Source organism: Hevea brasiliensis, chromosome 14, assembly GCF_030052815.1.
Source record: "Hevea brasiliensis isolate MT/VB/25A 57/8 chromosome 14, ASM3005281v1, whole genome shotgun sequence".
Classification (NCBI taxonomy): Eukaryota; Viridiplantae; Streptophyta; class Magnoliopsida; order Malpighiales; family Euphorbiaceae; genus Hevea; species Hevea brasiliensis.
This window is the reverse complement of record NC_079506.1, coordinates 87,296,226-87,351,769: the sequence shown is the minus strand read 5'-3', so window position 1 is coordinate 87,351,769 and position 55,544 is coordinate 87,296,226. Positions and strand designations below refer to the sequence as shown.

Sequence of the window (55,544 nt, the reverse complement as noted above, 5' to 3'; positions counted from 1 at the left end):
AGTTAACTGATTTCAGTGCGCCTAAGGAGTATCTTTGGAAACAGAACATTGGTACATTGATAGTGGCTGCTCTAGGCACATGACAGGAAATAAAGGCAAGTTTTCCTCCCTTACTTTGAAAGAAGAAGGTTATGTGAAATTTGGTGATAAAAGCAAAGCTAAAATTGTTGGATGTGGAACTATTGGTAAAAATCCTTGCATTGAGAATGTTGCATTAGTTCAAGGATTAAAGTATAATCTTTTAAGTGTTAGTCAATTATGTGATAACGGTTTTAAAGTGATTTTTACTTCTACACATTGTGAAATTCATGGAAATAATGTTATGTTTGCTGGTGCTAGAATAGATAATATTTACTTACTTGATTTAACAAGTCTTGAAGAAAATTGTGAAACATGTTTTATGACGTCAGATGATAGTGCATGGTTATGGCATAGAAAATTAGGACATGCTAGCATGAGTACACTTGCTAAACTCTCTAGAAAGAACCTTGTTAGAGGACTTCTAAAGCTAAGATTTGAAAAAAAAATTCAATGCAAAGCTTGTGCACTTGGTAAGCATACAAAATCATCTTTTAAATCAAAAAATGTTGTAACTACGTCTAGACCATTGGAATTATTACATCTTGATCTTTTTGGCCCAATCACACCTAGAAGTCTAGGAGGCAAGGCATATGCATTTGTAATTGTTGATGATTTTTCAAGATTCACATGGACTTTCTTTCTTGCTCATAAAGATGAAACCTTTGATATATTTGAAGCTTTTTGCAAAAGAACTCAAAATGAAAAAGGATATTGCATTACATCCTTGAGGAGTGATCATGGAAAAGAATTTGAAAATAATTTGTTTGAAAATTTCTGCTCTCAAAATGGTATTTATCATACATTTTCAGCTCCAAGAACTCCACAACAAAATGGAGTTGTTGAAAGGAAAAATAGATCTTTGCAAGAAATGGCAAGAACAATCTTTGAATGAAAAGCAGTTTACCAAAATATTTAGGCGGAAAGTGTAAATACAGCATGCTACATTTTGAACAGAGTTTCCATTAGAGCAATTTTAAAGAAAACTCCTTATGAACTTTGGAAAGGAAGAAAACCCAATATTGCATATTTTCATGTCTTTGGCTGCAAATGTTACATTTTGAATAACAAAGACAGTAATCTCAAGAAATTTGATGCTAAATCTTGTGAAGGAATATTTCTAGGCTATTCAACAAATAGCAAAGCATATAGGATTTTCAATAGAAAAACATTGACCATGGAAGAATCAATGCATATACTTTTTGATGATGCTAACACTTCCTTGCAAAGGAAAGATTCTTGTGATGATGAAATTGAGCAGATTCTAAATTCAAAGAATTCGAATAATGATGAGCTTGAATCAAAAGAACAAGTGGAGGATGATCAAAATGATAAAGAAGAAGAACTCCCTTGCTCCACAAATATTGAAATTCAAGATGACTCCCAACCAAATGTGGAAGAACTACAAATTGAGGAACCTCAACATCAAGATATTCCACAAGAATGGAGGTACCATAGAAATCATTCCAAAGATGACATTCTTGATAGTTCATCACAAAGAATGATGACAAGAGCTCAACTTAGAAGATATTTTGGTAATGTTGCTTTTGTTTCTCAATTTGAACCCAAAACATATGATGATGCTCAAAATGATGAAAATTGGCTTTTTGCTATGCAAGAGGAATTAAATCAATTTGAAAGAAACAAAGTTTGGAAACTTGTTCCTAAACCTAAAAAGCACTCTGTTATTGGAACTAAATGGGTATTTAGAAATAAGATGGATGAAAAAGGACATGTAGTTAGAAATAAAGCTAGACTAGTAGCTCAAGGATACAACCAAGAGGAAGGTATTGATTTTGATGAAACCTTTGCCCCGGTTGCTAGAATTGAAGCTATTAGAATGTTGTGTGCATTTGCATGTTTTAAGAATTTCATGCTTTATCAAATGGATGTTAAAAGTGCATTCTTAAATGGATATATTGATGAAGAAGTTTATGTAGCTCAACCTCCTGGTTTTGAAGACCCTCACTTTCCAAATCATGTTTACAAGCTTACTAAAGCTCTCTATGGTTTAAAGCAAGCTCCTAGAGCATGGTATGAGAGACTTAGTAAATTTTTGCTTCAAAATGATTTTAAAAGAGGAAAAGTGGACACTACTCTTTTCATTAAGAAAATAGGAAAAGACATGCTTATTGTGCAAATTTATGTAGATGATATTATTTTTGGTGCTACTAACCATTCTCTTTGTAAGAAATTTTCCAACATGATGAAAAGTGAATTTGAAATGAGTATGATGGGTGAACTTATCTTCTTTCTTGGATTGCAAATTAAGCAAATGAAAGATGAAATTTTTATAAATCAGTCCAAGTACATAAAGGATATGCTAAAGAAGTTCAAAATGGAGGATATGAAAAGTGTTGGAACTCCCATGAGCTCAACAATTAAATTGGAGAAAGATGAAAAAGGTAAAGAGGTAGATAAAAATTTTTATAGAGGTATGATTGGTTCTTTACTCTACTTGACAGCATCTAGACCAGATATTCATTTTAGTGTATGTTTATGTGCAAGATTTCAATCATGTCCAAAAGAATCTCATCTTGTAGCAGTTAAGAGAATTTTTAAGTACCTCATTGCGACTTACAACATTGGTTTATGGTATCCAAAATGTGAATCATTTGACCTTATTGGTTATAGTGATTCAGATTTTGCTGGTAGTAGATTAGACAGAAAAAGCACTTCTGGAACTTGTCAATTTCTATGTCATGCATTAGTTTCATGGCACAGTAAAAAGCAAACTTCTGTTGCACTTTCTACTGCAGAAGCTGAATATATTGCAGCTGGAAGTTGTGTTGCACAGATTTTGTGGATGAAACAACAGCTTGAAGACTTTGAAATTAAATTTGATCACATTCCCATAAGATGTGACAATACTAGTGCTATAAACCTATCAAAAAATCCTGTTCAACACTCTAGAAGCAAGCATATTGAAATCAGACATCATTTTATTAGGGATCATGTTCAAAATGGTGATATTCAAATCGAATTTGTCCCTTCTGAAAAACAGCTTGCTGACATTTTCACAAAGCCATTTAATGAGGAAATTTTCTGCAAAATAAGAAGAGAACTTGGTATGATTGATGCTCTTGATTAAGTTTTGATGCATTCTCATGTTTCTATATGAAAATGAAGTGATATATGTTGGTTTGCAGTGTTAAAACTGCATTCTGATATTTTTGGTGCAATTTGAAAAATTCTGGATCTTATCAGATATGAACAGTATTCTGCAGAATTTGATCTCAGTGGCATACTAATCCGTTTGCTAATTTTCTTGTTTGCTAAATGCTTTACCACTGCTCCTACTTTTTCGTTGGCAAACTGGAAGTCAGGTCTGATTGCACTAAAACTCTAAAATTTTTTTTCGAGCGCCTATTCTGCATGTTTAAAGCCCATATTACTTAAATACCCCTCTACTTAGAGTATTGCATCTTTATGTATTTAAGGGCAAAATGGACTTTTTAACACATTAATTTGCGCGGGATTCAATTTTTTCCTGAACCATCAATCTTCTCACTGTTCCTCCTCTGCTACACGCTACCTATTCTCTGCAAAAACCTACAGTTGTGTCTTTTCAGTTTTAAAATTCAAAACTTCACTTCCTTCCGTCGCTCCGTCTCCCAGAACCCGAACGGCTGCATTTTTCTTTCCACTTGCAAACCCATTATGGTCGCAACCTTCCAAGCCATCGTCTCCCTTCATCATTCTTAAATACTTCCGAAACCTATTGGCAGTGAATCGATTAAATCGATTGTTTCAAGATAGAAAATCCCCAAAATTTTTCGTTTTCATTATTTCTCTAAATCTGCCGAAAGAAATCATTTGCTGTTGGATATTTTTCTTTTGCCTAAGTCGATTCGCACTCTCTGTTTCAGTATATCTCAGGTATAAAATCTAAACCTTTAATGGAATCGTGTTTTACATTTTATCTATGCCTGTTTTATTTGCTTTCGCAATATGCTGATAATTTTTTTTACTCTGTTTGATTTGCTCTCGCTTGTTTGTTCTGTTTTAGCACTCAGTTGTTTTTTTTTTTGGGCATTAACATTTCGTAAAAATATGGTATATAATCATAAATCGATTACCATTGATTCTCAAAAATCTGAGTATTTCTTGCTGTTTATTCAATTTTTGTGTGACATTGTGCTCAGTTGTGCTAAATGTATGTTGACATGCTTCGACTGATTATATATATATGAATATATATTAGCTGAATTTATAATCTCAGTTCTCACTATCATTTCGGCCTAACTTACTTCTGAGATTGGTTATGGCGCGAGACAAAGGAAAAGGGAAAGCCAAAATCCCCACATATTCATCATCGGACTCAACTGACGCAAGTATTCCTGCGTCACCTCCTCCACAAAAAGATGCTCCTCTAGTAATTGGCAAATCAAAAGAAACACCCAAGAAAAGAACCAGTGAGCCAGTCCAAGAAAAGGGAACCAAAAAGAAAAAGACTTCAAAAGCTTCAGTTGTGCATATGGAGAGGGCTATTCATGAGCCAAGGTATATCCACTGGCCTGCTTTCATTGAAGTTTCTGTTCCTTTACAATCCTTATTTGAGTATCAAAAATGGGATAAATTGTGTTCTGACACTGAAGGAGTGTATGTGGATTTAGTTCAAGAATTTTATAAAAATTTGAGGGTTGATGATTCTGACAAATATGAGTCTTTTAAGGTGAAAATGAAAGGGAAAATCTATGAAGTGACAGTTGCTAGATTAGCTAAAGCCCTAGGAATTCCAAACAGTGGGAATAAAATCTGCTCCCACAAAGATGTTTTTGCTGTTGGTGGATTTAACAAAAGAGATTTTGAGGGTGAGGTGTTTAAAGGGGAAGTGAAGGATAAAACTAGCATTACTCATGCTCATCAACACATCAAAATTCTTCATAGTTTTATCATTTATGTGTTGAATCCTAGAACTGGCAGCCCTAACTATTTGAGTACCCTTGATCTCTGCATAATTTGGCATATTGTGAACCAAATTGAATTTAATCTTGCCTATTTTATGCTGAAGCAAATCATGAAGTGGAAACCACCTTACAAGCTACCCTATGCCCATCTTCTAAATGGTCTGTTTAGAGACTTTGGGATACCTTTGGAAACCGAGAAACTTAGGACCAATATGATCCCAATTACTAGTTTGCAAAAAGATGATGATGGCAGAAAGCTTAGATTTGAGCAAGGTGCTAGTTCCAAAGATAGTGCAAGCGGCACTATTAATGTTGAAGGTATTTTGGAGGAAGTAAATAACTTGAGGGAATTTGTTGAAATGGAACTTGGGGAGATACAGAAATTTAGAAGTTTCCAAACTGTTCTTATGAATGCTCTTGATTCTAAAGTTGATGGGACTTTGATGTTAATGTACAAGTTGTGGAAGAATTGTTTAAAATCAAAGTTCATTTGGGTATTTCAACCACTGAGGCTGGAGAAACCAGTAAGGCTACTACTGGTTCTGTTCCTCAAGCCGAGAAAGAAAAAGAAAAGGAAGAAGAGAAAGAAAAAGAGAAAGAAGAAGAAACAGAAGAGGAAGAAGAAGAAGAAACAGAAGAAGAGGAAGAGAAAGAAACAGAAGAAGAAGAAGAGAAAGAGGAAGAAAAGGAAGAAGAGGAAGAAGATGAAGCTGAAAAAGATGAATATGATTCTGATGATGGGAATGGTAATGGAGGTAGCAAAGAAGGTAGTGGGAAAGATATGAGTGACTCAGAGTCTGAAGCAGAACCAGAGACACCTGCTCCTGCTGCTCCTGCAAAAGGAAAGGGAAAAACAGCTCAAAAGGAACAAAGAAGCAAACAGAAAGAGGAAACTGGTAAACCCTCTGGCAAAAAGGCTAAAACTGGCAAAAAGTCTGCAGCAGAGTCTGGTACTACTGTTGTCTCACAGCTGGGCCTATTATTCCCTTGACACCAGGAACTAAATTGGCTGCTGAAATTCTTCAAACTTTGAGTGATAAACCTGTCAAGCCCAAAAAGCTGAAAATGGCTGCTCCAAAACCAATCAGAAGAAGCTCTAGGCTAAAAGGATAAAATGAATCTTGATTGAATTTTGTCTAACAGTTTGTCTGATAGTTTGCTACTTAGTTTGCTACTTTTGGTTTTTCTAAACTTTAAATTAGTCTGCTATATCAGTTACTGTTTTGACTGTTTATTCACTGCACTTAAACTGAATTTTGATTTATTCACATGTGCATGCTTTCTCCCGTATTCTTTTGATGCTGACAAAAAGGGGGAGAAAAGTAATGAATGGTAATCTTAATACTTAATATAGTTTGTGATTACTTGTGGATAACATAGTTTGTGCATATTGTTGATATAACTTGTGAATGATATACAGTTTGTGATTAGTGTGCATACTTGTGTATATTTAGTTAGTATCTTTAGTCACACTTGACTCCTTAAGCAAATGCCTATGAATATTTTATTGAAATTATTAAGGGAGAGTTATTTGTGATTAATTGTTGATATAAGCACATACATAGGGGGAGTTATTCTCACATACACATTCATACACATACTCACACTTATTAACATTTACATGGTGATTCAATTGAGTTTTGTCATCATCAAAAAGGGGGAGATTGTTGACCCCACAAGCTCAAAGGAGCATAGATTTTGATGATACCAAAACTCAACTAGAATCAAACTAACATTGTTTTAAGTGTTGTGCATTGTCAAAGATAAGTCACAAGGATTTTATGATGGATTCGTGCTTCTGAAGAAAGGATGACATTCTAAGGATAACACAGGACGAATCAAAGGAGATAAAAGAAGAAAATGTTACCTTCCAAGGCTGCATTGAAAAATCAGATTTGAAGGTACATCTAGTATAGAAGTTAGTTTTATCTTTTAGGATTTCTTGTGAAAAGAATTGAGGAGTAAAAGTCAATGATGCTTATTTTCAATCCCTCAAAAGATTTTCTTTTTAAATATCATTACCGGCCTAAAAAAAAATGTTTGACTATGTTTTGGTGTAAAGTTTTATAGTTTTGAAAGTTATGCAGAAAATTTTTCCTGGTATGCTAACTGGTTTGCTACTTATTTTAGTATGCTAACTGGTTTGCTATTTTCTCAAGTATGCTAACTGTCTCAACTCTGCACAACATCGCAGAAAACGACAAAATAACGCCTATTTTCTTGAAATTCGTATCTGTAACATTCAAATGAGTCCTGCAACGGTAAAAAACGTTCCAAAGCTATAAATACACCTTCCTTTGGCCATTTTGCACTTAATGAAAGTCCCTCTACTGTTCAAAATCATTAAAAGCTTTCATTCAAAGTGCTCAAAGTGATTTATTGCTCATCATTGGCTTATTTACTCAACTCTTCTTTATAGATTCTGTTGTATTGAGTGAGAGTGAGTTTTAAACACATTATTATCATTTGTGAGAGGTCATTCAAGCACCTATTCAAGCTTGTTTGTGAAAAGTGTTTGGGATAACACTTGGTAGAAGTGTGAAGCTACTTGTAAAAGCTTTGGTGAGAAGATTTGTAAAGGGCTTTGTCTCTTGCCTTCAAAAGAGAAGAATAGTGGAGAGAATACTCAAAGTGGGATCTTTGAGAGAGTGGATGTAGGCTAGTTAAAGCCAAACCACTATAAAAATTTCAGTGTTCATTTTCTCAACCCTTGCTCTTTACATTTATGCATTTTAACTTTATGATTGATATGCTTTTGCTGATATGAAAGTTGATATCATATGCTGTTGATCTTGCTGCTATCTGAGAAAAACAGTTTACTGCTAAATCTGCTGATATCTGATATAATCTGCTTGTTGTTTAATCTGCTGTCAGTTAGTATATCTGGTATTCTGCTCTGGTTGCTGTGTTAAAAATCTATCCAGATTACTGATATATTTACTGAATGCTAATATAGTCTGTTATATCAGTATACTGATTGCATATAGCTTAACTTTGAATCAACTTGTTAATAGAGCTATATTGTTCATATTTCACATTAGTTAATTAAGTTGAACCTAGTTGCAATTTTCAAAGGTTTTGAGCAAGAACCGAAAATTCTTTTTAAAGTCCAATTCACCCCCCTCTTGGACATATTTTGGGACATCACGTTGGATAGTGTAAAATCCAGCAATAAAACAAACCATCTTTAAAATCTCTAACCTAATTGGCACAGAGAGATGGAAATAAAATTAGAATCCCCAATTTCAATTCTAACGAAAATTGCAATTTCATGTTCTAATTCCATTCTACTATGTAATTCTGACGGATATAGATCAATTCCAAAGTCCTGACTCCAGAATTTGAATCATAATTAATAAAGTGGGAAGTAAATTAACTTACCAAAGCTAACACATTATTATTAATAGAAAAATGCTAATCATTATTAGTATCTGTATATTGAATATGAAGTTTCTTAATATATTATGGAATTTCATTATGATAGGTCTATATGTGGAATTTAATTGGTAAACTTTACAAATGAAATACTAATATAACGTTATTAGTGTTTGTATATTAAATATGAAATTTCTTAATGAAAATGTAATTTCATTAGGTGTAGATATGAAATTATATTGGGTAAACATTGGGATTGGAAAGACTAATACAATGTTATATACGCATAGAAATCTTCCTAGAGTTAACCTTTCATATTACAATTTAGGTTGTTCTCAATTCTTCATTCATGGTTTAGAAATGTGGTTGAATCCAAATGAAGATGATAGTAGTGAGTCAAGCAATTTAAACCTTCTTCAATGGCTTCATGTTGCCATTGATTTGTCATCTGCAATGCATTACCTTCATGACCTTTGTGAAACACCAATCATTCACTGTGAATTGAAGCCAAGCAATATTCTGCTTGACAATTACATAACTGTTGTTGTTGGTAATTTCAGATTAGTAAGGCTCCTTTCCAAAACCTCAAGCAACTCTTCTTAGGATCAAACGAGCTCCATTAGCATAAAGAGAACAATTGACTATATGCCTCCAGATAAGCTGTTTAGCTGACTAAGTCAACACAGGCTAGTTGTCCATCATTCGTGTGCCGTAGGTTTATAACTTGGTAGTTGTAGGAAACTTACATGTGTTAGACTCCCAATACTCACCATTTCAGAAGAGTCAGAATAATGATAGCACTCTATAAGAGATATTTTATGTCATTTCAATGTGTACCCTAAATATTACAGGCTTGCTTGTATAATTTATGATATATGGCATTACTTTATTGGATGAGAAGAAGTATACAAGCATTGACTATAATAGTTAAAGATATTCATTGAACTCATATTCGCTACATTTATTCTCTCTGAGTTCTTTATTCTTACATTCTCCTCTCCTATTCCAACTTAAGCTTCAAAGTGCCAAGTGGGAGAAATCCCTTGGCCCTCTAAACTTGTGTTCTCTTACAAATAAAGTGGTCATAGGAGGTCTAACCCTCTTCTTGAGAGCTTGGAGGGGTTGTCTGAAGTGTCCAAGTAATCGTATCAGTTGTAGCCTACCTCTGTATTATCTGTTATAATAAGCACGCAAATCTAAGGCACATACACAAATTACACAATTATACAGTATAGAAAAGAGAAGAAGAATAATATAGGATTTAACGTTGTTCAACTATAAGGTCTACGTCTACGGGAAAGACAAGAGAAAAAGTTCCACTATGATGAAAAAAGTAAGGCACAATCACTCAGAACTCTCAAACTCTAATCTCAATGTGTTTCCCAAATATCTCACAACTCTACCGTAAAAGGTAGAATATTACAATATTTATATGGATTCACACCGCGGGAGCGTTGCCCCCGCACCCCTCGAAAAGATCAATGGTGGGCTTTGAGCTTGGGCCTATCAACCCATGCCCTCCATTACCACTACATATTTCACTTTTTATCCCAATCGAGATCGCAATACAAAACTTCTGAGTAGCGTTCATAATTTGGGTTCATGAAAAATATATCCAAATTTCAAACCATAAAAATAACATTATCCCAATGACCTTTCCACGTTCATTTATCAAAGATTCTACCCATATCAGAAGTTAGCAAAAATAGTATTCGCTGTTATTATACTTTCCTTGTAATGAGATGACAGCTTGACATTTTATCAATATGATGTTAATGTATAATGTAAAATTTATTTTATCGTAAAACAAAGTTAAATAATTAAAAAAAATTAAAATAACAATTTGAATTCATACGTGAAATGCGCAAGTGGTTTAAAATTAAAACAAATAGGAATTAAAAAATTAATTAATAAAATAAAACACTAAAATAAAAATTTGAAAAGAACTCAAACGTTCATTCTAGTTCAAAAGATTCAACTAATTGAAAAGGAAGAAAAAAAAAAAGATAGCATGTAAAAAATTCCAAGATATACCATGTGTAAGAATTAAAAAGAAAATTTTTATTTTAATAATAAAATAAAAATTTTTTAAAAAATAATGAGCTGCATAAAATGATCACAATACTATTATTTGAACAATAAATTACGCTTTGTTAATAAAATTGCTCTAAAATTATTTTAATGAAAAATAATAATTAAATACTTTAAAAGCAATTAAAATTAAAATAAAAATTAAGGTGAAAAAATAATTTGAATATATATATATAATAAGATAGTGGTTTTTATTTAATAGTGAAAAAAAATAGAAATAATAAGTTAAATTAAGGCTTTAAAATATCGAGTTACTAAGACATTAAGTTATAATCAAAATAGAAATATTGTTTTACAGCAAATAGAATTTCGTGAGGTTTTTTTTTTTAAATAAAAAATTTGAAATATGATAATCATAACTTTTTTAAATTTGTGATTCAGAATCATCGATTGACATATTTTATTTAACTCAACTCTATAAAAAAATATCTATCATTAAACTTGATATGACACTCAATGAGATAAATTATTGAATAATTTATTGCTGCCTTTTATTATACTCAAAAATAAAATTAATATTTAATTATTATATTAATATAAAAAATTAAATTAAAATAAAAAAATATTTTATTGAATTAACTACTAAACTATTTCACTCTTAATAATTTCGTGAGTTATGGGTGGCCCAAGTTTAGGTTTAAATAACCTACTTTTACGTTCTGTTTTAGTAATATATAATATAATATAATATAATAATACGCTCGCGTGTTTTGCTGGGGATGACTTGTCGACTTATTGACTACTCCCTCGACAATGGGCCGTTTTATTTTGAAAATAATTGGAGTAATGACTGGCAATGAAGATCACTAATATAGATAATAATATAATAACTCATTTTTCATCATATAATTTTATATATTATTATTTAATTTTTATAATTATATTCGCTTTTAATAATAATTATTATGGCATTATTCACTATAAAATTTATTATATTAATTATTTTTAATTTTATTTATTTATTTATATATTTTAACTTTTAATTTATTTTTTTTGTAATTGGCTTTGATTAAAACTAAATCTCAAGACCTCACAATATAATTTTAAATAACATCTATCACGTTACATTATTTAGCAATATTATTTAAAAGGTTTTTGGCGTACCATTATCATTACTATTACTATTTAAAAATTATTTTAAAATTATAAGTGTAAAGTTCGTTATGGTCAACAACAGCCATTATCAACTAGTAACTAATGACAGTAATAATTGGTATTTTTCTAGATGAGAATTTTTTACTTTTATTTACTTCTTTCATGTGAAATGAAATAGAGAAGCTTTTTTGGGTATAAAACTCTCTTGGCTCATTCTTTTAGCACTTTTCATTTCTCTCTAATCAACTAACAAATTTCTCTCAAATTTGTCTCAATTTCCTCTACAACCATCTCAAGTGAAATCCTTTATTCCTCTACAAAAATTTTAGCTCAAAAAGCACACATCACCAAATAAACAAGTTAGTTTTGAAGTGAAGGAGAGCAAAGGGTGAGTTCTCTTTTTTTTTTTCTTTAATTTTTAGCTATTTTTTAATATTTTTAGGTAAATACATAAAATACATTTTTTTTATTTGTATAATATATAAATGTGAGAAGAGAGAAGAATATTAGCTTTGGTCAAATTACCATTCATTATTTATAGTATTTATAATTATATTTTTATTATTTATTTTAATTTTAAAATTTATATAAATTTAAAATACTTAGAACTCAATTCTATATAATCTTAGAGTTTGTATAAATTAAAAATGCTTAATTCTACTTGTATTTAAATTTTACTTAATTAAATTTTTATTATGAAATAATTTTAAAAAAATTGTAAACATATTATTTACAAAAAATAGGAAATTATTTATTTATATGAATCACTTTTTTAATAAATCATAATAAATTTTTATCTCTATCTTATAATTATTTCTGTAACAATATTTTAATATAATTACGTTTGAATTTACATAAAATAATAAGAAAAGAAATTAATTTTTGTCAACCAAACATATAAATTCTTTTATTAATGTTTTTGAAATTTTTTTTAATTTAATTTCTTTAAGTTTTTTAAAAAATATTTCATCTAAAATAAATCTATATTTTTTTAATTATAGATATATTTTTAAAATTCTTAATTATGACATTAATATCTAAGTTACTTCTGTATGCAACAATCAGAAAAACATTACAAAAAAATTCATATTCGTTGATTTATAAAAAAATATTTAATTAGTATGTAATATATGAATCTAAAATTTTTAAATAATATATAATTATGCATATAAAATAAATTATATATATGAGAAAAACTATTTAAATAGATAAATATGTATTACTTAAAAATTAATAATTAACACTATGTTCTGTTTGAGTTATATTATAAAATTAATATAATTAATAGGATGATTAGAATTTATAATACTGATTTTTTTTTAATTTTAAAATGATAAATTATTGAAACTTTAAAAATGTTAGTACGTGTATATATAAAAAAATAATAATTTTTAAATTTTTTTTAATATTGTAATCTTATCCTGACTTGGCAAATAATGAATACATATAAAAAGAATTAGAAATCATACTTTGAATATAAAATTGATATCTCAATATAACAAATTTATGTTCAAACATAAATACAAATTAATATTTTAATTTAAAAAAACCCAATTTTCATATGAATATAAATATTACATCATTTAAAAGTTTTATTTATTTAAATTCAACAAGTTCCTGATTGAAATTTAATATTCACTTGTAGAAAAATAATTATAAAAATTTAATTTAAAAATAAGTTATACATTAGTTTCACAAAGTGTTTTACTGTAAATCAAATAATTGTCTATATATTTTTTATTATAATCATTCAAATTAAAAATAATAATATACTAACGTCAATATTTTTTTATTCTATTAGCATTTTTTTTATTTTTTATATAAAAAGAAAATTTTAGTTATTATTTTATTATTTATAAATAATTTATTAGTGTTAATATATTTATTAATTTTATTTTTAAGGTTTTTCTCCCTATGACAGGAAAATATGAAATGATGTAAAATATTATATATCAAATAAAAATTAATAATAATGATACTTATTGATATGAGTATGCATAATTAATTTTATCAAATAAAATTAAAAAATAAAATAAAAAATAATTAGAAAAAAATCAACATTATATAAACTATACCAAATTAAATTTATTTTACTATTATATATATAAACTCTTAAATATTATTGAAAAAAGTTTAAAATTTTCACTCTAATTATATATATTTTATAAGAATTATAAAATATTAAAAGCTAATTAATCTTAATAAATTCAATACTTCATTATTGAAAAAATTTAAAGCGAAAATATAAGAACTAACAAAATAATAAATAATTAAATTTATATATTTATAAAGTACTAATAATTATAAAATTATATTATAATAATAATTTTTTCATAATAAATTTTACATTTATAATTTCTCATTTTTATTGATACACTTTCATTTTCATTAACTTAATTTAAAAATAATAAGTACACATATAATACACTTATAATGAAAAATGAAAAATTATTATATTATCATAATAATATCAATATATTATAATAATATTATTTTAATAAAAATTAATAAAAATTATATATAAAAATATTAAACTACGGATATACACAACAAGTACAAAAAAACATGCAATGCAAGTTAAAAAAAAATTAATATACATAAAATACATAAAACACGATGATGAGAGAGACACTCTTTATTTTTCTGAAAATAAAATATTTATAAAAAATTAAAAAAAAAAAATAAAGTATGTCCTTTATAAAATAAAATTTGACCCCTTGTTTTGATCAGTTATTTAAAAATATAGACTCAAAATTAACAGATTAATCCTCATATTTTTTTAATCACGCAATATAAAGTGAGCCATTGACTAGAAATGCAATAACTTTTTTATTTGTTTATGTGTTTTAATTTTTTATTATTTTATTTGTTTGATTAATCGTTTTTTTGATGGGTGTTACAGATTAGGCATTAGTTAATTAAAAAGCTTCTTAGCCCAATTGCTGGCTAAATTTACACCACAATTACTCGTCCAACGACACTGGTTATAATTTCATCTGTGTGTCACTTCCAGGCAACAAATTAAGATGGCACATCCAGCCAACTTGTTAGCACCTTGGCCTTCAACCCTTCATGTTCATCTCATTTTCTTATTTTCTATGAGCATACTTAGCTTGCAACCTGAGATTTGTCTCTGTAATATGTGAAATGAGACTGATATCATTTCACTTTTGGAGTTCAAAAGCAAGATAGCCACGGATCCGTATGGAATCTTGAGCTCATGGAACGATTCTGTCAACTTCTGCAAATGGCATGGGATTACTTGTAGCTCAAAACACCATAGAGTTGCGTCTCTAAAACTGCAAGGGATGAGCTTATCAGGCACCATATCTCCATATACAGGGAACCTCACCTTCTTAAGGTTCCTCAACCTTGCTGACAACAGATTTTGTGGGGAAATCCCCCAAGAAGTTGGTCGTCTGTTTCGTCTAAGACTTCTTAACCTGTCGGACAACACATTGAGAGGAAAAATTCCAATCAACATCAGCTTTTGTTCAGAGCTTATGACTATGAGTTTGGCCTTTAATGGCTTAGTGGGGAAAATTCCTGCCGAGCTAGGCTCTTTAAAAAAGCTTGTTACACTTTTCCTCAGTTCAAACAACCTCACTGGAAAGATCCCACATTCTGTTGGAAACTTTCGTCCCTCCAACGTTTTTCTGTAGCAAGTAATCATATGGAAGGAAATATTCCAAATGAATTGGGACGAATAACAAGCTTAACTCTGCTTGCTATGGGAGACAATAATCTGGTTGGTTCAATTCCTTCTACCCTCTACAATATCTCATCCATTGCTATGCTATCTGTTACACAGAATCAATTGCAAGGGAAGCTCCCAGCAAATATAGGGCTTACTCTTCCTAACCTGCAAAATTTTTGAAATCGGCATGAACCAATTCCATGGCAGTATTCCAGTTTCGTGGACGAATGCTTCTGTGCAACTTGAAATATTTGACGTTTATGCCAACAGTTTCACAGGACAAGTCCCGATCAATCGGAGAAATTTAAATGGTCTCCAATTGCTGAATTTGGGAAACAATTTTCTGGGCAATAATTCAAGTCAGGATTTGGCTTTCATAACATCTGTGTCAAACTGCACCAATCTCCGAGGACTATCTCTTTCTGATAATAATTTTGGCGGTGTATTACCTAGCACAATAGTTAATATGTCTACCCTTATGTCTATAACTTTAGGAAGAAACCAAATATCTGGTAGAATTCCAGCAGACAATGGAATCTTGTCAATTTGTATGGATTAGGCATGGAGAAAAACCTTTTTTCAGGCAGCATTCCCATTTCTTTCGGGAAGCTTCAAAAGCTGCAACTATTGTATTTGCATACCAACATGTTGTCAGGACAAATCCCTCCATCCCTAGGTAGCATCACCCAACAATTTAAGCTTCGGTTTGGAAGAAACAAATTAGAAGGGAATATACCATCAAGCATCGCTCACTGCCAAAATCTGCTTATTCTGGATGTCGGCAAAAATAACCTGACTGGTATCATACCCCAGCAAATTCTTTGTCTGCCCTTTCTATCACTAATTCTTAACTTGTCATATAAATCATTGGCAGGAATGCTACCCCGAGAAGTTGGCCACCTGAAAAGTGTTGGTGCACTAGATGTCTCAGAGAACAAACTGTCTGGAGAAATTCCTGGGACAATAGGCGATTGTCTGAGTCTAGAAATCCTTTACATGCAATGTAACTTTCTCCAAGGACCCATTCCTCCATCCCTTGCGTCCTTAAGGGTCTCCAACGCTTAGACCTATCAAGAAACAACTTATCAGGAAAGATTCCAAAAGAGATAGAAAAGCTTCCTTTTTTGGAATATCTGAATCTCTCTTTCAATAATCTTGAGGGTGAGGTACCAACAAAGGGAGTGTTCTGCAATATAACGGCAGTTTCACTTGTTGGAAACAAAAATCTTTGTGGAGGTATCCTAGAACTGCAGCTACCGGCATGTCCCATCAAGCAAAAGAAACACAAAAAGTCTCCTACTGCCATTATCCTTGCAACAATCATCAGTTCAATTGTGGTTTTCATGACAATAACATCTTTAAGAGTTTTCTACTGGCAAAAATCAAGAAAGAATCCAGCATCCAATCATTTTATTTTGGAAAAGCTCCTTCGAATTTCATACAAAGAACTTCTCCAAGTAACTCAGGGATTCTCTTCAAAAAATTTATTTAGACAAGGTAGTTTTGGCTCTGTATATAGAGGAAGTCTTGATCTCCAAGGTGAAAGGATAGTTGCTGTGAAAGTACACTACCTTCAACAACAAGGAGCTTCCAAGAGCTTCATTGCTGAGTGCAGAGCATTGCGACACATCAGACATCGAAATCTAGTGAAGATTTTGACATATTGCTCTAGCATTGATTTTAAAGGCAACGACTTCAAAGCTCTGGTGCTTGATTTCATGGCGAATGGAAGTTTGGAAATGTGGTTGCATCCAAAAGAAGATGGTATTAGTCAGTCAAGGAATTTAAACTTTCTTCAAAGGCTTCATGTTGCCATTGATTTGTCATATGCAATGCATTACCTTCATGAACTTTGTGAAACACTAATCATTCACTGCGACCTAAAGCCAAACAATATTCTGCTCGACAGTGACATGACTGCTCATGTTGTTGATTTCGGATTAGCAAGGCTCCTTTCCAAAACCGTACATAATTCTTCTCAAGGCCAAACGAGCTCCATTGGGATAAAGGGAACAATCGGCTATATGCCTCCAGGTAAAATCTTACATGCTCTTATTTATCAAATAACCACACTGGTCGTGTATTTAATAAATGAAATTGGATATGTTTGCATTGCGGAATATGGAATAGGTAGCGAGACAACAACATATGGGGATGTGTATAGCTTTGGAATAATTTTGTTGGAGATTTTTACAGGACGGAGACCAACTGATGAAGTGTTCATCGATGGTTTGAATCTCCACAACTTTGTTAGGTCTAAGCTACCAGGACAAGTGATGCAGCTTCTAGATCCCAAGCTTATTGCAACAGGAGAAGTTAGAGCAGAAGAAATTGTTGAAGACAATGAAAGTGATGATCGTCAAAATGAAATCCAAGAAAATAAAGTCAATATTGAAAATTTGAAATTACAGGGAAGCAATGTGCAAAAATGTGTTGAATCAGTCCTCGAAATAGGACTAGCATGCTCAGCAGAACTACCAGGAAATCGAATGAATATGAGCGATGTCACAAGAAAACTTAACATAATCACAGAGGCTTTTGTTCGTGCAAGTACTCATTAAGATCAAAGAATTATAAACCACAAATAGGTATGAGTTTAATTTTTTAACACCCAGTCTGATTGATGAATCTCATATTTTGATTGATGAATCTTATACTGTCTTCATATTTGCTTATATTCCAAGGACTACTTTGATTTGGATTGAATTGTAGAGGAATAAGCAGTTGCATTCAAGCATGTAGGCCCCACTAACCTGAGCTTGTGCACCTCTCTGAATTTCAAGAACAAGTGTTCTCTTGGTATTTTTCCCCTTTATGAACATAACTCTTCAGCAAATAAACCTCAAGTTTTGCCTCATGAACCGTCTATGAGGCCTTTTCCATACTTTTCTTTCAGTTAAACTCGCAAATTTGTGTTTCAGTACTTCATCTGTTATGATTCTGGTGTTGGTTTTGATAATGCAAGACAACTTGTTCCTGACAAATCAGGGAGCAAAAATAGGAGGGTAATATAATAGTTAAGAAATGCTCATAGATTACATATATGAATTGAATTGGGGAAAGGAAGCATCCAAGATCTTCGAGGATGGAAAACTCATCAGCTATATCCATCCTATATATTTGTCCATAATACCAACATTGCCATTTGTAGGAATTTAGTATTTGGAGCCACTAATATGAGTACGGGATGATTTATTAATTAAATAAATATATAACCAGTGGTGGAATTCGAAAACATAATAAATATATATAATACACTTTGGAAAATAGTAAAGATCTAAGGGTGAATTTTATCATATGTCAAGGAATTTTGTAATTGACCATCTATCCTTAGCTTCATAAGCTTTCAGCTACTCTGTCATGGTGAATATTTAGATTTACACATATGCAGAATAATGCCTTGAAATATTACCTGCATTATTAATATCCAATTCTTCAACCAAATTTCCTATGAATCAGTGTTTACCAATACATAATATTAAACAACAACTTTAACTTTGGCTTTGATGGACTGTGGTTGTTATTTCCACGGGTTTGGTTCGTTGGCAGCGGCAATTTGTTTGGTTGTCGTCCTCTGTTTTGTTTTGTTGCTGCTTTTGGTTTTTGATTGCTGTCATCTATTTGCTGCAATTTTGTGACATCGTTTGAGTTTTGTTTCAGGTTTTTTCACTTAGTATCTCAATACCTTGGTGAGATGTACTAAGGCAGCCTATTGGCCGGGGCTTAGCTAGAATTGTGTTTGTTAAGTTTTTCCCATAATTTTTCTTAATAAAAGCTTGCTTTAAAAAAAAAAACAAAAACTTGTTGGCACATTACAGTGGCCATCATATTTATTTTGGCAAAACCAGCTTTTTCTTGAAAAAAGAGAGAAATCTACTCTCTATTACAAGTCAATATGATAGATTTACCTAAACTTCTGGTTAGTTGATGCATGCATTTTATATCATCATTTAGGTATGATTTTTGCATATAATTTTCTCTTGTTTATAGCTATTACTATAAATATTAGCATATATTTAGTCAATTTTATAATTTTACACTTCTTAGTTTAACTTTTGAAATTTATTTGTTTTGTAGGTTAAATCTGGAGAAATTTGGTGTATTTGATGAGAGCAACCATTTGGAAGAAATTAGAGTTGAATTGCAAAAAAATTTTGAAGTTGAGTTAAAAAAGGCCGAGAGTGAAAAGCTTTAATAGATGGACTGAAAAGTGAATATTTAGGATAGATAATCTTGCAATAAACTTAGTTTTCTTAGTGTTAGAGATAAGCTAAGAGGATTAAGGGGACTTTCTAAAAATCAATTAGAGCTTTAATTGGGTTTTTGTTAAGTTTGAAATACCGTGAAAACAGGGTTTGATTTAATGAATACCAACTTTGAAATGCTTGAAAAAGGTTTCAAAGAATTAAGAATTGATTTTCCTCAAAATTGCAATTCTCATATGTTTGGCTAAATTAGGGATAAACCACATGTAAATAATATTGAAAACCCTATCTTTAGAATCGTTTTAATTTTTATTGAATTTAGATTTAATTCTTCCACATTTCACAAATAGAAATTTCAAATTAAATTTTAGTAATCTAGTTTAATTAATTTAGTTAATTGTTTGATTTAGTTTAAATTCCTCAAATACATACCAATTTTAATTTTAAATTTTATTTTTAATATCTTTAAATTTTACCATTCTAATTAGCTTATCCTTTTATTTTCAATTTAAGCACAATTCCTTGTGGGAACGATATTATTTTTAAAACTATACTATTGTGACTCGTGCACTTGCGGACACACTATCAAGTTTTTGGCGCCGTTGCTGGGGAATTGTTTGTCTTTAAGTTGGATTTTAATTATTTTAAGTTGATTAGAATTTTATTTTCTTTTATTTTCACTGCTGTTCCTTGTGTTTTTCATGTACTTTTCTTGTTTATAAGACGATAAAAAAGCACAAGTGATACTGAATTGTTGTTCAACCCTGAAATTGAAAAATTCTGTCGAGCTAACAAAAAGGAATACAAGAGAAGAAAGGAAGCAGAAAAAGAAGAACAAAAAAGATTTGAGCAAGAGGAGACAATTGAAAATATGGAGAATCAAAATAGAGCTATTAGTGGAAATAATGGAGGAAATGAGCAAAATAGACAGAATGAAGTTGTTAATCAAAATGATCCTCAGAGAAGATCCATGTTAGATTATGCTTTTCCTAGATGTGCTGATGTGAGAGATAACAGACCTATCATTGGAGCTAATCAGTTTGAGTTAAAGACTGGTCTCATTCAAATGGTTCATAATTCACAATTTGGAGGTAGTCCAATTGAAAATCCTCATTCTCATTTGAAGAAATTTTTGATGATATGTGATACACAAAGGCAGCCTGGAGTTTCAGATGAAGTGATTCGGCTCACCTTATTTCCATTCTCTCTTCGTGATTCAGCATTAGAGTGGTATGACTCACTTCCACAAGCTACTATAGCTACTTGGGAGCAGCTATCTCAAGCTTTTCTATCTCAGTTTTTCCCACCTGGGAAGACCACTCATTTGAGGAATTTGATGGTAGCTTTTAAGCCAAGAGATGATGAAACTTTGTATGAATCTTGGATGAGATTTAAGGAGCTTGAAAGGCAATGTCCTCATCATGAAATACCCAAATGGATGATTGTTCAGAATTTCTACACCAGAGTTACTCCAGCCATAAGAAACACAATTGATTCACAAGCAGGAGGAGATTTCATGAGAATGACAAGTGAAGAATGCTATGATCTATTAGAGAAGATTGCTCATAATACCCATTTGTAGGGGAATCCTAGAGCACTTGAGCCAAAGAAGGCTGGGATTTATGAACTTGACTCAGTTAGCTACATGAATGCAAGATTTGATCAGTTGACTCAGCTTCTTAGTGATTTTTGCACAAAGGCAACAACCTCAACTCCTACAACTATGCAACAAGTTGCCTACACAGATGGAACTCAAAGTTGTGGAGTTGATTACTCTTCTTATGGTGATGATTATTTGCAAGAATAAGCTGCTTATGCAGGAGGTTATCAACAAAAACCTATGGGAAATTCTTACTCTAATGTGAACAACTCAACATGGAGACCACAAGCAACTTTTGCTTAACAAGGTCAAAGCTCAAATTATGCTCATAACCAGCAGTATATGCAGCAAAATAAACCTCAATTTCAGCCCACAAGGCAGCCACAACCTGGATATCAAACAAGAGCACAACAATCCCTTCCACCTCATGAACCGAAGCCAACCTTGGAAAGCATGATGGAGAAATTTTTTGCTGAACAAAGCAAGATGAATAGCAAATTGGAGGAAGAAATGCAACACATGAGACAAACCATGGATCAATTACAAGTCCACAATCGCATGTTGGAGACTCAATTGGCTCAACAAGCAAGCTCATCGGGAAGCAAATCCTATGGGAAACTATCTAGCCAACCACAAAACCCTCATGAACAATGTAAGGTTGTGACCTTGAGAAGTGGTAAGAAAGTTGGTCAAGAGAGTGAAAACAAGAGAGAAGGAAAGAGAGCACAAAAGAAAAAAATTCAATTGAAAACAAGAAAAATGAAAAAGAAGAAGAAAGCAAAAGTGAGCAAGATGAGGGAGAGAAACCATACATCCCACCTGAGCCTTACAAGCCCACCCTTCCTTACCCTCAAAGATTCATCAAGCATAAGCTAGACAAACAATTTGGCAAATTTCTTGAAGTGCTAAAGAAGTTGTATATCAATGTGCCATTCACTGAGGCACTATCCCAAATGCCAAGTTATGCCAAGTTTATTAAGGAGATTCTTACCAACAAGAGAAGGCTAGAAGATTATGATACCATTAACTTGGGAGAGCAATGCAGTGCTATAATTCAGAAAAAGTTACCTCCTCAAAGATCAGGGTGTGTTTTCCATTCCTTGTCATATAGGTGATAATTGTGTGGCAAATGCCTTATGTGACCTTGGAGCTAGTGTCAGCCTAATGCCTCCTTCAATATATGAGAAGCTGAATATGGGAGAGTTGAAGCCCACAAATATGTATCTTTCATTGGTTGACCGTTCAATTAAGTATCCAGAAGGCATTCTAGAAAATGTGCCTATCAAGGTTGGGAAATTCTACATTCCGGTGGACTTTGTCATTTTAGATATGGAAGAAGACACAAAAATTCCTATCTTATTGGGAAGACCCTTTTTGGCAACAGCTGGTGCATTAATTGATGTAAAGGGTGAGAAATTGACACTTAGAGTGGGAGATGATCAAATGATATTCAACATCAATCCAGCCATGAAAAGGAAACATGAAGAAGTTGAGTCTTGTTTGTGAGTAGACATTATTGATGAGATTGTTCAAGAGCATTTCAGAAAAAGCTATCCACAAGACTCTCTTGAAAATTGCTTAGTCCATGGTGGGAGCATTGATGATGACAATCACAACATAGCTACTTTTGCACAACACTTGGAGAGCTCTCCACCACATCCTGAAGCCACAATTTTTCAGCTTGAAGAAGTGCAAATTTTTGAGATTAAACCACCATCATTAAAGGTAGAGGATGCCCCAAAGGTAGATCTTAAACCTCTTCCTTCCAACCTCAGGTATGCTTTTCTTGGACCTAATGGAACATATCCTGTTATAATTAATGCATCTTTGACTGATATTGAGAATGAAAAATTGTTGAGAGTTTTGAAAAAATATCGAAGAGTTTTGGGTTATGCAATTGATGATATAAAGGGAATTAGTCCAACAGTCTGTATGCACAGGATTTTCCTAGAGCCAAATAGTAAACCTTCCATTGAACATCAAAGAAGATTGAATCCTACAATGAAGGATGTTGTGAAAAAGGAAATCCTAAAATTACTAGCTGCTGGAATTATTTATCCCATTTCTGACAGTGAGTGGGTGAGTCCTGTGCATGTTGTACGAAAAAAAGGTGGAGTGACAGTTGTTAAAAATGAGAATAATGAATTGATACCCACTAGAACTGTTACAGGTTGGAGAATGTGCATAGACTATAGGAAGTTGAACAATGCTACAAGAAAAGACCATTTTCCTCTTCCTTTTATGGATCAAATATTAGAGAGATTAGCCAAGCATTCTTTCTTTTGTTACTTAGATGGATATTCTGGTTTCTTTCAAATTCCAATCCATCCTGATAACCAAGAAAAAACTACCTTTACCTGTCCCTATGTCACCTTTGCCTATCAAAGGATGCCATTCGGATTGAGTAATGCGCCTGGCACCTTTCAAAGGTGCATGATGGCCATTTTTTCTGATTTTATTGAAGAAATTATGGAGGTCTTCATGGATGACTTTTCAGTATATGGAACTAATTTTGATTCATGCTTGACTAATTTGTCTAAAATCTTGCAGAGGTGTGCTGATAATGATCTGGTGTTGAATTAGGAGAAATGCCACTTTATGGTCCAAGAGGGGATCATTTTAGGGCATTTGATCTCAAACAGGGGAATAGAAGTAGATAGAGCCAAAATAGAAATTATTGAAAAAATGCCCCGTCCAACCACTGTCAAAGGAGTGCGGAGTTTTCTTGGACATGCCGGGTTTTACCGGCGATTTATTCAGGATTTTTCTAAACTTGCTAAACCCTTAACAAATCTTTTGAATCTTGATGTTAAATTTGATTTTAATCAGGATTGTATGGTTGCTTTTTACAGGTTAAAGACGGCATTAACAACAGCTCCTATCATGCAACCCCCGGATTGGACTTTGCCATTCAAAATCATGTGTGATGCAAGCGAGTTTGCTGTTGGAGCTGTCCTTGGCCAACGAAAAGATAGAAAATCTTATGTCATTTACTATGCAAGCCGAACCCTTGATGAAGCTCAAGTTAATTATGTTACAACTGAAAAGGAGTTCCTTGCGGTAGTATTTGCACTCAATAAATTCCGTTCTTATTTGTTCAACTCAAAGGTAATAGTTTTCACTGATCATGCAGCAATAAGGTATTTAATTAGCAAGAAAGAAGCTAAATCTAGGTTGATTAGATGGATTTTGTTACTTTAAGAATTTGATTTAGAAATAAGAGATAAAAAAAGGTGTTGAGAATGTGGTGGCTGATCACTTTTCTAGGATTAAAACTGAAAATAAATATGATGATATTGTGCCAATTGATGAGTTTTTTTGTGAATGAGCAGTTGTATGTGTTGAAATCTGCACTTCCATTGTTTGCTGATATTGTGAATTACTTGTCTTGTGGTGTCTTACCACCTGATTTATCTTGGTAGCAAAAGAAAAGATTCTTGCATGATGTTAAATTTTATTCTTAGGAAGAACGTCTTTTGTTTAGGAGATGTAATGATGGAATAATTAGGAGATGTATACCAGAGGAAGAAATAAATGATGTTATTTACCATTGTCATTCCTCTGAATATGGTGGTCATTTTAGTGTCTCAAAAACTATTGAAAAAGTCTTGACATCAAGTTTCTATTGGCCTAATATGTTTAAACATGTGAGAGACTTTGTAAGCAAGTGTGATAGGTGCCAAAGGGTAGGCAATATTTCTAAGAGAGATGAGATTCCCCAATAGTCCATATTAGAAGTTGAATTGTTTGATGTGTGGGGAATTGATTTCATGGGGCCATTTCCATCCTTTTATGGGAATAAATATATCTTGGTAGGGGTGGACTATGTATCTAAATGGGTAGAAGCTATTGCTACACCTACCAATGATGCAAAAGTTGTGGTGAAATTTCTAAAAAAATTTGTTTTGACCAGATTTGGTGCCCCACGTGCCATAATCAGTGATGGTGGTAGCCATTTTTGCAATCACCAATTTGAAAAATTGATGAGAAAGTATGGGGTAAAGTATAGGATTGCCACACCATATCACCCTCAAACAAATGGCCAAGTAGAAATCACAAATAGAGAACTTAAGCAAATCTTGGAGAAAACTGTCAGCAAGTCTAGAAAGGATTGGTCCCTTAAATTAGATGACACTCTTTGGGCATATAGAACAGCCTTTAAAACCTCCATAGGAACTACACCTTATAGGTTAGTTTTTGGAAAATCATGCCATTTGCCCGTAGAGTTAGAACATAAAGCTTATTGGGCCATAAGAGCAATCAATTTTGATTTACAAGCTGCTGGACACAAAAGACTTTTGCAACTTGATGAATTAGAAGAATTGAGACTTGATGCTTATGAAAATGCTAGGATCTATAAAGAAAGAACAAAAAAATGGCATGATAAGCATATCAAGAAAAAGGACTTTAAAGAAGTAGATTTGATTCTCTTATTCAATTCAAGATTGAAATTTTTTCCAGGAAAATTAAATCAAGGTGGTCCTGTCCATTTAAAGTTGTAAAAATTTTCTCTCATGGTGCTGTGGAAATTTTTGGTGAAAAATCTGGTAATTTCAAGGTAAATGGGCAAAGATTGAGGCATTATTCAGTCGATGAGCCAATTGAGAAGATAGCAACCTGCTATCTCTCTCATTCTCCATAAAATTTTGATTGAGTAAGGTCAAGCTAAAGACCTAAAATTAGCATTTTTGGGCATAACCCACAATTTTTCATTGATTCTTTATTTCTTTCATATATATTTGTTTTAAGTTTTTCTATACTCCTTAATTCAGAGTTTGACATTGTTCTAATGTTCTTGTGCAGATGGGATACAATTCATTGCAAGCAAATGAGCATTAAAAAAAAGTGCAGATGGGATACAATTCATTGCAAGCAAATGAGCATTAAAAAAAAAAATTGTTTTAGTTCTAGTTCTCAATTTCAGCTTTAAATTTTAGTTTTAAATTTGTTCACTTATAATTTTCATCTTTCTACTGTTGACTATTTGCTGGTGGATTTTGCAGGACTCATTGCCCTTTTTGTTAATTTTAAGAGAAAATTTTTTCAAACTTTGACATCTTGGTATAAAAAGAAAATTATTTGAATGTGGATGTGTGAATTGGTGCTTTGAAAAAAATTTTTTTATGAGTATTTGATGAACATAACAGGTTGAGCAACTAGAATTCATGCTATGAAGGTCTAATCATTTGAAATCTAATTTGTTTCAATTTTTTCAGGTACTATGTAATTTTGTCAAATTTGGGCAGCAGATTTCACAACCTGCGGCATAACCGATTTTGGTTGTGTCGTCGCTTGTGTTCACTGGGCGCAATTTGGGCAGATTATTTCACAACCTGCGGCATAACTGATTTTGGTTGTGTCGTCGCTTGTGTTCATTGGGCGCAATTTGGGCAGATTATTTCACAACCTGCGGCATAACCGATTTTGGTTGTGTCGTCACTTGTGTTCACTGGGCGCAATTTGGGTAGATTATTTCACAATCTACGGCACAATGTCCATCCTTGTGTTCTAACTTGTGTCGTTTAATTAGTTTTGCAGGTTGACAACCCACTTCACCAGAATGGGCCCGCAACCAACCAAAGCCCAAAAAGCCCACTAACCCATTTTGAAAAAAAAAAAAAAAAACAACTAACTAAACCAAGCCCAAAGCCCATAGCCCATCACTTTTACCCAAAGCCCATAGCCCAAACCCAAACCCATAGCCCATAACTCCCTCCCTCTTCCTCTCGGCATAGCCTCCGACACAACCCACTCCTCCTCTTCGCCGCAACCTCCACCACCTACCATCCAAACCAGCCTTTTCCTTCTTTCTTCTTCTACTTCTTCGCATTCTTCTTCTTCTTTTTCGGTCCCTCTCTTCCATTTTCACCATGCCCGATTCCCCTCTCTCTTTCGAAAACTCCCCTCCCCATTCCTCACACCCTACGCCGCAACCCCAACCCACCCAACCGATGAATGTTGACTCGCCGGCAACCCATTCTGGTGATGCCCCTATTGCTACATACAATAAGAAGAAAGCAAAGAGTATTAAGCCATACAAAACCACAAGTGGCGCTAAGAGAAAGAAACCCGAACAGCCCACTCAGCCTCAACCAATCCCGCCGCCCACTTCTGCCGTACCTGGTGTTCGCCGTGGAATCCCGAAATCAGCGGTAAAGCGCCCAGGGAAATCTAAAGGTAACTTCGCTATTCCTTCATCTATGCCTACTGTTAGACAATGGGTATTGCCTACTGCCGAAATGAAAAGAAATAAGACAAGAATCAAAGCTAGAGAAATGGTTCAGACTCGGTATTTGGATGTGTTTACACTTAAATCTTTGAATATATATGATGAAATGCAGAATTTGTTGGATGCTTTGGGTTGGGTGAGATTTATTCATAAGCAGGAACTGGTTTACCCCACTCTAGTGTAGGAATTTATGGCCTCCCTGTCCACTGGTAAGCATAAATATGAATTGGATAATGACTTGACAATCAACTTTAGATGCCTTGGTAAAGATAGGGTGCTGTCCATGGATGATTTTTATCATATATTCGGGTTTCCCACTGATGGTTTGCTCAAAATGCCTACCAGCCGAAGGGATTATAATGGGTATGAATTTTGGCAGCAAATAGCACCCTCAGTAGGTGTTTTCAAACCAGGGCACAGTAAGGCCTCTAAAATTGAGAGTCACTCCTTGAGATTGCTTCAAAGATTAATTGCAAATATAATTTTAGGAAGAGGAACTAGTGTTGGCACAATGTCTCAGTATGACTTATTTTTTTTGTAGTGTGCAAAAACTGATAAAAAGGCTTCACCTGGTTATTACTGTAACGGCCCGGCCCACTAGTGATATTGTCTGCTATGAGCAGAAGTCCTCACGGTTTTAAAACGCGTCACTAGACGAACCACCAACTTATAAACCCAGTATCTCTCCCGTGTTTTATCGATGTGGGATTTGCCTAGGGTGTTACAATCCACCCCCCTTATGGGACTCAGCGTCCTCATTGAGGTTTGCCCCACCATCGCTCAAGGTTGCACGCGGAGCGGCTCTGATACCACTAAATGTGACGCCCCTTACCCGTCTACTGTATAGCCAAGCAAGAAGTGCCACATTCGGTGCCGGAGCACCCTATCTTGTTTTATTATATCTATTGTAAACTTTTGATGTCATTTAAAACATGTAATTTATGTGTAGAATTTTTTTTTTTATATCTTATTTCTGTGGAGACCCGGACAGATCCTCCTCTGTTTTATTAGCATCTGGCGGGTTCCACTATCACCTGTTAACATATTCAGAGTCACCTCACCGGTCTTTTGTATTTTAGTAGGGCCCATGTATAGACTAGTATTTTGGTTCATTATGTTTAGTCATGATGTAATTACTAGTTTATGATGTATTTCATTTTGGACTTGAAATTAAACTTGAGATTGAAATGAAAACTTGTAATTTATTATCTATGAATTTCCATACGAATGCAATAGATGATACTTCATTCAAATGTAATGGCCCGGCCCACTAGTGATATTGTCCGCTCTGGGCCAAAGCCCTCACGGTTTTAAAATGCGTCACTAGGGGTTATGAACCACCAACTTATAAACCCAGCATCTCTCCCGTGTTTTGTCGATGTGGGATTTGCCTAGGGTGTTACAATTACTTTTGTCGTCATGTGCTCCGCCAAACTACTAGGGTTACTGGTAAGATTGTGTTTGGAGGTTTGGTCACACCCATTGCACATTATTTTGGTTTTAACCCTCAAGTTCACAAGTGTGCTGCTGTCACAACTAGCTTGCTATATTTGGATGGACCTCATTTGGCCAACCAAAAATTTTGTATTAAAAATGAGGCTACACAGCTTTATGAGATTTCGGCATCAACAGCAACACCACCAGGCTCCCCTACTGCAATTAGCTCCTCCTCAGCATCTGAGAAACCATCTGAGCAGCCTTTTACACAACCTCCACGCCAGGCCCCACTAGCTGCATAACCTGCTTCATCAACAGCTTCTGGACCCTCCATGGCAACCTTTCTAACATTCATGGAGAATCTCAGTGATGAGATCTACTCCTTTCAGCAAATGACGGATGTCTCTTTTCAAACATTAAGGGATTTAGCTGATGTATATTTGGATAGAAGTGCTGAAATGCAAGACGAGTTGAAAGCCATGCCAGCTAAGCTAGAGCAGATTGAAACTAACCAGGCACTCATTTTGAGCATCATTTCTCCACAGCAACCACCAAAAGCAACACCACCTCCACAAGATGGCAAGGGCAAAGGAGTTATCATTCATGATTGACCAGCTTTTATTTTCAGTTTACATTTCATGTCTTTATTTTAGTTGCTTAATTAATTAGTTTTTTTTAGTAGCTTGTTTAATTAATATTTTGCTTTTGTTGCTTTTCTTTTACTTGAAACATTGCTTATTCAGTATTTTTTTTAGCTCCTCATAAAGTACATTTTTCTTTTGAATCTTTAGTACTTTGCTCACTTGCTTTTATGTGCTCCTTCGAAATTTCACTTCATGGTTATATTTTTTAGCTTAACCTCCCTATTTCAACTTTTTGAGTTTAATTGATTTAATGGATTCCATTCCACTGTTTCTTTTGCAATGAGTGCAGCAGCTGTCCAAATTTTATTTAATTAAATTGGCTGCACCTTCAATGAGGTAACAATTCTTATCTCAGCTTGTGTCACTTTCAGTACAAGTTGTGCTATCACTTATGAAACAGGGTAATAATTCTTTATGCACATATAGCCAAATTATCCTATTTCTTGCAATCTTTTAACATTGAGGACAATGTTCATTCTGAGTATGGGGAAGAGGGTAAATTTTTTGCAAAAATTATTTTTCCTTTTCACTTGCATATAGTGACATACTCATTCATTACTTCATACTTATACATATTCACATATATACACTGCATATAGCTTCATATACTTAGTTATGCATACTTAATTACATATAGGTTGATTATACATTTATACATTTATGCATTTCATTTATTCATTTAAAATTTTTGGATTTTTAAACCAGTCTTTGAATTCCAGAAGCTGCTTATTCAAGTAATCCAACTTGCCTTTAGATGGTTAGTGGAATGAAAGTTCCAGCAGGGTACAAAGTCTTAAGCATTATTCTTTCTCTTACTTAATAGTTGAAAATTAATATATTTATCTAGGTATGCAGATTCTGATTAGTTATTTTGAGTTTTGAGTGTCTGAATAAGCCTTTAAGGAAGAAAATGGTCATTGTCATCTCACTATTCCTAGAACAAGCATCTTAGATCTTTCAAAGCGAAATTTTTAACTTGCATTTGATAAGAATATGATTTAGGCATTCCTTCATATTTTTAAACCTCACATTTAGCCTTAACCTACCTTAATTTCATTTCAACCCTTGCAAACCCCTTTGAACCTTAATTCCCTAATTTCTTTGGAACCCAAATCTTTTACCTAGCCATAAAACCTAAACACTACCACCTATTTATGAGAATAATATTTTAGCAATCAAGTGCATAAAAAAAAAAAACTTAGAGGATTGAAACATCTTGAAAAGTGCTAGAATAATTGTGAAAAGTTGATTAAAAAAAAAGGGGTCACCAAAATATCCCAAAGGTAATTTTGGGTGTGACATGAAATAGGGACACATACAAAATAAAAAAAAATAAAAAAAATAATAAAAAAAGTATAAAAAGTAGTCCCTTTATATAATCATTGTGATAGCACTTGAGATTCATTGTGAATTTCTTTCCTCTTGAATTAAAATAAAAAAAAAAGGAATATCGGATGCACTTTGAGTTTCATGATTAATATTATTCTCATACTTTGTTTACCTTATTCCCTTTTTTTGTTAACCACAATTTTACCTTATTTGACCCCATTACAACCCTTAAAAAGACCTAATAATTCTTTGAAAAATGTTTCTTACATTAGCGGAGTTAGATCTTTTATGCTTGCATATGAGTTTGGCAATATAATCTTCCATACAGTACTCACCATCTATTCGAGACACATTGGCTATTTATTTCATTTAGGTTTGTTTTGGCACAATTGACTCTTGTAGTTGGTTAGTATTTGTTGCTTGGGTTGATTGGTTAATTCTTAGCTATTCTATAATTGTTGAAAGTGATTGCTTCATTCTTTGTGCTTCGCTGGTGGGAATTTGGAATGTTGGTGGCTAGAGGTAAGTTGGTGATTTGGATTAGTGATTTTTGTATTTTCAAAGATTGATTCTATTCCCTTCCAAATGAGTTTTAATGAAATTTTGCTTGGGGACAAGCAAGAGTTTGAGTATGGGAGAATTTGATGCATGCATTTTATGTCATCATTTAGGTATGATTTTTGCACATAATTTACCCTTGTTTATAGCTATTACTATAAATATTAACATATATTTAGTTAATTTTACAATTTTACACTTCTTAGTTTAACTTTTGGAATTTATTTGTTTTGTAGGTTAAATCTAGAGAAATTTGGTGTATTTTGATGAGAGCAGCCATTTGGAAGAAATTAGAGTTGAATTGCAAAAAAATTTTGAAGTTGAGTTAAAAAAGGCCGAGAGTGACACAACCTGTAGCACAACCGATTTAGCTTATGTCGCAGGTTGTGTCGATCGTCAGATATGCAGTTTTTCTCAGGCAGCAGGTTTCACAACTTGCGACACAACCCGCGACACAACCGATTTAGCTTGTATCGTTTTTATTGAAAATGGCTGACGTGGCATTTTTGTTCCTCTGATTTAATACCTCATTTTCTCTGGAATCTTCCACCTTTTTACCAATTCTAGGGCAGATCTCTGACTGATATAAAACCTCCTTTATCTATTTCTTTCAATAGGGAGAAAGAGGGAGAGATTTTTTGGCAAGAAAGAAGGAGACCAAGAGGAGCACGAGAACCATTTTGCAGCAGCAGCAGGGGATGTTTCTGCAACTCTCCAGCAGCAGATTCATCAGCATTCTTCTGGGTTTTTATGCTCCTTAGCTTAGATTTTCATTATTTCTTCATTTCTACACTTGGGTTTGACTTGAAACTATGATTTGTGAGTAGATATTTAAGATTCTAGAGATGGGTTTGTAAATATTACTTTGTATTGTGGTTTTGAACTGATTTAGTCATTTAAATGAGATTTGTTACATTTTGATTTATTGCTTGTGAGCTTGTTGCCTTGTTTGATGAATGGGCCCTCATTAAGTTAAGCTTTAATCCTTAATAGATGGATTGAAAAGTGAATATTTGGGATAGATAATCTTGCAATAAACTTAGTTTTCTTGGTGTTAGAGATAAGCTAAGAGGATTAAGGGGACTTTCCAAAAATCAATTAGAGCTTTAATTGGGTTTTTGTTAAGTTTGAAATACCGTGAAAACAGGGTTTGATTTAATGAATACCAACTTTGAAATGCTTGAAAAAGGTTTCAAAGAATTAAGAATTGATTTCCCTCAAAATTACAATTCTCATATGTTTGGCTAAATTAGGGATAAATCACATGCAAATAATATTGAAAACCCTATCTCTAGAATTACTTTAATTTTTATTGAATTTAGATTTAATTCTTCCACATTTCACAAATAGAAATTTCAAATTAAATTTTGGTAATCTAGTTTAATTAATTTAGTTAATTGTTTGATTTAGTTTAAATTCCTCAAATACATACCAATTTTAATTTTAAATTTCATTTTTAATATTTTTAAATTTTACTATTCTAATTAGCTTATCCTTTTATTTCGAATTTAAGCACAATTCCCTGTGGGAACGATATTAATTTTAAAACTATACTACTGTGACCCGTGCACTTGCGGACACACTATCATTAGTGCATTAGGTCAGCACAAGACTCTGCTTCTCTTCGTTTGAAGTTGGCAAGAACTCTAAAAAATGTAAAATTGTAACCAGTATAAGATCTCAAACTTGCAGTCATTCAATTCTCAGTGGAAAAGTGATACTCCTAGCTATTTATTTAACAGTTTAAAAGTTTACGTATAATGTCTTGTATAATAGTGAAGGAAATTTCAAGGGAAATTGCTTGAAAATATAACATTTTACAAGGTCTTTCTCCTTCAGAAAGATGCATACTGATACACAAAGTACAAGCTTCAATTAATTGTTCGGTTTGAATATGCTTTATCTGTAGTAATTGAATTTACTAATCCTTGTAATCTGTCTACATCCTGTTGTCAAGTCTACGCGCTCCGTCATCTTTACACAGCCTATTGTAATTTTTTTTTTCATTTGAATTAATGATTTTTACCCTCCCAATTACAATCTCAAATAGAGTATTTTGAGTGATAATTTTGCTCTCCAATCTTTCATTTTAAATTTGATTCTCTTGATACACCATTACACTGACTATTGGATGAAATAAATTAATTAGAGAATGTTTAATTTAACTTATAAGCTAATTAGCCATAAGTTTAAGCTGATTTGTTTGTTTAAGATATTTTTAGAGTTTATAAACTGTGCTTATAAGCCCCCTCAAGAAAAAAAAGATGAGCGAAGAGAAGCTTTTCATTTTAATGCTTATAAATTTGATGCTTATATATTAGTTTGACTAAGTATTTTATTGTATTATTCTCATTTAAAATTTTACTATATATCTTTATTATATTTATTCTCATATTCACGTTAAAAAATTTAGTTATATGCAATCATTTAAATAAATTATTTGTATTAATTTTAATGAATTTAAAAATTATTTTTATTAATTTTAATAAAATTTCTTCTATAAAATATTTCTTTATTTAATTTAAAACTAAATTATATTGTAATTAATGTGATTAAAATATATTTTGATAATGTTATAATAAAATATTGAGTTAATATAATTTATTATTTGAGAAAATAATTTACGGCTATAGTTTGCTCATCTCTCCAAGGAGGGGCTATTTCTTTAGTATCTTTAAAAGTTTATTAGCATGCTTAGAGACATGAGAAATAAAAACTTTCAAATAATTAATAATGCTAAAAAACTATTGAATTTTCTTTATCATTAGATTTTTATTAGGAAACTTGACCAATTCTTAAGCATTTGATATTTATCATTTTAAAGTTATTTTAATAATAAATATGCTTATAAGTTGCTTTTTACCAAATATATCTCAATTGATTATCGATCACTTATAAGCACTCTAACTAAACATGTAACTATTTAAAATTTTAAATTCTTATAAGCTTAAATAAAGTGTTTCTAATTTATATTTATTATTTGTTTTTATTTTTTATTTTCACAATTTTGACAAGTTATTCTTAAAACATTTTAAAAATAAATGAAGTATAAATATATAAGAAAAGGGATATAATAGTATGTTTATTCAATTAAATAATATACTAATATATATAATTAATTATAATAAAATTATATAATATATCTCTAAAATATAAAATATATATATAATTAATTTTTAATTTAGTTATTAACAAAAATTTAAAATAGTTTTTTAATTTTCAATATGATAAAATCAATAACCGCAGGCATACCTAGTTGTAACTCGATGAATACGCAGATCTGGCAGGCAATGTCCCACAATCAGAACGTGCAGCATTAAAGACATTAAAGAAAAGGAATCCCTAAAAAATAAGTTATAATACTTTGATTTGATGAAAATTAAAAAAAAAAATACTATCACCCCTATTAATAAATAGATAAATGTAAAAAAAAAATTAATTTCATCTAAAAAAATTTAACTTATTTTATAAAAAAAATATTTACATTTTAAAATTAACTAAATATATTTTAATAGTCATTTATAAAATATATAAAATTAAATATTCATTTTAAAATGATACATGCTAATTTTGTCACAAATAGAAATGAATTAATAGTAGTACTCTTCTAAATATTATCTTATAATAGTATAAATATTAAATTAAAAAATTAAAACACGTATTTAAAATATTAAAATAAACTATTTTCTTGAAATCATTCGATGTTGTTAAATTAACACATATTTTGAAGATGTAAACACCATGCCTCCCTTTTTTTTTTTTATATATATGACTTATTAAAGAGCTATCAATTTCAAGTGGTAAAAAAATAAATATTAAAAAGAAATTAAATAATATTTTGATAAAAATATAAAAAAATATAAAATATTAAGAGATTAATTTTTTTTTTGAAATTAATTCTAAAATAACGCACATACACGTAGTATAAAGAAAATTTACTGTACACACTTACACTTTCAAATAATTATTGATAGAAAGATAATAAAATTAGATAATATAAAAATCTAAATAAAATTAACATAAAGCAAAGGGATAAACAGTAATTTCTTTAAAAATACATTAAAATTTACAGATAAATTTATGATTTTAAAAATTTTAGAGTGCAAACGTTAGTCACAACACTTCGGCCCTAGCACTGCTGGCTTTACACCATAATTACTCGTCCAACAGCACTGTTGCTCCATCTGTGTGCCACTTCTACTTCCAGGCAACAAATTAAGATGGCACGTCCAGCCAACATGGTAGCACCTTCGCCTTCAATCCTTCAGGTTCATTTCATTTTCTTATTTTCTATAAGCATTCTCAGCTTAAGACCTGAGACTTGTCTCGGTTATAATTTGGTAAATGAGACTGATCGGATTTCACTTTTGGAGTTCAAAGCCAAGATAGCCGCTGATCCATATGGAATCTTGAGCTCATGGAACGATTCTGTCAACTTCTGCAAATGGCAAGGGGTTATTTGTGGCCGAAAACACCACAGAGTTACGTCTAAAAACCTGCACGGGCTGAGCTTGTCGGGAACCATATCTTCATATGCAGGGAACCTCACCTTCTTAAGGTTCCTCAACCTCGCTGACAACAGATTTTATGGGGAAATTCCCCAAGAAGTTGGCCGTCGTTTCGTCTAAGACATCTCAACCTGAGGAACAGCACATTGGGAGGAGAAATTCCAATCAACATCAGCTTTTGTTCAGAGCTTAGGGTTATGAATTTGGCCGATAATGGCTTAGTGGCGAAAATTCCTGCCGAACTAGGCTCTTTAAAGAAGCTTGTGACACTTTTCCTTGGTCCTAACAACCTCACGGGAAAGATCCCACATTCTGTTGGAAACCTTTCGTCCCTCCAATGTTTCTATGTATCATATAATCATATTGAAGGAAATATTCCGAATGAATTGGGACAAATAACAAGCTTAACTGTGCTCACGATGGGACCTAATAATCTGGTTGGTTCAATTCCTTCTAACCTCTACAATATGTCATCCATCACTGTGCTATCTGTTTCACAGAATCAATTGCTTGGGAAGCTTCCAGCAAATATAGGACTCACTCTTCCTAACCTGCAAATTTTTGGAATCGGCATGAACCAATTCAGTGGAAGTATTCCACTTTCAATGACGAATGCTTCTCATCTTGAAATAGTTGACATCTCTGCCAACAGTTTCGCAGGACAAGTCCCAATCAATCTAGGAGATTTGAAAGGTCTTCAACGGCTGAACTTGGAACTCAATTTTCTGGGCAATAATTCAAGTAAGGATTTGGCTTTCATAACATCTTTGTCAAACTGCAGCAATCTCCAAGCTCTATCTCTTGCTGATAACAATTTTGGCGATGTATTACCTAGCACTATAGTTAATATTTCTACCCTTGGTGATCTAAGTTTAGGAAGAAACCAAATATCCGGTAGAATTCCGGCAGACATTGGCAATCTTGTCAATTTGCATATATTAGGAGCTGATGCAAACCTATTTTCTGGCAGCATTCCCATTTCTTTTGGGAAGCTTCAAAAGCTGCAAGCATTGTATTTGCATAGAAACATGTTATCAGGACACATCCCTCAATCCTTAGGTAATATCACACAATTATATGAGCTTTGGTTAGAAAGAAACAAATTGGAAGGGAATATAACATCAAGTATCGCTCATTGCCGAAATCTGCATACTCTGTATCTTGCAGAAAATAACCTGACTGGTATCATACGCCAACAAATTCTTGGTCTGAACTTTCTATCATTAATTCTTAACTTGTCAATTCATTGGCAGGTCCGTTACCCACAGAAGTTGGCCAACTGAAAAATGTTGGTGCATTAGATGTCTCAGAGAACAAATTATCTGGGGAAATTCTTTGGAAAATAGGCCAATGTTTGAGTCTAGAAATCCTTTACATACAGGGTAACTTTCTCCAGGGACCCATTCCTTTATCCCTTGCTTCCTTACGTGGTATCCAATACTTAGACCTGTCATGAAACAACTTATCCGGAAAGATTCCAAAAGAGATAGAAAAGCTTCCTTTTTTGCAATTTCTGAATCTCTTGTTACACTCATTTCATATAGGCATTTTAGGGTAGTTTTGCATCCATTTTGCCCTTATATTTTAGTATATTTTATATTTTTAGCTTTATTTTATCTTATTTGTTAATTTTAGATACTTTATATTTGATTTTCGTAATTTTGTTGTTTTTGATAGGATTTTGTAGCAAATCGAAGATCAATGAGTGCAATAGGAAATAATTTGAAGAGATTTGAAGTTCTTTAAGCATGGAGGAAAGTTGAAGAAATTAAGCCTTGAAAGAGCAAACTAGCCGAAATTTGCTTGAGACTTTGCTTAAGGTCATGCTTAGGGTAAAGCGGCAATGCTTAAGGTGCAACACAAGTCAAGCATGAGCAGAAAAGTCCATTTTACTATAAGTCTGCTAAGATTTACTGAAGGTCTGCTTAACCTTAAGCAGACAGTGCAACCAGAGGCTAAATTTGCTAAGAAGCTGCTTAGGGTTAAGCCGAACCCTAAGCAGAATGCCCAGAACGTGAATAGTGCTGCTGACTTGGATAATTTTACACCTCATTTCCTATCCACTCCTTGTCTTTTATTTACTTTTAGGGTAACTTTTAGGGGCCATATAAATTCATCATTTCCTTATTTTTGCAAAAGAGAGGGAGGAGAGGAAAAACAAAAAGGAAAGAAAATTTAATAGAAAGAGAGAAGAGGCGCCATTTTCTCTAGGAAGAGGAGCTGCTGCACGAGTTTGGAGCTCCAGAAACCAGAGACCTTGGTTCTTCCACCTGGGTTTTCCCATTTCAGTCCTTTTATCATGTTTTTCTTTATTCTTCCATCTATATTTCTTGTAAATACCATCATGAGTGAGTAATTTCTTTAGATTTCAGAGTTGGGAAATATGTCTTAGATTAATTTGTGGATTTGGACTGGGTATTTCCTTATTTTACATGAATATGAGTTTTGATTCCTTCCTTGTGTGCTTGATTTACTTGCCTAATGTTGGTACCCATTGGGTATTGTGTTAATCTTTGATTGAAGGACCGAAAGGTGAAAGTCATTGATAGGTAATCATGGATTGGGACTTAAAATCACCTAGATTTAGAAATAAACTAGGACTTTAAGAGGAATTAATTATTGGTTACAAAACTTAATGGGTTTTAAAGTAATCAAATACATACGAAAGTAGGTTTGGTTATTTTAGAATACACTTTGATTTGCTTGAAAAAGATATCAAAGGAATTTAGAATCAATTTCCTTCAAACTCTATTTTTCCCTAAAAATTGGAACGCCCAAGACAAATCCCAATTAATTTATGCATAAACCCCCAACTCTGGAATCACTTTTACCATAATTAGACTTTTGCTTAAATTACCCATTGTTAATTTTAGTTTAATTGCGAGCTAGAACTAGAATTATACTTTATTTGTTTGCTCTTTACCCATTTTAATTAGGTTAGTCAATTTACCTTGCTCATTTACATTTACCATTTATTCATTAATTATTAGCCCAAATAATCGCTTCATTCATAGTTTAGTAATCAAACAGCAAATCCTCGTGGGAACGATACTTGATTCATCACTTTATTACTTGAGACGACCCGTATACTTGCGGATTTTCGCCCCATCAAGTTTTTGGCGCTGTTGCCGGGGATTTGATTTTTTTGTTTGATATTGAACAATTGTTTGTTTGGTTAATTTGGGCATTTTATTTTATTTTCTTTTTACCATTTTACTTTGAGAATTTGTTTATTTTTGTTTTTCAGGTGCTTTATTTTATGAGAAGGACAAAAAGTGAAGAAATCAATCTATTCTTTGACCCAGAAATAGAGAAGACAGCAAAAGCTTTAAGAGCAGAATCTAAGAGGAGAAAAGCTGAAATTAAAGCTCAACAACAACAAGAAAGAGCACAAGAGCAAGAGCAATTACAAGAAGAAATGGCTGACAACAACAACAACAACAACAATAACAACCGCTCTGTGAAGGATCATGCCTATCCTAACATTGGAGATTTCATGCCAAGTATCACAAGGCCAAGGGTAGAAGCTAATAATTTTGAACTGAAGCCTGCACTTTGTCAAATGGTACAACAAGCACAATTTGGAGGAAATCCAAGTGAAAGTCCACATGTGCATCTGGCACACTTTCTTGAGATCAGTGATATGTTGAAGATAAATGGAGTTTCTGATGATGCAATTCGACTCAGATTATTTCCTTTTTCTCTGAAGGACCGAGCTAGAGAGTGGTTACATTCTTTGCCACCGGGTTCTATCACAACATGGGATGAACTTTCTCAAGCATTTTTGGCTCAATATTTTCCACCAAGCAAGACAGCTAAGCTAAGAAATGAGCTGACTTCTTTTAAACCTAGAGATGATGAGAGCTTGTATGAAGCATGGGAGAGGTACAAGGATTTGCAAAGGAGATGTCCACATCATGGGATTCCTAAGTGGATGCTTGTTCAACACTTTTATAATGGAGTTTCACCAGCTATTAGGAGTACAATTGATGCATCTTCTGGAGGTGACCTTATGGAGAAATCTGAAGATGAAGCTTTTTCTGCTCTTGATAAAATTGCTTATAACAACTACCAATGGAGTTGTGAGAGGAATGAGATCAAGAAACCAGCTGGTATGTTTGAGCTTGATGCCATGAATATGATTAATGCTAAGTTTGATGCTTTGACAAGGAAGATGGACAAGTTAAGTATGAAAGTAGATTCTTCAGCCGGAGGTTCTAGTAATTCACTAGAAATTGGAGCTGCAAATGTCAATTGTGCAGCAGATTTTTCTGCACTTAATCAAGATTTTTCAAGTGAGCAAGTGGATTATGTAGGGAACTACAATCAAAGACCAGGTGGTAACCCATTTTCTGCAACTTATGATCCAGCATGGAGAAACCACCCAAATTTCTCTTGGGGAGGTAGACAAGGGCAAAATCAGAATTTTCAGCAGAATAGAGGTCCTCCTCCTGGAATTTCTAAACCTCAAAATGTACCTGCTCCACCTCTACCACAACAAGCACAACTAGACAAGACAGCTAGATTGGAATCTATGATTGAAACTCTACTTGTGAGCCATCAAAGTCAACAAGAAATGATTTCTCAATTAGCATCTAAAGTGGATCAAATGGCAACACACAACAAGATGTTAGAGAATCAAATAGCTCAACAAGCTAGCTCTTGAAGTAACAAAGCATTTAGGAAGCTTCCTAGCCAACTAGAAAATTCAAGGGAGCATTGCAAGGCTATTACATTGAGAAGTGGAAAAATATTGGAGAATGGGGATAAAAATATTGAAAAGAAAGTTGAAGAAAAGAAAAGCAGAGAAGGAGATGAACAAACTGAAGTTGAAGTTAGAATTGAAGCTGAGAAAGAAAATTCAGTGGAAGAAAAAGGAAGTAAGGAGGGGGAGAGCAAAAAAGAAGAGCCCAAATATGTTGCACCTAAAGCCTACATGCCACCTTTACCATTCCCACAAAGGTTTCAGAAAGCAAAATTGGATAAACAATTTGGGAAGTTTTTGGAGGTATTGAAGTCTTTGCATGTGACTATTCCTTTCACTGATGCTTTAGCACAAATGCCTTCTTACGCTAAATTTTTGAAGGAGATTTTATCTAACAAGAAGAAATTGGAGGAATTTGAGACTGTAGCTCTCACGGAAGAAAGCAGTGCCATTTTGCAAAATAAGCTTCCACCCAAACTGAAAGATCCTGGGAGTTTCTCCATACCATGTCACATTGGGGATATCAGTATAGATAAGGCTTTATGCGATCTTGGAGCCAGTGTTAGTCTGATGCCATTTTCTATCTATGAGAAAGTGAAGATTGGAGAAATGAAGCCTACTACCATATCACTACAGTTAGCAGATAGATCTATTAAATTTCCAATTGGAATAGTTGAGAATGTTCCTCTGAAAGTTGGGAAATTTTTCATACCAGTGGATTTTGTGGTATTGGAGATGGAGGAGGATGTACACATTCCTATTATTCTTGGTAGACCTTTCCTTGCTACTGCTGGAGCTGTGATAGATGTAAAAAATGGGAGGCTTACATTAGAAGTTGGGGAAGAGAAAGTAGAATTCAATTTGTTTCAAGCAATGAAAAAGAAAGATGATTCAAACTCATGCTTGAGAGTTGATGTGATAGATGAAGAGGTTAGAGAAGTGCTTAAAAAGCAACATCCTAAAGATCCCTTAGAAGCTTGTTTGGTTCATAACATAAAAAAAGGGGATGAGATTGAGGAAGCTGCATAATATGCTACAATTTTGGAAGGAAATCCACCATTGCCTATGGCTGATATTGAAAAGATTGAGAATTTGAAGCAAGAAACAACTTCATCATCAAAGTTTGAAAAAGGTGAAGCACCTAAGTTAGAGTTGAAACCTCTTCCAACAAATCTCAGGTATGCTTTTCTAGGTCAAAATTCTACATATCCTGTGATTGTTAGTGCTAAATTGACTGATTGTGAGGTTGAAAAATTATTGAGAGTTCTTAGGAAGCATAGAAGGATAATTGGTTATACCATTGATGATATTAAAGGAATACATCCTTCTGTGTGCATGCATAGAATTTTATTGGAAAATGACCATAAAGCCTCTCGAGAATCACAAAGGAGATTGAATCCAAACATGAAAGAGGTTGTGAAAAAGGAGATCTTGAAATTGCTTGATGCAGGTATCATTTACCCTGTTTCTGACAGCAATTGGGTAAGTCCAGTTCACGTTGTACCTAAGAAAGGGGGCATCACAGTGGTGAAAAATGAAAATGATGAACTAATACCTACAAGAATCAGAATCGGATAGAGAATGTGTATAGACTATAGGAAATTGAATAAGGCAACTAGAAAGGACCATTTTCCATTACCATTTATAGATCAAATGCTTGAGAGACTAGCTCATCATTCTTATTTTTGCTACTTGGATGGCTATTCAGGTTTCTTTCAGATCCCTATTCACCCAGATGATCAGGATAAAACTACCTTCACATGTCCTTATGGTACCTTTGCATATCGAAGGATGCCATTTGGACTATGTAATGCCCCTGCTACATTCCAACGATGTATGATGTCTATATTTTCTGACATGATTGAGGGTATTATGGAAGTGTTCATGGATGATTTTTCTGTGTATGGTAAATCTTTTGATGAATGCTTATCTAACTTGTCTAAGGTTTTGCAGAGATGTGAAGAGTTCAATTTAGTTTTGAATTGGGAAAAGTGCCACTTTATGGTACAAGAAGGAATTGTTTTGGGACATCTTGTGTCAAACAGGGGTATTGAGGTGGATAAATCAAAGGTAGAAGTTATTGAGAAAATGCCACCCCCAACATCTGTGAAGGGAGTGAGGAGTTTCTTGGGGCATGCTGGATTTTATAGGAGATTCATCAAGGATTTCTCTAAGATTTCTAAACCTCTTACCAATTTATTGAGTAAAGAAGTGGAATTTAATTTTGATACTAATTGTATGAATGCTTTTTGCAGGATAAAGGAAGCTTTGATATCTGCTCCTATTATGCAGCCACCCGATTGGTCATTACCTTTTGTGTTAATGTGCGATGCTAGTGATTATGCCATTGGGGCTGTTTTGGGACAAAGGAAAGATAAGAAGGTGTATGCAATATACTATGCAAGTAGGACCTTAGATGATGCTCAAATAAATTACTCTACTACAGAGAAAGAGTTTTTGGCAGTAGTATTTGCAGTAGACAAATTCAGGTCCTATCTTGTGGGGTCTAAGGTAATAGTGTACACAGATCATGCAGCTATCAAATATCTCCTTCAGAAAAAAGAGGCTAAACCTAGATTGATAAGGTGGGTGCTACTCCTTCAAGAGTTTGACTTGGAAATTAAAGATAAGAAAGGAGTAGAAAATGTGGTAGCAAATCATCTATCTAGATTGAGGCAAGAACAAGGAGACAATCTGGGAAAAGAACCCCCAATAGATGATTATTTTCCTGATGAGCAATTTTTAGTAATCATGAATGCAAAAATCCCTTGGTATGCAGATTTTGTGAACTATCTGGTGTGTGGAATCCTTCCACCTGATTTAACATGGCAGCAAAAGAAGAAATTTCTTTTTGATGTGAAGGATTATGATTGGGAGGAACCATTTTTGTTCAAGAAATGTGGAGATGGGCTGATTAGAAGATGTTTAGCTGATGAGGAGATAGGGAATGTTATCAAAGATTGCCATTCTTCACTTTATGGAGGTCATATGAGTGTGACAAAGACTGCAGAAAAAGTTCTTCAAGCAGGGTTCTTTTGGCCACACATGTTTAAGGATGTGAGGAAGTTTGTAAATGCATGTGATAGGTGTCAAAGGATGGGTAATATTTCAAAGAGAGATGAAATGCCCCTCCAAAATATATTGGAAGTGGAATTATTTGATGTGTGGGGCATTGATTTCATGGGACCTTTTCCATCGTCCTTGGGACACAAATACATTTTAGTTGGAGTAGATTATGTAAGCAAATGGGTTGAAGCTATACCATCTCCAACTAATAATGTAAGAGTTGTGATTAAATTCCTTAAAAAGTTCATTTTTACAAGATTTGGAACTCCACGTGCCATTATAAGTGATGGAGGTTCTCACTTTTGCAACCATCAATTTGAAAGATTATTGCAGAAATATGGTGTGAAGCATAAGGTTGCAACACCCTACCATCCACAAACTAGTGGTCAAGTGGAGATCTCTAATAGAAAGCTGAAAAGAATTCTTGAGAAAACAGTGAATAGTTCAAGGAAAGATTGGTCACTAAAGTTACATGATGCTCTTTGGGCCTATAGAACAGCCTTTAAAACTCTTATCGGAACTACCCCATTTAGATTGGTTTATGGGAAGGCTTGTCATTTACCTTTGGAGTTGGAGCATAGAGCATATTGGGCCATAAGAACACTGAACTTTGACTTAAAGACTGCAGGAGAAAAAAGAATGCTGCAACTAAATGAACTTGAGGAGCTTAGATTGGATGCTTATGAAAATGCCAAGCTTTACAAGGAAAGAACTAAGAGATGGCATGATAAGCATATTAGGAGGAAAGAATTTCAAGAAGGTGATGTTGTTCTCCTATACAATTCTAGGTTAAGGTTATTTCCAGAAAAATTGAAGTCAAGATGGTCAGGGCCCTACACTGTTATAAAAGTATACCCCTATGGAGCTGTTGAGATAGGCAATGAGACCTCAGGGACTTTCAAAGTTAATGGGCAGAGATTAAAACATTATATTGTCGGAGAACCCACGCAAAAGTTTGTAGAGGTTTCATGGCTTGGTTCTCCAGTCAGGGATACTTAGGAGAATTGGAGTGGAAGGTCAAGCTTAAGACCTTAAACAAGCGCTCCTTGGGAGGCAACCCAAGCGTATCCTTTTATAGTTAATTAATTTCCATTTAATTTCATTTCAGTTTTCACCCCCATTAATCTCAAAAGTGACATTTGTTTATCTTTTGTAGGTCATTCATGAAGATGGGGCAAGTTTACACTTGTGGCAAAAACAAAGAATTGAAAAGAAACAAGTATAAAGTAAAAATTCTGCACTTTATGCAGTGCCTGTGAACAGTAACACCTTTAAACTTGTGCTAAATTGCTGATATTGCAATCTACTTGATAGCACATATTTGATTTTGTGTTTTGTGTAAATTCTGTGAAATGCAACTTGAATGAGGATCAATTTTGATATTTAGGACTGATGAGAGCTTTATTGAAGTGCAAAAATAATATTTGTTAAGTTTCACCTTTTTGTGTATATATAATTTTGTAGTCTGATAGGAATTTGCATGCTTTTGTTTGGAATTGCTGCTAATTTTTGAATTCTGCAGATTTTGGTTACTGTATAAGCTCTTTCATTCATCGCTAAAAGGTCAATTTCTACATCTTTTCTGCAATTCTTGGTTGATTGGAACTTGTCTCAAATGCTGCTGAAAATGTGCTTTTGGTATAAGTTTAGAAAGGAGGCCATTTCATTAAATGTGCAAAAAGGGAGTCACAATGGGTGCTTAAAATGAACAATGATTGCAAAAAGCTAAATGAACATATGCTATGCTTACTAATTTTATGAGAGAGATGAACTTAAATCCCTCAATTTTATGGTGTTTGTGTGTATTTGGTAATTGCTGAGGGTCATGATAGCATTCCATAGCTTTTGGACTGTTTTTGGTAAGCAAAACCACAAATTTTCTCAAAACCTGCCAAAACTTGCTGATGACATTGCTTGTCAAGCAGAGTCTTAAGCAAATTCTGCTGAACCTTATGCTTAACCCCAAGCATGGCCCATCTTACAACAGGTCTGACCCACAATTTAAAATAGCCCAAGATGTCCGCCAATTTGCCAAAAGCCTCCGCCAACACTCCCGATAGACCTCGTCGATTTTTTTTCCCACGCCATTTCTTCCGGCAATCTTTACAGGAAGCCTAACAGTTTCTTTCCTTTCATTAAAATGGTAAGAACGAAAATGTGGTCTTCCCACAAACCCAAACTCAGCAAATTTCGACCTAAAATGGGTACTCCATCTTCATTGCCCACAAACCCTAACCCCAGCCCCAGTCCGCCACTCCCTTAGTCACCGCCACCACAAACGCCGCCATTACCTCAGTCACCACCACCTCAGTCACCACCACCACCCCCAAGCCAAATACCACCTCTCATTTCGCCGACTCCCCTCTCGCCGCAATCCGAGCCGCTAAATGAAACACCAATTCCCGACTCCCATTCCCCAGAACCAGCGCCTGAACCTGTGCCTACTCAAACGAAAACCCAAGGAAAAACAAAAAAGGCTGCAAGTAAACCTAAGAAAACCCACTTGAAAAGCGAGCAGTACCCTCTATTCCTTTCGACCTGAATTCTCCACCTCAGCTGTCTTCTGAACCAGTTAGCAAAAGGACCAGGTCTTCCTCACAAACTCCAGCACCAGTGACCCAATCACCAATAACTCAGTCTCCCTTACACTCTCCAGCACCTGCGTCATCTGTAGATACTATAGAGGAGGTAATTTCTCCATTACCTTGGGCTTTTAGGGATATGGATATGAAAAAGGCCTATGAGAAATTACTTTCTAAAACTATTTTGGCAAACAAGTATATGGATGAGTAGATTTTGAAAGAATTAGGCATTTATGATTCTGTATTTGCCCATTTGGATGTTGTTAGCTGGACTGATTTTGCTAAAATTAGGGAACCAGTGTATAAGGATTTAACCCTGGAATTTTTGAGTTCCCTAAGGTTGAGTTTCAAACCAACAGTGCCTGAACATAAAGATATGATATATTTTCGATGTGCTGGAATTGATAGGGAGTTAGACATGGCTGCTATGAATGCAATTTTTGGTTTTCAGGATTCGGGGTATAAAAACATTGAGTGGCAGCAAACTGTTTATGACCCTGTTCAATTTTGGAAGGATATTGCACCTTTTGGAGGTTATTATAGACAGAGGACTGCAAAAGCCTCTAGGATAGTTGACCATGTATTGAAATACCTCCATAGGTTCATTACTTACACTGTTTTAGGAAGGGGACACGATGCTTGATATTGTGGGTCTGGGATTTGTTTCTCTTGTGGTGCATGAAGGAGAGAAAACAAGTAAGTACAGCCCATTTCATAGCTACTCATTGGCACCAAATTGTCACAAAGCATACTAAAGGTAGTATTGTTTTTGGGGGGTATATAACTGCTATAGCAAAATCATTTAGCTTTGATGCTAGTCTATATAAATTCTGCCGATTTGGGAATCAAATATAGACAGCACAATGTTGCTGCATATGGATGTTTGTGAGAAAATAGGCCATACCTATACTCTGTTACAGCAGCATCCTGATACCCCAGGTACTGTAGACCCCACCACTTTTGCACCAGCAGAACCACAACCAACCTCTACCCCACAGTTTTCAGCAGACATTCTGTCCATCTTAAAATCCTTGGAATCCAGAATAACAAATTTCACTGTCCAACCATCTGTTCCCTCACCTGACACCACAGAAATTCTTGCTACCTTGAAAAACTTAGAAATCAAAATTGAAGCCATGGGTCAGGAGCAGGTTAACCAAAAGAAGAAGCTAGAAAAGAAACTTAAAAAGAGATTTTTATCTCTTAAAAAGAAACAGAAGCAACATCAACTTCAAATGCTGGAGCTTTACAACAAACTGGCCCAATCCTACAACAATTTATATCATTGGGGCCAAGCCATGTTTCAAGAAATGAAAGACTTAACAGAAAACTTGGAAACTGCTTCTGAAGCTTCGGATCACAATGAACCTACTGCAGAACCTGAAGCAGACCCTGATGCAGCAACAAAGGCTTGATAGCAGAACTTGATCAGTAGCAGCAGTTTTAATTTCTGTTTTAAGTTTATTTTTGTAATTTGTTTATTTTAATTTTCAAACTTTGGTCATGGTTGTAATATTTTGGTACTTAGTTTTTATTATTATCTCTGCACTTTTTTTTCCTTTAGTTTACTTTATTTTATTTTATCTCTGATATGGACATAAATACTCTGTGAATGTTTCTTGGTTTAATTTTTGATTTAACTGTTACATTTTATTTCTTTACACTCTTTCATTTTCTTGAACATTATTTTAGCACTTTATCTTTTCTTCAATCTTAATTTTGCTGACATTGATGAGTTGCACAAATTTTCTTTGAGCCACACCTGTTCCACATCAGTTGGAGGTAACAGCTTACCCTTACACCATTTAAGCCTATGGTATGTTGCCAATGCTTATGCTTTCGCTTTACCCTACGCAACAGGTTAAGCAACATCTTAAGCAGTGTAAATTCATACATTTGGGATACCTTTTCACATTTTTCTCTCTAAAGCTTCATTGTTAATATCATTTTGAGCTAATTTTGAAATACTTGAGCTTACATTGATTTAATCCCCAATTGTATATATTTCATTAATTGATTAGTTCACACAATTTTGCCAATCTTTGCATTCATTTTAAACATTGAGGACAATGTTTCATTTGAGTTTGGGGGTGAGGGCAAAATTTTTGCAAAATTTTTAAAATTTTCTTTTATTCATTTATTGCATTTCATTCATCCATATATAGATAATCCATACACTTATACATATACCACACACATGTCTATACTCATACACATACATTTGCATATAGTTTTCATATAGATTACATTTAGTTTTAATTCGATTTATGCATTCATTTTAGGATCATGCATATCATAAAAATAAATTTTTATCTTATCCTTAAAGGATTGAGAGTTTCTTTGAAGAGCAATTAAGCTTACTTTTAGAAGGGTTTGATGGATTGAAAGTTCTAGATAGGTGCAAAGTTATTAGATTCTTGCTTTAGTTTATATCTTCTTAGCCAAGGGCCACCCAATCAATTGCATTGACTTTGAGTGCTTAGAGAAAACTCTAGGGTGAGAAGTAGCTAATTGATGTCTCACCAATCCTAGAACAATCTTCCTAAACCTTTCAAGGAGAAATCATAGCATACACTTGAAAAAGAAATGATCTAGGCATTCTTTGAATTTTAAACCCATATTTTAGCCTTAGCCAACCTCACTTAAAAATTTCCCTTTGGAACCAATTTGAGCCTACATTTATCTCTCTTATTCCTTTGGAACCCACATTAATGCCTAGCCATAAACCCAAACACTTACCTACCCTCTATGAGATAATCCTTTGAGTGATAGATACAATTAAAAAAAAAAGAAAAAATAATAATAATAATTAGTTGGGAGAAGTGACTAAAAAAAAGGGCTAGCAAATTCAATTATGGTATGTAAAGTAATTCACCACCCAAGTACACAAAGAAATGAGTTTGGGGGTGAATTGAAAGGGACAATTGTAATTCAAAGTCAATATCTTTTATATAGTCCCTCTAAAAGCTTCAAAATCATATGCTAGCATTGGTGAATAGTTGTAAAGTTCCTTCCCCCATTTGATTCAAAAAAAAAAAAAAATTTGTGTGTCTTGATTTTTTAATAATTTGATTATTCTCATATTTTGTTACCTTTATCCTTTTCTTGTTAGCCACATTATCACCCCCTTAGCCCCATTATAACCCTTGAAAGTCCTTTTGATCTTTTGATGGTGTTTTGCTACATTAGTGGAGATTGGAATAGGAGAATTGCCTATGGGATTGTGATATCATTAATCCATTCATTTACTTCCATCATTATTTGAGACACTTTAGTTTGTGGATTACCCTATAGTCTATTTAGGCACGATTATTCTTTGTGATTGATTGGTTTGGGCTTGATGATATGGATAATTGACCCAAGGCTAAGCGGTGATAACTTTGGTAAGGATTGAATTCTTTGCATCTTGAAAGTGGGTATATGGTTTGTTGGTGGCTAAAGGTAAGCTTGAGAGTTTGGATAAGTAATTTTCATAAATTTAAGGTAAGGTACCCCAAATTGTATTAATTGTTTTAATTTGCTTGAGGACAAGCAAAGACTTGAGTTTGGGGGAATTTGTTACACTCATTTCATATAGGCATTTTAGGGTAGTTTTGCATCCATTTTGCCCTTATATTTTAGTATATTTTATGTTTTTAGCTTTATTTTATCTTATTTGTTAATTTTAGATACTTTATATTTGATTTTCGTAATTTTGTTGTTTTTTATAGGATTTTGTAGCAAATCGAAGATCAATGAGTGTAATAGGAAATAATTTGAAGAGATTTGAAGTTCTTTAAGCATGGAGGAAAGTTGAAGAAATTAAGCCTTGAAAGAGCAAACTAGCAGAAATTTGCTTGAGACTTTGCTTAAGGTCATGCTTAGGGTAAAGCGGCAATGCTTAAGGTGCAACACAAGTCAAGCATGAGCAGAAAAGTCCATTTTACTATAAGTCTGCCAAGATTTGCTGAAGGTCTGCTTAACCTTAAGCAGACAGTGCAACCAGAGGCTAAATTTGCTAAGAAGCTGCTTAGGGTTAAGCCGAACCCTAAGCAGAATGCTCAGAACGTGAATAGTGCTGCTGACTTGGATAATTTTACACCTCATTTCCTATTCACTCCTTGTCTTTTATTTACTTTTAGGGTAACTTTTAGGGACCATATAAATTCATCATTTCCTTATTTTTGCAAAAGAGAGGGAGGAGAGGAAAAACAAAAAGGAAAGAAAATTTAATAGAAAGAGAGAAGAGGCGCCATTTTCTCTAGGAAGAGGAGTTGCTGCACGAGTTTGGAGCTCCAGAAACCAGAGACCTTGGTTCTTTCACCTGGGTTTTCCCATTTCAGTCCTTTTATCATGTTTTTCTTTATTCTTCCATCTATATTTCTTGTAAATACCATCATGAGTGAGTAATTTCTTTAGATTTCAGAGTTGGGAAATATGTCTTAGATTAATTTGTGGATTTGGACTGGGTATTTCCTTATTTTACATGAATATGAGTTTTGATTCCTTCCTTGTGTGCTTGATTTACTTGCCTAATGTTGGTACCCATTGGGTATTGTGTTAATCTTTGATTGAAGGACCGAAAGGTGAAAGTCATTGATAGGTAATCATGGATTGGGACTTAAAATCACCTAGATTTAGAAATAAACTAGGACTTTAAGAGGAATTAATTATTGGTTACAAAAACTTAATGGGTTTTAAAGTAATCAAATACATACGAAAGTAGGTTTGGTTATTTTAGAATACACTTTGATTTGCTTGAAAAAGTTATCAAAGGAATTTAGAATCAATTTCCTTCAAACTCTATTTTTCCCTAAAAATTGGAACGCCCAAGACAAATCCCAATTAATTTATGCATAAACCCCCAACTGTGGAATCACTTTTACCATAATTAGACTTTTGCTTAAATTACCCATTGTTAATTTTAGTTTAATTGCGAGCTAGAACTAGAATTATACTTTATTTGTTTGCTCTTTACCCATTTTAATTAGGTTAGTCAATTTACCTTGCTCATTTACATTTACCATTTATTCATTAATCATTAGCCCAAATAATCGCTTCATTCATAGTTTAGTAATCAAACAGCAAATCCTCGTGGGAACGATACTTGATTCATCACTTTATCTTGATTCATCACTTTATTACTTGAGACGACCCGTATACTTGCGGATTTTCGTACATCATCTCTCTTTCAATAATCTTGAGGGTGAGGTACCAACCAAGGGTGTTTTCAGCAATATAATGGCATTTTCACTTGTTGGAAACAAAAATCTTTGTGGAGGTATCCTAGAACTGCAGCTACCAGCATGCCCCATCAAGCCAAAGAAACAAAAAAAGTCTCTTGCTGCCATTATCCTTGCAACAATCATTAGCTCAATTGTGCTTTTCATGACAATAACATCCTTAAGGGTATTCTACTGGCGAAAATCAAAAAAATCAAGAAAGAATCCATCATCCAGTCCTTTTATTTTGGATAAGCTCCTTCGAATTTCATATAAGGAGCTTTTCCAAGCAACTCAGGGATTCTCTTCAGAAAACTTAATTGGACAAGGTAGTTTTGGCTCTGTATATACAGGAAGTCTTGATCTACAAGGTGAAAGGATAGTTGCTGTAAAGGTACTCAACCTTCAACAACACGGAGCTTCTAAGTGCTTCATTGCTGAGTGCAGAGCATTGAGAAACATCAGGCACCGAAATCTAGTGAAGATCTTGACATACTGCTCAAGCATTGATTTTAAAGGCAACGAATTCAAAGCTCTTGTGCTTGATTTCATGGCCAATGGAAGTTTGGATATGTGGTTGCATTCAAAAGAAGATGGTAGTATTCAGTCAAGGAATTTAAACCTTCTTCAAAGGCTTCATGTTGCCATTGATTTGTCGTGTGCTCTGCATTACCTTCATGACCTTTGTGAAACTCCAATCATTCACTGCGACCTGAGGTCAAGCAACATTTTGCTTGACAATGACATGACTGCTCATATTGGTGATTTCGGATTAGTAAGGCTCCTTTCCAAAACCACAAATAATTCTTCTCCAGGCCCAACCAGCTCCATTGGGATAAAGGGAACGCAATTTGTATGCCTCGAGTAAAATCTTACATGCTCTTATTTATCAAAAAACAACACTAGTCATGTATACAATAAAAGTGGAATCGGATATGTTTTCATTGCAGAATATGGAATAGGTAGCGAGGCAACAACACATGGAGATGTGTACATCTTTGGAATAATTTTGTTGGAGATTTTCACAGGACAGAGACCTACTGATGAAGTGTTCACAGATGGTTTGAACCTCCACAACTTTGTTAGGTCTAAGCTGCCAGGACAAGTAATGCAGGTTCTGGATCCCAAGCTCATTGCAACAGAAGAAGTGGGAGTAGAAGAAATCGTTGAAGACAATGAGAGTGATGATGGTCAATTAGAAATCCAAGAAAATAATGTCAATAGTGAAAGATTGAAATTACAAGGAAGCAATGTGCAAAAATGTGTTGTATCAGTCCTCAACATAGGACTCGCATGCTCAGCAGAACTACGAAGTGATCGAATGAATATGGGTGACGTTACAAGAAAACTAAACATCATCACAGAGTCTTTCCTTCGTGCAAGGACTCGTAGGGAACGACAAATTGTAAACCACAAATAGGTATTAGATTTTTTTTTTTTTAGCGCACATTCTGATTGATGAATATTTTACTATCTTCTTATTTGCTTACAGCCCAAAGAATACTCTGATTTGGATTGAAATGCAGGGGAATAAGTTGTGGCATTCAGGCATCAAGATTCCCACTAACCTGAGCTTGGGCACCTCTCTGAACTTCAAGAACAAGCGTTAACTCTTCAGCAAATAAACCTCAAGTTCTGCCTCGTGAACTGTTTTTGAGGCCTTTTCTATAATTTCCGTTCAGCTAAATCTAAAATCAGAATGTTTAATTCAATATATGTCTTAAATTTGTGCTGCAGAGCTTCATCTTTTATGATTCTCTTGTTGGTTTTTGATAATGGAAGACAACTTGTTCCTGACAAATCAGGAAGCAAAAATAGGAGGGTAATATAATACTTAAGAAATGCCCATAGATTACAGATATGAATTGAATTAGGGAAAGGAAGCATCCAAGATCATGGAGGATGGAAAACTCATCAGCTCTAGCTAGCCATCCTGTTAGTCCATAATTCCAACATTGCCATTTGTAGCAATTTAGTATTTGAAGCCACTGCTATGAGCATGAGAAGATCTATTAATTAAATAAATATAAAACCAGCGGTGGAATTTGAAAAGATAATAACCATATAATACACTTTGGAAAATAGTAAAGACCTAAGGATGAATATTTTCATATGTCACGGAATTTTGTAATTGACCTCAGCTACTCTTTCACAGAGAATATTTAGATTTACATATATGCAGAACAATGGCCTGAAATATTACCTGCATGATTAGTATCCAATCTTACATCTTCATACAGAATCAGTGTTTATCTATGAATAACGTTAAACAGAAACTTGAACTTTGGCACATTACAGTGGCCATCATGTTTGCTTTGGCAATACCAGCTTGTCTTGAAAAAGGAGAGAGATTTACTCTATTACAAGTCAAGATAATTGATTTACCTAAACTCCTGGCTAGTGCATCAGTTCAGCATAAATCTCTGCCTCTCTTCCTTTGAAGTTGGCAAGAACTTAAAAAAGTGTAAAATTGTAACTAGTATAAGATCTCAAACTTGCAGTCATTCAATTCTCAGTAGAAAAGGTGAAACTTCTAGCTATTTATTTAACAGTGTAAAAGCATACGAGTAATTTCTTGTATAATAGTGAAGGAAATTTCAAGCGAAATTGCATAAAAATATAACATTTTACAAAGTTTTTTTCCTTGACAAAGATGCATACTAATACTCAAAGTACAAGCTTCAATATAATGAATTGTATTGTTTGGTTTTCTAATGAAAAAATGGATAAAATCAAACCAAATTGAATAGTTCATTTTCTTAATTAATTGTTATTACAACCTAAATTAGGGTTAAAAATAAAAAAAAAATATGATTAAAATTAGATTTAAAATGAATTAAAAGTACAAAGATAGTGGAGGGATTAGGTTGATAGTTCGACCATATGCCATTACTAACCTTACTAAAGGGTGCAAGGGGCAACATATGGAAAATATGAGTCGGTATAAATATTATAAATTTTATCTATTACAATAAATTATGAAAATTGAAAATTTTATAGTTGAACCACATGAATTTAGTGTTTCAATTTTTCTTCTTTTTTTTATATTATGTGGCATGTGCTATTAATTTATATGCTTACTATATTATAACTCAATAATACTAAAGCCATCTTTAATATTATAATGTCTTACATTAAAAAAAAAATCATCAAGATATCCACCACCCTCCTATAATACATAGGGTGCTTTATATATTAACATCAGCTTTTGTTCAGAGCTCCGGATTATGAGTTTGGCCTTTAATGGCTTAGTGAGGAAAATTCCTGCCAAGCTAGCCTCTTTAAAGGAGCTTGTGACGCTTTTCCTCGGTAAAAACAACCTCGCGGGAAAGATCCCACAATGGAAACCTTTCGTCCCTCCAACGTTTCTCTGTAGTATATAATCATTTGGAAGGAAAAATTGCAAATGAATTGGGACGAATAACAAGCTTAACTTTGCTTGTGATAGGAGCCAATAATCTGGTTGGTTCAATTCCTTGTAACCTCTACAATATCTCATCCATCGCTGCGCTATTTGCAGCACAGAATCAATTGCATGGGAAGCTCCCAGCAAACATAGGGCTCACTCTTCCTAACCTGCAAATTTTGCAAATCGGCTTGAACCAATTTTACGGAAGTATTCCAGTTTCATTGACGAATGCTTCTCAGCTTGAAATAGTTGACATCTCTTTCAACAGTTTCACAGGAGAAGTCCCAATCAATCTGGGAGATTTGAATGGTCTTCAACGGCTGAAATTGAAATTCAATTTTCTGGGCAATATTTCAAGTCAGGATTGATTTGGCTTTCAAAACGTCTCTGTCAAACTGCAGCAATGTCCAAAAATTATCCCTTGTTGATAATAATTTTGACGGTGAATTACCTAGCACCATAGTTAATATGTCTACCCTTGTGGATTTAACTATAGGAAGAAACCAAACCTCCGGAAGAATTCCAGCAGATATTGGGAATCTTGTCAATTTGTATCGATTAAGCATCGAGGAAAATCATTTTTCTTGCAGCATTCCAATTTCTCTCTGGAGGCTTCAAAAGCTTGAAGGATTGTATTTGCATTCAAACAAGTTGTTAGGACAAATCACTCCAACCACAGGTAACATCACCCAACTGTATGAGCTTAGGTTAGGAAAAAACAAATTAGAAGGGAATATAACATCAAGTATAGTTCACTGCCAAAATCTGGTTAGGCTGAATGTTGCAAAAAATAACCTGACTGGTAGCATACCCCAACAAATTGTT

General features: G+C 33.6%; 1 protein-coding gene, 2 non-coding genes and 1 pseudogene across 3 annotated transcripts; 2 read left to right on the top strand and 2 right to left on the bottom strand.

Annotated features, from left to right (window-relative positions):
* Positions 1 to 15,807: 15,807 nt before the first annotated feature.
* LOC131172842 (putative receptor-like protein kinase At3g47110) lies at positions 15,808 to 17,767 on the top strand (annotated as a pseudogene).
* A 3,005-nt stretch (positions 17,768 to 20,772) lies between these two features.
* On the bottom strand, positions 20,773 to 20,879 carry LOC131173652 (small nucleolar RNA R71). The gene has a single exon (XR_009143965.1). It is a non-coding gene; the product is annotated as a small nucleolar RNA R71 (small nucleolar RNA).
* Positions 20,880 to 35,953: 15,074 nt separating this feature from the next.
* Positions 35,954 to 37,212, top strand: LOC131173061 (LRR receptor-like serine/threonine-protein kinase EFR). The gene is made up of 2 exons (XM_058134715.1): positions 35,954 to 36,815; positions 37,010 to 37,212. Exons 1-2 carry the CDS (start codon positions 35,954 to 35,956, stop codon positions 37,210 to 37,212), a joined length of 1,065 nt encoding a protein of 354 aa, XP_057990698.1.
* A 2,361-nt stretch (positions 37,213 to 39,573) lies between these two features.
* LOC131173739 (small nucleolar RNA R71) lies at positions 39,574 to 39,680 on the bottom strand. Its single transcript, XR_009144053.1, has one exon. It is a non-coding gene; the product is annotated as a small nucleolar RNA R71 (small nucleolar RNA).
* Between the last annotated feature and the right edge of the window lie 15,864 nt (positions 39,681 to 55,544).

Excerpts from the sequence above, each read along its gene's own strand:
- LOC131173061 (XM_058134715.1), top strand. The coding sequence starts at position 35,954 with ATGAATTTGGCCGATAATGGCTTAGTGGCGAAAATTCCTGCCGAACTA. Across the intron at positions 36,816-37,009 it reads ACACATCCCTCAATCCTTAG|GTCCGTTACCCACAGAAGTT; the intron begins GTAATATCACAC and ends ATTCATTGGCAG.